Source organism: Balaenoptera borealis (assembly GCF_965194805.1).
Source record: "Balaenoptera borealis genome assembly, chromosome: 3".
Lineage (NCBI taxonomy): Eukaryota > Metazoa > Chordata > Mammalia > Artiodactyla > Balaenopteridae > Balaenoptera > Balaenoptera borealis.
Genome location: NC_138866.1, coordinates 88,170,978 through 88,243,066, shown reverse-complemented (window position 1 = coordinate 88,243,066; position 72,089 = coordinate 88,170,978).

Here is a 72,089-nt window from a genome sequence, read left to right as displayed (position 1 = left end):
GGGGTGGGATGGGGAGGGTGGGAGGGAGGGAGATGCGGGAGGGAGGAAATATGGGAACGTGTGTATATCTGTAGCTGATTCACTTTGTTATAAAGCAGAAACTAACATACCATTGTGAAGCAATTATACTTCAATAAAGATGTTTAAAAAAAAAATCTGAGGGTAGTTGGGCAACAGAGCCTTCCTGGAAATCGTTTTAGTAGGCTGTAAATTAGAGGGGAATGTGCCAAGGCAAACCCCCAACCGCTTATATCTCCTTACTTCTTGTTTGTGTTTTAAATTTTACGTTTATTTTTTATCCGAGCCAATTTGATAATAATGTTGTGTATGTTCTGGCTGTACAGAATCTGGTTCATTATGTCTATCGATCTATGTATTCATCTTTGGATCCTTTCCCATGGACGTTATTACAGAGTGTTGAGTGGACCTCTCCTGGTATTCCATAGGCCTTTGGTGATTATATGTTTCATATATATTAGTTTAGGTCTGTCACCCCCATACCCTAATGTATCCATTCCTCCCACCTTTCCATTTGGTTAAACATAATTTTGATTTCTTAATCCATGAGTGTCCTTTTCTTGGAAATAAGTTCATGGCTATCATTTTTTAGGTCACACCTGTAAGTGGTATCATAGGATAGCTTTCTTTCGGTTTCTTTCTTACTTCCAGTGGTGTGATTATATCTCGGTCCTACTATGGTGGTACAAACAGCACTGTTTCAGGCTTTTCCATGTCTACTATTCCATTGTGTACATGGAGCAGTACTTCTGGTGCGTTCATCTATTGATGGCTATTTTGGTTGCTTCCAAGTGTTGGCTGTGGTAAATATTACTGCAGTGTAGGATTGCCAGCCGGTGTCTTTTGGATTCTGGTCTTCTCAGGTGCTAGGCCCAGTAGTGGGCTTACCAGTTCATACGGTAGCTCAATTTTTACCTTGAAACTCACGTTCATTCTGTTCTAACTACTGGCTGTTACCAGTTTACATCCCACCAGCAGCTAGAGGGTCCACAGTCCTCCAAAACCCCTTCAGCATTTATTGTTTGTGGACTGTTTTGCTGATGATCATTCTGACTGTTGTGAGGTGAACGTTTTGATAGATTGGATTTGCATGTGTTTATTAATTTCTGATGTTCAGCATTTTTCCATGACCATTTTTGGTTAAAGGAAAAAAAAAGAAAAGAAAGAGAAGACAAAATGTGTGTAAAGTATGCCTCTTGAAATTCTCTTCTTGAAAGCTTGCCCTCTTTTGAATTTTTTGGTCGATTTTCGACCCCAGAATTTTTTTGAGGGCAGGTGTCATTTACAGGCCTGCAATGAAGGTGACTTTTAACTGACCATTAGCACTTGCTTTAAAACTGCTGTTGCAGGAAGGACAAAATGCTGCAGGATTTCTCCATTCTCAAATCAGGTTACTAGGTGAACAGAGCCTTCCTGGAAGCTGTGTTCCAAGGTTGTAAGTTAGAATGGAGTGAGCCAGGAAGAACCCCTATAACTGTATGCCTCATTACTTCTTGTTCGTTTTTTTTAAATTTAATTTTTATGTTTTGTCACAGCAAATTTGATTATAATGTTTTGTTTGTTCTAGGTGTGCAAGATGTGTTTGCTTTACACCTATACATATATGTATTCATCTTGGGATCCATTTGCCATGTAGGTTATGACACAGTGTTGCGTAGTCTTCTTTTGGAATTCCGTAGGTCTTTGGTGATTATATATTTCACGTGTGTTTGTATATCTCTGTTAATCCCGATATCCTAATGTATCCAATCTTCACAAATTTCCAATGGGTTAACCATAAGTTTGTTGAATAAATCTGTGATTGCCTTTCTCTGTGGAAATATCTTCATTGGTATCAATTTTGAGGTAACACCTATAATTGATATCCTAGGATATGTGTCTTTGGCTTTCTGACTTACTTCAAGTTGTGTGATGACCTCCAGAGTCATCTATGGTTCTGCAAAGTGCATTGTTTCATTTTTTTTTCCGTGGCTAATATTCCATCTGTACACGTACCGATTCTTCTTTGTTCATTCGTCTCTTGATGGACTTTTTGGATGTTTCCGTGCCTTGGCTATTGTACTACTGCTGCAGTGCAGTTTTGCCTGCCTGTGCCTTTCCATTTCTGTCTTCCTAGGTTATAGGCCAAGGAATGGGCCTGCAGGATCATATGGTATCTCAATGTTTACCTTTTAAAGGCAGCTCCCTTCTGTTTTCCTTCGTGGCACTTACCAGTTTACGAGCCACTTACAGTCGAGGGTATGCATTTCTTCACAACCTCTTCAGCATTTATTGTTTGTATTTTTTTGCTGATGGTCATTCTGACCGGTGTGAGCTGATACCTTTTTGTGGCTGGATTTGCATATGTCTTGTAATTCCTTATATGGAGCTTTTAGCCATGTACTTTTTTTTTTTGCTTTTTAAAGAGTGAGTACAGCTTACCTATTCAAATGGTTTCTTGAAGTATGTGCCATATTTTGAATTTTTTTGGCCATTACCTCCCTCAGCACATTTTGTTGGCAGGTGTCATTTATAGCCCTGCAGTCCTTGTGAATATGAAGTGTCCTTTAGCACAGGTTTTCAAACTGCTGTGGCGGCAAACGGCCACAGGGCCGCAGCATTTCTACATTCCCCACTCTGGTTACTAGGGAAACCGTACCTTCCTGGAAGTAGTGTTCCTTGGTTGTACATTCGAGTGGAATGTGCCCGGATAAACCCCCAAAGCTTATGTCTCCTTACTTATGTCTGTTTTTTGTATTTAGTTTATATTTTCTATCGGAGTAATATTCCATTGTGTACGTGGACCACTTCTTCTTTGTGCATTCATCCGTTGACGGACATTTTGCTTGTTCCAAGTCTTGGCTAGGGTACATAGTGCTGCAGTGTAGGATTGTCAGCCTGTGTCTTTTTGATTCTGGTCTTCTCGGGTGATAGGCCCAGTAGTGGGCCTACCAGATCATATGGTAGCCCAATTTTTACCTTTAAACGCACCTCCTTTCTGTTCTCATTACTGGCTGTTACCTTTTGACATCCCACTAGCAGCTAGAGGGTACACAGGTCTCTAAAACCCCTTGACCATTTATTGTTTAGAGATTTTTTGCTGATGATCATTCTGACTGTTGTCAGGTAAAAGTTTTTGTAGATTGCACTTGCATGTCTTTATTAATTCCTGATGTTGAGCTTTTTCCAGGGCCTTTTTGGTTAAACAAAAATAAAAAAGAAAGAAAAGACAAAATGTGAGTTAAATATGCCTCTTGAAATTGTCTTCTTGAAAGGTTGCCCTCTTTAGAATTTTTTCGTCGATATTCGAATCCAGGATATTTTTTTGAGGGCAGGTGTCATTTACTGAGCTGCAGTTCTTGTGAATATCAAGTGACCCTTAGCACGGTGTTTAAAGCTGCTTTTGCAGGAGACGGTCACAAGGCTGCGGCATTTCTCCATCCCCAGATCTGGTTAACTAGGGCCAAAGAGCCTTCCTGGGTGTAATGTTCCAACTTGTAAATTAGAATGGAATGTGCCAGGAAAAACCCCCAGAAGTTTATGTCTCATTCCTTCTTGTTGGTTTTCTTAATTTAATTTTTATTTGTTATCACAGCAAATTCGATTACAATGTTTTGCTTGTTCTAAGTGTGTAAGATGGGGTTCTTTTACACATATACATATATCTGTTCATCTTCGGATCCATTTCCCATGTGGGTTATGACACACTGTTGAGCCGTCTTCTCTTGGTATTCCGTAGGTCTTTGGTGCTTATATATTTCACATGTGTTGGTATACCCCTGTTTACCGCAGTATCCTAATTTATTCCATCCTCACACCTTTCCATTTGGTTAACCATACGTTTGTTGATCGAATCTTTGATTGCCTTTCTCTGTGAAAAATCTTCATTGGTATCCATTTTTAGGTAACCCCATTAAGTGATATCATAGGATATGTGTCCTTCGCTTTCTGACTTACTGCAAGTTGTGATTACCTCTAGACTCATCTATGGTGCTGCAAACGGCATTGTTTCATTTTTTTCCTTGGCTAATATTCCATCTGTACGTGTACCAGTTCTTCCTTTCCATTCATCTTTTGATGGACTTTTTGGTAGCTTCCATGTCTTGGCTATTGTAATACTGCTGCACTGCAGTTTTGCCTGCCTGTGTCTGTCTAATTTTGTCTTCTTAGGTCCTAGGCCCAGGAGTGTGCCTGCTGAATCCTATGGTACCTCAATGTGGATCTGTTAAAGGCACCTCCATTCCGTTTTCATTAGTGTCTCTTACCAGTTTAGTCTCACTTAGAGATGAGGGTACGCATTTCTCCACAGCCCCTTTAGCATTTACTGTTTGCAGAAGTTGGCTGATGGTCATTCTGACCGCTGTGAGCTGATACGTTTTGTAGGGTGGATTTGAATGTCTTTTACGATGAGCTAATGATGAGCATTTTTCCACGCCTTTTTGCTGTTGTTGTTGTTAAAAAGAAAAATAAAGTGCTTGTAAAATATACCTCTTGAAATTGTCTTCTGGAAACCTTGCCCTCTTTTGTATTTTTCGGTCGATTTTCGACCCCAGGATTTTTTTTTGAGGGCGTGTGTCACTTTCAGGCTTGCAAGTGTTGTTCATATTTAGTGACCATTAGCGCTGGGTTGAAAGCTGCTGTTGTGGGAATCGGCCATACGGCGGCAGCGTCTCTCCATTCCTAAATCTGGTCACTGGGGCAGCAGAGCTTTCCTGGAAGTCGTGTTCCTAGCTTGTCAATTAGAATGGAATGTGCCAGGGAAAAAACCCCCAAGTTTATGTCTCAGTACATCGTCTTCATTGTCATAATTTAATTTTTCTTAATCAGGTTAATGATTAGAATATTATTTGTTCTAGATGTACACAAACTGGTTCATTTGTACATCATCTATCTCTATTCATGTACAGATCGGCTTCCCATGTAAATTAATACACAGTGTTCAGTAGGCCTCCCTTGGTATATGGTCGGTCTTTTTGATATATGTATTTAATATGTATTGGTATACGTATGGCAACCCTAATCTTCATTTGTCCATTGCTCCCACCTTTCCTTTTAGATAACCATACTTGTCTTCTAAGTCTGTGAGTGTCTTTCTCTGTGGAAATAAGTTCATTTGTGTCAGTTGTTGGATAACACCTACAAATGATATCATAAGATATTTGTCTTTTGCGTTCCGACTGACCTCATGTTCCATGATTATCTCCAGGATCATCTATGGTGCTGCAAAGAGCAGTGTGTCATTGTTTTCCACGGCTAATATTCCACTGTGTACATGGACCACTTCTTCTTTGTCCGTTCCTCTGTTCATGGACATTTTGGTTGCTTCCACGTCTTGGCTTTTGTGAGTACTGCATCAGTGCACCTTTGCCAGCCTGTGTCTTCTCGACTCTGGTCTTTTCAGGTGAAAGGCCCAGCGGTGGGCCTTCTGGATTGAATGGTACCTCAGTCTTTACTTTGAAACGCAGTTCCTTTCTGTTGTCATTATTGGCTCTTACCATTTTACATCCCACCAGCAGCTAGAGGGTACACAGTTCTCTAAAACCTCTTCAGCATTTATTGTTTGTAGACATTTTGCTGATGGTCATTCGACTGGTGGGTGTCGAAACCTTTTCGTAGATTAGATTTGCATGAGTGTAATAATTCCTGATGTTGACCTTTTATTCATTTTCCTTTTTCAAAAAAAAAGAGAGTGTAAAACTTACCTCTCATACGATCTCCTTGAAAACTTTGCTCTCTTTTGAGTTTTTTTGGCCATTCCCTACCTCGGAACATTTTTTTGAGGGCAGGGATCCTTTACAGCCCTGAGTCCTTGTGAATATTAAGTGACCGTTAGCTGTGGTTTAAAGCCGCTCTTGTGGGAAAGGGCCACAAGGCGGCAAAATGTCTGCATGACAGGATGAGGGAGTGTCATGGACATATATACACTACCAAATGTAAAATAGATAGCTAGTGGGAAGCAGCCGCATAGCACAGGGAGATCAGCACGGTGCTTTGTGACCGCCTGGGGGGGTGGGATGGGGAGGGTGGGAGGGAGGGAGATGCGGGAGGGAGGAAATATGGGAACGTGTGTATATCTGTAGCTGATTCACTTTGTTATAAAGCAGAAACTAACATACCATTGTGAAGCAATTATACTTCAATAAAGATGTTTAAAAAAAAAATCTGAGGGTAGTTGGGCAACAGAGCCTTCCTGGAAATCGTTTTAGTAGGCTGTAAATTAGAGGGGAATGTGCCAAGGCAAACCCCCAACCGCTTATATCTCCTTACTTCTTGTTTGTGTTTTAAATTTTACGTTTATTTTTTATCCGAGCCAATTTGATAATAATGTTGTGTATGTTCTGGCTGTACAGAATCTGGTTCATTATGTCTATCGATCTATGTATTCATCTTTGGATCCTTTCCCATGGACGTTATTACAGAGTGTTGAGTGGACCTCTCCTGGTATTCCATAGGCCTTTGGTGATTATATGTTTCATATATATTAGTTTAGGTCTGTCACCCCCATACCCTAATGTATCCATTCCTCCCACCTTTCCATTTGGTTAAACATAATTTTGATTTCTTAATCCATGAGTGTCCTTTTCTTGGAAATAAGTTCATGGCTATCATTTTTTAGGTCACACCTGTAAGTGGTATCATAGGATAGCTTTCTTTCGGTTTCTTTCTTACTTCCAGTGGTGTGATTATATCTCGGTCCTACTATGGTGGTACAAACAGCACTGTTTCAGGCTTTTCCATGTCTACTATTCCATTGTGTACATGGAGCAGTACTTCTGGTGCGTTCATCTATTGATGGCTATTTTGGTTGCTTCCAAGTGTTGGCTGTGGTAAATATTACTGCAGTGTAGGATTGCCAGCCGGTGTCTTTTGGATTCTGGTCTTCTCAGGTGCTAGGCCCAGTAGTGGGCTTACCAGTTCATACGGTAGCTCAATTTTTACCTTGAAACTCACGTTCATTCTGTTCTAACTACTGGCTGTTACCAGTTTACATCCCACCAGCAGCTAGAGGGTCCACAGTCCTCCAAAACCCCTTCAGCATTTATTGTTTGTGGACTGTTTTGCTGATGATCATTCTGACTGTTGTGAGGTGAACGTTTTGATAGATTGGATTTGCATGTGTTTATTAATTTCTGATGTTCAGCATTTTTCCATGACCATTTTTGGTTAAAGGAAAAAAAAAGAAAAGAAAGAGAAGACAAAATGTGTGTAAAGTATGCCTCTTGAAATTCTCTTCTTGAAAGCTTGCCCTCTTTTGAATTTTTTGGTCGATTTTCGACCCCAGAATTTTTTTGAGGGCAGGTGTCATTTACAGGCCTGCAATGAAGGTGACTTTTAACTGACCATTAGCACTTGCTTTAAAACTGCTGTTGCAGGAAGGACAAAATGCTGCAGGATTTCTCCATTCTCAAATCAGGTTACTAGGTGAACAGAGCCTTCCTGGAAGCTGTGTTCCAAGGTTGTAAGTTAGAATGGAGTGAGCCAGGAAGAACCCCTATAACTGTATGCCTCATTACTTCTTGTTCGTTTTTTTTAAATTTAATTTTTATGTTTTGTCACAGCAAATTTGATTATAATGTTTTGTTTGTTCTAGGTGTGCAAGATGTGTTTGCTTTACACCTATACATATATGTATTCATCTTGGGATCCATTTGCCATGTAGGTTATGACACAGTGTTGCGTAGTCTTCTTTTGGAATTCCGTAGGTCTTTGGTGATTATATATTTCACGTGTGTTTGTATATCTCTGTTAATCCCGATATCCTAATGTATCCAATCTTCACAAATTTCCAATGGGTTAACCATAAGTTTGTTGAATAAATCTGTGATTGCCTTTCTCTGTGGAAATATCTTCATTGGTATCAATTTTGAGGTAACACCTATAATTGATATCCTAGGATATGTGTCTTTGGCTTTCTGACTTACTTCAAGTTGTGTGATGACCTCCAGAGTCATCTATGGTTCTGCAAAGTGCATTGTTTCATTTTTTTTTCCGTGGCTAATATTCCATCTGTACACGTACCGATTCTTCTTTGTTCATTCGTCTCTTGATGGACTTTTTGGATGTTTCCGTGCCTTGGCTATTGTACTACTGCTGCAGTGCAGTTTTGCCTGCCTGTGCCTTTCCATTTCTGTCTTCCTAGGTTATAGGCCAAGGAATGGGCCTGCAGGATCATATGGTATCTCAATGTTTACCTTTTAAAGGCAGCTCCCTTCTGTTTTCCTTCGTGGCACTTACCAGTTTACGAGCCACTTACAGTCGAGGGTATGCATTTCTTCACAACCTCTTCAGCATTTATTGTTTGTATTTTTTTGCTGATGGTCATTCTGACCGGTGTGAGCTGATACCTTTTTGTGGCTGGATTTGCATATGTCTTGTAATTCCTTATATGGAGCTTTTAGCCATGTACTTTTTTTTTTTGCTTTTTAAAGAGTGAGTACAGCTTACCTATTCAAATGGTTTCTTGAAGTATGTGCCATATTTTGAATTTTTTTGGCCATTACCTCCCTCAGCACATTTTGTTGGCAGGTGTCATTTATAGCCCTGCAGTCCTTGTGAATATGAAGTGTCCTTTAGCACAGGTTTTCAAACTGCTGTGGCGGCAAACGGCCACAGGGCCGCAGCATTTCTACATTCCCCACTCTGGTTACTAGGGAAACCGTACCTTCCTGGAAGTAGTGTTCCTTGGTTGTACATTCGAGTGGAATGTGCCCGGATAAACCCCCAAAGCTTATGTCTCCTTACTTATGTCTGTTTTTTGTATTTAGTTTATATTTTCTATCGGAGTAATATTCCATTGTGTACGTGGACCACTTCTTCTTTGTGCATTCATCCGTTGACGGACATTTTGCTTGTTCCAAGTCTTGGCTAGGGTACATAGTGCTGCAGTGTAGGATTGTCAGCCTGTGTCTTTTTGATTCTGGTCTTCTCGGGTGATAGGCCCAGTAGTGGGCCTACCAGATCATATGGTAGCCCAATTTTTACCTTTAAACGCACCTCCTTTCTGTTCTCATTACTGGCTGTTACCTTTTGACATCCCACTAGCAGCTAGAGGGTACACAGGTCTCTAAAACCCCTTGACCATTTATTGTTTAGAGATTTTTTGCTGATGATCATTCTGACTGTTGTCAGGTAAAAGTTTTTGTAGATTGCACTTGCATGTCTTTATTAATTCCTGATGTTGAGCTTTTTCCAGGGCCTTTTTGGTTAAACAAAAATAAAAAAGAAAGAAAAGACAAAATGTGAGTTAAATATGCCTCTTGAAATTGTCTTCTTGAAAGGTTGCCCTCTTTAGAATTTTTTCGTCGATATTCGAATCCAGGATATTTTTTTGAGGGCAGGTGTCATTTACTGAGCTGCAGTTCTTGTGAATATCAAGTGACCCTTAGCACGGTGTTTAAAGCTGCTTTTGCAGGAGACGGTCACAAGGCTGCGGCATTTCTCCATCCCCAGATCTGGTTAACTAGGGCCAAAGAGCCTTCCTGGGTGTAATGTTCCAACTTGTAAATTAGAATGGAATGTGCCAGGAAAAACCCCCAGAAGTTTATGTCTCATTCCTTCTTGTTGGTTTTCTTAATTTAATTTTTATTTGTTATCACAGCAAATTCGATTACAATGTTTTGCTTGTTCTAAGTGTGTAAGATGGGGTTCTTTTACACATATACATATATCTGTTCATCTTCGGATCCATTTCCCATGTGGGTTATGACACACTGTTGAGCCGTCTTCTCTTGGTATTCCGTAGGTCTTTGGTGCTTATATATTTCACATGTGTTGGTATACCCCTGTTTACCGCAGTATCCTAATTTATTCCATCCTCACACCTTTCCATTTGGTTAACCATACGTTTGTTGATCGAATCTTTGATTGCCTTTCTCTGTGAAAAATCTTCATTGGTATCCATTTTTAGGTAACCCCATTAAGTGATATCATAGGATATGTGTCCTTCGCTTTCTGACTTACTGCAAGTTGTGATTACCTCTAGACTCATCTATGGTGCTGCAAACGGCATTGTTTCATTTTTTTCCTTGGCTAATATTCCATCTGTACGTGTACCAGTTCTTCCTTTCCATTCATCTTTTGATGGACTTTTTGGTAGCTTCCATGTCTTGGCTATTGTAATACTGCTGCACTGCAGTTTTGCCTGCCTGTGTCTGTCTAATTTTGTCTTCTTAGGTCCTAGGCCCAGGAGTGTGCCTGCTGAATCCTATGGTACCTCAATGTGGATCTGTTAAAGGCACCTCCATTCCGTTTTCATTAGTGTCTCTTACCAGTTTAGTCTCACTTAGAGATGAGGGTACGCATTTCTCCACAGCCCCTTTAGCATTTACTGTTTGCAGAAGTTGGCTGATGGTCATTCTGACCGCTGTGAGCTGATACGTTTTGTAGGGTGGATTTGAATGTCTTTTACGATGAGCTAATGATGAGCATTTTTCCACGCCTTTTTGCTGTTGTTGTTGTTAAAAAGAAAAATAAAGTGCTTGTAAAATATACCTCTTGAAATTGTCTTCTGGAAACCTTGCCCTCTTTTGTATTTTTCGGTCGATTTTCGACCCCAGGATTTTTTTTTGAGGGCGTGTGTCACTTTCAGGCTTGCAAGTGTTGTTCATATTTAGTGACCATTAGCGCTGGGTTGAAAGCTGCTGTTGTGGGAATCGGCCATACGGCGGCAGCGTCTCTCCATTCCTAAATCTGGTCACTGGGGCAGCAGAGCTTTCCTGGAAGTCGTGTTCCTAGCTTGTCAATTAGAATGGAATGTGCCAGGGAAAAAACCCCCAAGTTTATGTCTCAGTACATCGTCTTCATTGTCATAATTTAATTTTTCTTAATCAGGTTAATGATTAGAATATTATTTGTTCTAGATGTACACAAACTGGTTCATTTGTACATCATCTATCTCTATTCATGTACAGATCGGCTTCCCATGTAAATTAATACACAGTGTTCAGTAGGCCTCCCTTGGTATATGGTCGGTCTTTTTGATATATGTATTTAATATGTATTGGTATACGTATGGCAACCCTAATCTTCATTTGTCCATTGCTCCCACCTTTCCTTTTAGATAACCATACTTGTCTTCTAAGTCTGTGAGTGTCTTTCTCTGTGGAAATAAGTTCATTTGTGTCAGTTGTTGGATAACACCTACAAATGATATCATAAGATATTTGTCTTTTGCGTTCCGACTGACCTCATGTTCCATGATTATCTCCAGGATCATCTATGGTGCTGCAAAGAGCAGTGTGTCATTGTTTTCCACGGCTAATATTCCACTGTGTACATGGACCACTTCTTCTTTGTCCGTTCCTCTGTTCATGGACATTTTGGTTGCTTCCACGTCTTGGCTTTTGTGAGTACTGCATCAGTGCACCTTTGCCAGCCTGTGTCTTCTCGACTCTGGTCTTTTCAGGTGAAAGGCCCAGCGGTGGGCCTTCTGGATTGAATGGTACCTCAGTCTTTACTTTGAAACGCAGTTCCTTTCTGTTGTCATTATTGGCTCTTACCATTTTACATCCCACCAGCAGCTAGAGGGTACACAGTTCTCTAAAACCTCTTCAGCATTTATTGTTTGTAGACATTTTGCTGATGGTCATTCGACTGGTGGGTGTCGAAACCTTTTCGTAGATTAGATTTGCATGAGTGTAATAATTCCTGATGTTGACCTTTTATTCATTTTCCTTTTTCAAAAAAAAAGAGAGTGTAAAACTTACCTCTCATACGATCTCCTTGAAAACTTTGCTCTCTTTTGAGTTTTTTTGGCCATTCCCTACCTCGGAACATTTTTTTGAGGGCAGGGATCCTTTACAGCCCTGAGTCCTTGTGAATATTAAGTGACCGTTAGCTGTGGTTTAAAGCCACTCTTGTGGGAAAGGGCCACAAGGCGGCAAAATGTCTGCATGACAGGATGAGGGAGTGTCATGGACATATATACACTACCAAATGTAAAATAGATAGCTAGTGGGAAGCAGCCGCATAGCACAGGGAGATCAGCACGGTGCTTTGTGACCGCCTGGGGGGGTGGGATGGGGAGGGTGGGAGGGAGGGAGATGCGGGAGGGAGGAAATATGGGAACGTGTATATATCTGTAGCTGATTCACTTTGTTATAAAGCAGAAACTAACATACCATTGTGAAGCAATTATACTTCAATAAAGATGTTTAAAAAAAAAATCTGAGGGTAGTTGGGCAACAGAGCCTTCCTGGAAATCGTTTTAGTAGGCTGTAAATTAGAGGGGAATGTGCCAAGGCAAACCCCCAACCGCTTATATCTCCTTACTTCTTGTTTGTGTTTTAAATTTTACGTTTATTTTTTATCCGAGCCAATTTGATAATAATGTTGTGTATGTTCTGGCTGTACAGAATCTGGTTCATTATGTCTATCGATCTATGTATTCATCTTTGGATCCTTTCCCATGGACGTTATTACAGAGTGTTGAGTGGACCTCTCCTGGTATTCCATAGGCCTTTGGTGATTATATGTTTCATATATATTAGTTTAGGTCTGTCACCCCCATACCCTAATGTATCCATTCCTCCCACCTTTCCATTTGGTTAAACATAATTTTGATTTCTTAATCCATGAGTGTCCTTTTCTTGGAAATAAGTTCATGGCTATCATTTTTTAGGTCACACCTGTAAGTGGTATCATAGGATAGCTTTCTTTCGGTTTCTTTCTTACTTCCAGTGGTGTGATTATATCTCGGTCCTACTATGGTGGTACAAACAGCACTGTTTCAGGCTTTTCCATGTCTACTATTCCATTGTGTACACGGAGCAGTACTTCTGGTGCGTTCATCTATTGATGGCTATTTTGGTTGCTTCCAAGTGTTGGCTGTGGTTAATATTACTGCAGTGTAGGATTGCCAGCCGGTGTCTTTTGGATTCTGGTCTTCTCCGGTGCTAGGCCCAGTAGTGGGCTTACCAGTTCATATGGTAGCTCAATTTTTACCTTGAAACGCACGTTCATTCTGTTCTAACTACTGGCTGTTACCAGTTTACATCCCACCAGCAGCTAGAGGGTCCACAGTCCTCCAAAACCCCTTCAGCATTTATTGTTTGTGGACTGTTTTGCTGATGATCATTCTGACTGTTGTGAGGTGAACGTTTTGATAGATTGGATTTGCATGTCTTTATTAATTTCTGATGTTCAGCATTTTTCCATGACCATTTTTGGTTAAAGGAAAAAAAAAGAAAAGAAAGAGAAGACAAAATGTGTGTAAAGTATGCCTCTTGAAATTCTCTTCTTGAAAGCTTGCCCTCTTTTGAATTTTTTGGTCGATTTTCGACCCCAGAATTTTTTTGAGGGCAGGTGTCATTTACAGGCCTGCAATGAAGGTGACTTTTAACTGACCATTAGCACTTGCTTTAAAACTGCTGTTGCAGGAAGGACAAAATGCTGCAGGATTTCTCCATTCTCAAATCAGGTTACTAGGTGAACAGAGCCTTCCTGGAAGCTGTGTTCCAAGGTTGTAAGTTAGAATGGAATGAGCCAGGAAGAACCCCTATAACTGTATGCCTCATTACTTCTTGTTCGTTTTTTTTTAATTTAATTTTTATGTTTTGTCACAGCAAATTTGATTATAATGTTTTGTTTGTTCTAGGTGTGCAAGATGTGTTTGCTTTACACCTATACATATATGTATTCATCTTGGGATCCATTTGCCATGTAGGTTATGACACAGTGTTGCGTAGTCTTCTTTTGGAATTCCGGAGGTCTTTGGTGATTATATATTTCACGTGTGTTTGTATATCTCTGTTAACCCCGATATCCTAATGTATCCAATCTTCACAAATTTCCAATGGGTTAACCATAAGTTTGTTGAATAAATCTGTGATTGCCTTTCTCTGTGGAAATATCTTCATTGGTATCAATTTTGAGGTAACACCTATAATTGATATCCTAGGATATGTGTCTTTGGCTTTCTGACTTACTTCAAGTTGTGTGATGACCTCCAGAGTCATCTATGGTTCTGCAAAGTGCATTGTTTCATTTTTTTTCCGTGGCTAATATTCCATCTGTACACGTACCGGTTCTTCTTTGTCCATTCGTCTCTTGATGGACTTTTTGGTTGTTTCCGTGCCTTGGCTATTGTACTACTGCTGCAGTGCAGTTTTGCCTGCCTGTGCCTTTCCATTTCTGTCTTCCTAGGTTATAGGCCAAGGAGTGGGCCTGCGGGATCATATGGTATCTCAATGTTTACCTTTTAAAGGCAGCTCCCTTCTGTTTTCCTTCGTGGCACTTACCAGTTTACGAGACACTTACAGTCGAGGGTATGCATTTCTTCACAACCTCTTCAGCATTTATTGTTTGTATTTTTTTGCTGATGGTCATTCTGACCGGTGTGAGCTGATACCTTTTTGTGGCTGGATTTGCATATGTCTTGTAAATCCTTATATGGAGCTTTTAGCCATGTACTTTTTTTTTTTTCTGCTTTTTAAAGAGTGAGTACAGCTTACCTATTCAAATGGTTTCTTGAAGTATGTGCCATATTTTGAATTTTTTTGGCCATTACCTCCCTCAGCACATTTTGTTGGCAGGTGTCATTTATAGCCCTGCAGTCCTTGTGAATATGAAGTGTCCTTTAGCACAGGTTTTCAAACTGCTATTGCGGCAAACGGCCACAGGGCCGCAGCATTTCTACATTCCCCACTCTGGTTACTAGGGAAACCGTACCTTCCTGGAAGTAGTGTTCCTTGGTTGTACATTCGAGTGGAATGTGCCCGGATAAACCCCCAAAGCTTATGTCTCCTTACTTATGTCTGTTTTTTGTATTTAGTTTATATTTTCTATCGGAGTAATATTCCATTGTGTACGTGGACCACTTCTTCTTTGTGCATTCATCCGTTGATGGACATTTTGCTTGTTCCAAGTCTTGGCTAGGGTACATAGTGCTGCAGTGGAGGATTGTCAGCCTGTGTCTTTTTGATTCTGGTCTTCTCGGGTGATAGGCCCAGTTGTGGGCCTACCAGATCATATGGTAGCCCAATTTTTACCTTTAAACGCACCTCCTTTCTGTTCTCATTACTGGCTGTTACCTTTTGACATCCCACTAGCAGCTAGAGGGTACACAGGTCTCTAAAACCCCTTGACCATTTATTGTTTAGAGATTTTTTGCTGATGATCATTCTGAATGTTGTCAGGTAAAAGTTTTTGTAGATTGCACTTGCATGTCTTTATTAATTCCTGATGTTGAGCTTTTTCCAGGGCCTTTTTGGTTAAACAAAAATAAAAAAGAAAGAAAAGACAAAATGTGAGTTAAATATGCCTCTTGAAATTGTCTTCTTGAAAGGTTGCCCTCTTTAGAATTTTTTCGTCGATATTCGAATCCAGGATATTTTTTTGAGGGCAGGTGTCATTTACTGAGCTGCAGTTCTTGTGAATATCAAGTGACCCTTAGCACGGTGTTTAAAGCTGCTTTTGCAGGAGACGGTCACAAGGCTGCGGCATTTCTCCATCCCCAGATCTGGTTAACTAGGGCCAAAGAGCCTTCCTGGGTGTAATGTTCCAACTTGTAAATTAGAATGGAATGTGCCAGGAAAAACCCCCAGAAGTTTATGTCTCATTCCTTCTTGTTGGTTTTCTTAATTTAATTTTTATTTGTTATCACAGCAAATTCGATTACAATGTTTTGCTTGTTCTAAGTGTGTAAGATGGGGTTCTTTTACACATATACATATATCTGTTCATCTTCGGATCCATTTCCCATGTGGGTTATGACACACTGTTGAGCCGTCTTCTCTTGGTATTCCGTAGGTCTTTGGTGCTTATATATTTCACATGTGTTGGTATACCCCTGTTTACCGCAGTATCCTAATTTATTCCATCCTCACACCTTTCCATTTGGTTAACCATACGTTTGTTGATCGAATCTTTGATTGCCTTTCTCTGTGAAAAATCTTCATTGGTATCCATTTTTAGGTAACCCCATTAAGTGATATCATAGGATATGTGTCCTTCGCTTTCTGACTTACTGCAAGTTGTGATTACCTCTAGACTCATCTATGGTGCTGCAAACGGCATTGTTTCATTTTTTTCCTTGGCTAATATTCCATCTGTACGTGTACCAGTTCTTCTTTTCCATTCATCTTTTGATGGACTTTTTGGTAGCTTCCATGTCTTGGCTATTGTAATACTGCTGCACTGCAGTTTTGCCTGCCTGTGTCTGTCTAATTTTGTCTTCTTAGGTCCTAGGCCCAGGAGTGTGCCTGCTGAATCCTATGGTACCTCAATGTGGATCTGTTAAAGGCACCTCCATTCCGTTTTCATTAGTGTCTCTTACCAGTTTAGTCTCACTTAGAGATGAGGGTACGCATTTCTCCACAGCCCCTTTAGCATTTACTGTTTGCAGAAGTTGGCTGATGGTCATTCTGACCGCTGTGAGCTGATACATTTTGTAGGGTGGATTTGAATGTCTTTTACGATGAGCTAATGATGAGCATTTTTCCACGCCTTTTTGCTGTTGTTGTTGTTAAAAAGAAAAATAAAGTGCTTGTAAAATATACCTCTTGAAATTGTCTTCTGGAAACCTTGCCCTCTTTTGTATTTTTCGGTCGATTTTCGACCCCAGGATTTTTTTTTGAGGGCGTGTGTCACTTTCAGGCTTGCAAGTGTTGTTCATATTTAGTGACCATTAGCGCTGGGTTGAAAGCTGCTGTTGTGGGAATCGGCCATACGGCGGCAGCGTCTCTCCATTCCTAAATCTGGTCACTGGGGCAGCAGAGCTTTCCTGGAAGTCGTGTTCCTAGCTTGTCAATTAGAATGGAATGTGCCAGGGAAAAAAACCCCAAGTTTATGTCTCAGTACATCGTCTTCATTGTCATAATTTAATTTTTCTTAATCAGGTTAATGATTAGAATATTATTTGTTCTAGATGTACACAAACTGGTTCATTTGTACATCATCTATCTCTATTCATGTACAGATCGGCTTCCCATGTAAATTAATACACAGTGTTCAGTAGGCCTCCCTTGGTATATGGTCGGTCTTTTTGATATATGTATTTAATATGTATTGGTATACGTATGGCAACCCTAATCTTCATTTGTCCATTGCTCCCACCTTTCCTTTTAGATAACCATACTTGTCTTCTAAGTCTGTGAGTGTCTTTCTCTGTGGAAATAAGTTCATTTGTGTCAGTTGTTGGATAACACCTACAAATGATATCATAAGATATTTGTCTTTTGCGTTCCGACTGACCTCACGTTCCATGATTATCTCCAGGATCATCTATGGTGCTGCAAAGAGCAGTGTGTCATTGTTTTCCACGGCTAATATTCCACTGTGTACATGGACCACTTCTTCTTTGTCCGTTCCTCTGTTCATGGACATTTTGGTTGCTTCCACGTCTTGGCTTTTGTGAGTACTGCATCAGTGCACCTTTGCCAGCCTGTGTCTTCTCGACTCTGGTCTTTTCAGGTGAAAGGCCCAGCGGTGGGCCTTCTGGATTGAATGGTACCTCAGTCTTTACTTTGAAACGCAGTTCCTTTCTGTTCTCATTATTGGCTCTTACCATTTTACATCCCACCAGCAGCTAGAGGGTACACAGTTCTCTAAAACCTCTTCAGCATTTATTGTTTGTAGACATTTTGCTGATGGTCATTCGACTGGTGGGTGTCGAAACCTTTTCGTAGATTAGATTTGCATGAGTGTAATAATTCCTGATGTTGACCTTTTATTCATTTTCCTTTTTCAAAAAAAAAGAGAGTGTAAAACTTACCTCTCATACGATCTCCTTGAAAACTTTGCTCTCTTTTGAGTTTTTTTGGCCATTCCCTACCTCGGAACATTTTTTTGAGGGCAGGGATCCTTTACAGCCCTGAGTCCTTGTGAATATTAAGTGACCGTTAGCTGTGGTTTAAAGCCGCTCTTGTGGGAAAGGGCCACAAGGCGGCAAAATGTCTGCATGACAGGATGAGGGAGTGTCATGGACATATATACACTACCAAATGTAAAATAGATAGCTAGTGGGAAGCAGCCGCATAGCACAGGGAGATCAGCACGGTGCTTTGTGACCGCCTGGGGGGGTGGGATGGGGAGGGTGGGAGGGAGGGAGATGCGGGAGGGAGGAAATATGGGAACGTGTGTATATCTGTAGCTGATTCACTTTGTTATAAAGCAGAAACTAACATACCATTGTGAAGCAATTATACTTCAATAAAGATGTTTAAAAAAAAAATCTGAGGGTAGTTGGGCAACAGAGCCTTCCTGGAAATCGTTTTAGTAGGCTGTAAATTAGAGGGGAATGTGCCAAGGCAAACCCCCAACCGCTTATATCTCCTTACTTCTTGTTTGTGTTTTAAATTTTACGTTTATTTTTTATCCGAGCCAATTTGATAATAATGTTGTGTATGTTCTGGCTGTACAGAATCTGGTTCATTATGTCTATCGATCTATGTATTCATCTTTGGATCCTTTCCCATGGACGTTATTACAGAGTGTTGAGTGGACCTCTCCTGGTATTCCATAGGCCTTTGGTGATTATATGTTTCATATATATTAGTTTAGGTCTGTCACCCCCATACCCTAATGTATCCATTCCTCCCACCTTTCCATTTGGTTAAACATAATTTTGATTTCTTAATCCATGAGTGTCCTTTTCTTGGAAATAAGTTCATGGCTATCATTTTTTAGGTCACACCTGTAAGTGGTATCATAGGATAGCTTTCTTTCGGTTTCTTTCTTACTTCCAGTGGTGTGATTATATCTCGGTCCTACTATGGTGGTACAAACAGCACTGTTTCAGGCTTTTCCATGTCTACTATTCCATTGTGTACATGGAGCAGTACTTCTGGTGCGTTCATCTATTGATGGCTATTTTGGTTGCTTCCAAGTGTTGGCTGTGGTTAATATCACTGCAGTGTAGGATTGCCAGCCGGTGTCTTTTGGATTCTGGTCTTCTCAGGTGCTAGGCCCAGTAGTGGGCTTACCAGTTCATATGGTAGCTCAATTTTTACCTTGAAACGCACGTTCATTCTGTTCTAACTACTGGCTGTTACCAGTTTACATCCCACCAGCAGCTAGAGGGTCCACAATCCTCCAAAACCCCTTCAGCATTTATTGTTTGTGGACTGTTTTGCTGATGATCATTCTGACTGTTGTGAGGTGAACGTTTTGATAGATTGGATTTGCATGTCTTTATTAATTTCTGATGTTCAGCATTTTTCCATGACCATTTTTGGTTAAAGGAAAAAAAAAGAAAAGAAAGAGAAGACAAAATGTGTGTAAAGTATGCCTCTTGAAATTCTCTTCTTGAAAGCTTGCCCTCTTTTGAATTTTTTGGTCGATTTTCGACCCCAGAATTTTTTTGAGGGCAGGTGTCATTTACAGGCCTGCAATGAAGGTGACTTTTAACTGACCATTAGCACTTGCTTTAAAACTGCTGTTGCAGGAAGGACAAAATGCTGCAGGATTTCTCCATTCTCAAATCAGGTTACTAGGTGAACAGAGCCTTCCTGGAAGCTGTGTTCCAAGGTTGTAAGTTAGAATGGAATGAGCCAGGAAGAACCCCTATAACTGTATGCCTCATTACTTCTTGTTCGTTTTTTTTTAATTTAATTTTTATGTTTTGTCACAGCAAATTTGATTATAATGTTTTGTTTGTTCTAGGTGTGCAAGATGTGTTTGCTTTACACCTATACATATATGTATTCATCTTGGGATCCATTTGCCATGTAGGTTATGACACAGTGTTGCGTAGTCTTCTTTTGGAATTCCGGAGGTCTTTGGTGATTATATATTTCACGTGTGTTTGTATATCTCTGTTAACCCCGATATCCTAATGTATCCAATCTTCACAAATTTCCAGTGGGTTAACCATAAGTTTGTTGAATAAATCTGTGATTACCTTCCTCTGTGGAAATATCTTCATTGGTATCAATTTTGAGGTAACACCTATAATTGATATCCTAGGATATGTGTCTTTGGCTTTCTGACTTACTTCAAGTTGTGTGATGACCTCCAGAGTCATCTATGGTTCTGCAAAGTGCATTGTTTCATTTTTTTTCCGTGGCTAATATTCCATCTGTACACGTACCGGTTCTTCTTTGTCCATTCGTCTCTTGATGGACTTTTTGGTTGTTTCCGTGCCTTGGCTATTGTACTACTGCTGCAGTGCAGTTTTGCCTGCCTGTGCCTTTCCATTTCTGTCTTCCTAGGTTATAGGCCAAGGAGTGGGCCTGCGGGATCATATGGTATCTCAATGTTTACCTTTGAAAGGCAGCTCCCTTCTGTTTTCCTTCGTGGCACTTACCAGTTTACGAGACACTTACAGTCGAGGGTATGCATTTCTTCACAACCTCTTCAGCATTTATTGTTTGTATTTTTTTGCTGATGGTCATTCTGACCGGTGTGAGCTGATACCTTTTTGTGGCTGGATTTGCATATGTCTTGTAATTCCTTACATGGGGCTTTTAGCCATGTACTTTTTTTTTTTTGCTTTTTAAAGAGTGAGTACAGCTTACCTATTCAAATGGTTTCTTGAAGTATGTGCCATATTTTGAATTTTTTTGGCCATTACCTCCCTCAGCACATTTTGTTGGCAGGTGTCATTTATAGCCCTGCAGTCCTTGTGAATATGAAGTGTCCTTTAGCACAGGTTTTCTAACTGCTGTTGCGGCAAACGGCCACAGGGCCGCAGCATTTCTACATTCCCCACTCTGGTTACTAGGGAAACCGTACCTTCCTGGAAGTAGTGTTCCTTGGTTGTACATTCGAGTGGAATGTGCCCGGATAAACCCCCAAAGCTTATGTCTCCTTACTTATGTCTGTTTTTTGTATTTAGTTTATATTTTCTATCGGAGTAATATTCCATTGTGTACGTGGACCACTTCTTCTTTGTGCATTCATCCGTTGATGGACATTTTGCTTGTTCCAAGTCTTGGCTAGGGTACATAGTGCTGCAGTGTAGGATTGTCAGCCTGTGTCTTTTTGATTCTGGTCTTCTCGGGTGATAGGCCCAGTAGTGGGCCTACCAGATCATATGGTAGCCCAATTTTTACCTTTAAACGCACCTCCTTTCTGTTCTCATTACTGGCTGTTACCTTTTGACATCCCACCAGCAGCTAGAGGGTACACAGGTCTCTAAAACCCCTTGACCATTTATTGTTTAGAGATTTTTTGCTGATGATCATTCTGACTGTTGTCAGGTAAAAGTTTTTGTAGATTGCACTTGCATGTCTTTATTAATTCCTGATGTTGAGCTTTTTCCAGGGCCTTTTTGGTTAAACAAAAATAAAAAAGAAAGAAAAGAAAAAATGTGAGTTAAATATGCCTCTTGAAATTGTCTTCTTGAAAGGTTGCCCTCTTTAGAATTTTTTCGTCGATATTCGAATCCAGGATATTTTTTTGAGGGCAGGTGTCATTTACTGAGCTGCAGTTCTTGTGAATATCAAGTGACCCTTAGCACGGTGTTTAAAGCTGCTTTTGCAGGAGACGGTCACAAGGCTGCGGCATTTCTCCATCCCCAGATCTGGTTAACTAGGGCCAAAGAGCCTTCCTGGGTGTAATGTTCCAACTTGTAAATTAGAATGGAATGTACCAGGGAAAACCCCCATAAGTTTATGTCTCATTCCTTCTTGTTGGTTTTCTTAATTTAATTTTTATTTGCTATCACAGCAAATTCGATTACAATGTTTTGCTTGTTCTAAGTGTGTAAGATGGGGTTCTTTTACACATATACATATATCTGTTCATCTTCGGATCCATTTCCCATGTGGGTTATGACACACTGTTGAGCCGTCTTCTCTTGGTATTCCGTAGGTCTTTGGTGCTTATATATTTCACATGTGTTGGTATATCCCTGTTTACCGCAGTATCCTAATTTATTCCATCCTCACACCTTTCCATTTGGCTAACCATACGTTTGTTGATCTAATCTTTGATTGCCTTTCTCTGTGAAAAATCTTCATTGGTATCAATTTTTAGGTAACACCTATAATTGATATCCTAGGATTTGTGTCTTTTGCTTTCTGACTTACTTCAAGTTGTGTGATGACCTCCAGAGTCATCTACGTTCTGCAAACTGTGTTTCTTTTTTTTTTCGTGGCTAATATTCCTTCTGTACACGTATCAGTTCTTCTTTTTCCATTCATCTTTTAATGGACTTTTTGGTTTTTTCCATGTCTTGGCTATTGTACTACTGCTGCAGTGCAGGTTTGCCTGCCTGTGCCTTTCCATTTCTGTCTTCCTAGGTTATAGGCCAAAGAGTGGGCCTGCGGGATCATATGGTATCTCAATGTTTACCTTTTAAAGGCAGCTCCCTTCTGTTTTCCTTCGTGGCACTTACCAGTTTACGAGCCACTTACGGTCGAGGGTATGCATTTCTTCACAACCCCTTCAGGATTTATTGTTTGTATTGTTTTCCTGATGGTCATTCTGACTGGTGTGAGCTGATACCTTTTTGTGGCTGGATTTGCATATTTCTTATAATTCCTTATATGGAGCTTATAGCCGTGTAGTTTTTTGTTGTTTTTTAAAGAGTGCTGGTCATTTCTCCATTTCCAGAAAGTTTTGATTGGAATTAGCTTATTTGACAAATGGTTCAGGCTCTGTAGTTGTGGCACACCAGCTTAGTTGCTCCACAGCACATGGGATCTTCCCGGACCAGGGCTTGAACCCGCTTACCCTGCAATGGCAGATGGATTCTCAACCACTGCACCACCAGGGAAGCCCTTGCCAAGTTCTTCTGCAGCCCAATTTCTCCAAATTTTAATAGAAGTTTGGTGGAGATGCAGCTGTCTCCACTTCATATTTCATTTCATGGATCCTCTCACCATTTGCTTTCATTCCACTTCCTACCCTTGCAGTACAAATCTTCTGCACACTCTTGGGGCATCTTGAAACTTCCATTTCAGACCCACTGATTATTTACAGACTAGGGTCATCTCCCCTCCTTACCAGAAATACACAAGTAGTGCTCTCTCTCGTGTTATTTTCCCAGGCCCTTTCTATAGGTTTAATAGTTGATATACACATTTACTGCTACTTCGAAGTCATCTCCTGACCAAACTTTCATGTCCTTGAAAATGGATTTTCACCTTCTTTTCCTTGGCTTCTATCTAATTTTCATCTTTGTGGGCTCAGTACATCCCATACATTGACTAGAGAATTATAATACAGTAGTTTTATCTTTGATGTACTGCTTTTGACTTTAATAGCTTTCTATTTCAAGCAAGAATTCACAACCCATGGTTCATGTTGAATGGAGTTTGATTGAACAACCCTAATGCACAATACTGCACAAATATTGATTACTGTATCTTCAAATGATAACGTATTCAAACAATGAGCACTTCTTGTGCAAATGACCTATCTTCAAAACTTCACCAACTTCTGCTTAAGAGAAAACTTCAAGGGACAAAGTAATTTCCAAGATACTGATCTTTAAGAAGAACTTCCTGTATCCTAATCAAAGCAAGTAAAGATATAGTCTAAAACATCAAAGATGCATATCCTTTGAATACCAGCGTGATTAAAGACTCATTCATTGTTACTGATTTCTGTACCTTGCTGTGACAGAAAGAGCCATAGAAGGGACATGTGGCAAGCAGTAAGGACACCCTGACAGTGTTACCATGGCAACCCAGGGACAAGATGGAAATGGAAGAGATTCAACACTGATAAGAGGTCAGCTATTACTCCTACAATTCCTGCTTGATCAGTAAACCAGTAACCTCACATCTTTACCAAATTTTCAGCTTACTGGCTAGTACGGGTGAATATTAGTTATGATCCTTCTAAGTAGCCTTCAACCAGCTAAGAGCAATACTACAACAGTTCAAAGTTAGATGTTTTTGAGAATGAAGGAATAAAATTTCAACGTGGTGTTATTTAGTTAGAACAGGTTAAGCTGCACAGATACTGTAGGTTCACTGAGAATTCACGTTTTTCTCTTACTGTAAAGAACTACCTGACAAGTTTTTAATGCCCTTTCCCCACCATTCAAAGCTGGAGCCTTATTATTGTATCTGTGTAAGTGGTTAATAGCAGAAAAAGAGAACTCATTTATTATATTCATAATGAGTTAATGAGTCAGAATCATTCTGAGCATCAGCAGATGCTCCTTCCTGAGCTGTAGGTATTTATCCAGTCAACATTCAAATGTTGTAAACTCTCAGTACCTATCACAATTCATCTCAAAACTTCCCAACCCACCATAGCCCCTGGGGACTCATGCCTCCCCTAAACTATCAGTTAAATTGCCAGGACAGAGTGGCTGCTACAGCTGAGGCTCCTTGTGAATCCTAGCATCTAGCCAACAAAAAGCATCAAATGTTTGAGCGAAATTTGGCACTTGATGATATCTTTCTACTCACAGAATCATGTAATGTTAAACTTCAGTGGACCTGAGTTCATCTAATCTACTTACCCTCTTTGCATAAAAGCTTATTTACACATAAAGTGAATGACTTCCCTTAGGTCAAAAGATCATTGCATTGCAAACATATACTAAAAACATAGACTCAGTCCTGATACAGGTGGCAAGTACTTTGTCATTTCTGAATCAGATCATCTGAACTCCTCCAAGAAGTAGTCCTCTGTATTACCTGATGATGATTTTTGTAATCCATGACTGTATCAACATGCTACAGACCTGCAAAACAAATTTGCTTTGACTCTATACACTATTTGTGGCACAAAAACTATTCACCTGCTTCTTCCAGCCCAGGCTGTAGTGCCAGATTTATGGCGCTTTTAGATTCTGCCTGCTCATCCCTTGCTAGTCTGCTTTTCCAAACCAAATTCAGTCAGACTTATCTATCTCTGTCTGAATGTGTCCCTTGATTGAGTGATGTTAGTTCAAGAAAAAACACTCAAATCAATTTAATGCAAATTCCCATTCACAGCCTGGTTGACCCATCAGGATACTGACAATAATAGATTGGAGTACTTAATTCCTAAGGCATGTGACTCATCGAAGGCTTAGTAATCAATTTCTATTGCAGCGACTGCATAATTCATCTTCAGCGCTGTTAAGCTCTGGAATACCAAGTGCTTGTTCATTTTTTTTAAGGCTTACACATTCTTTTCCAAAGAGCAAAGCCCTTTCCATGTCTCTGCAATCATTTCCTTATCTAAATTTCCATATGCTGCCCTGGCAAAGTGTCCCACCTATGAAGGCTTTAGATCAATAAAAAATAATTGGCATGTTTTGCTTTCAGTTGCAGATGCCTGGAATAGATTACATACTACTCTGGCAGACAATGGAAAGATGAAATGGAGGCTGGCCTCCATCCACATAGCCATTAACTGTATATAGGACAGCCAGTAAGGGTTCTTATAGCCTGAACCCCATTTCCCAAAGGTCCCCAATCTGTTTTGTACTCTAAACACTGAAGTAAAGGGAAGCACATACAAATAGGCAACTAGCAGATGTCCTTTCCATTTTAAGAAAAGCATGCTATGTTTCATCCAGACTGCACTTGTATCTGCATTTGTCACTTTTTGTGCCTCTATTTCTCTGACAAAAGCAATATGTTGAGAGCTGATTATGCCCTGAGAGTTCTCTCTGGCAACCAAGTAAGTTTTTGCCTCAATTCTTGAATCTACAAATAAGAAAATCCATAAGAAATTTGGTCAAATAAATCTGTAGAAGAGAAGGACTTTTTGTACTGACTTTTTTTCTATAGGAGCCAAGTTCTTACCCATAACTTTGTTCTTGCTGAAGTAGGAGAAAAAAGCAGGCATATTTCCTCTACGTCCTGGTGTTCTCCAAGTCCAGAAAACAATATGCACTGTCAAGTCATCCATGGGAGCTGCAATGGACATTGCACTCAGGATATTTCTGTCCTTTTTTAAATAACCAATGCAAATAACCTCTGAGAACATGTTTCTCTCATACCCTTGGCCCTATCCCTTCTGATATGAATCTGTATCCTCTCATTTTATCAATGAGGAAATTTTGCCTAGAAAAAGAATTAGAGTAAGACAAGGATGTTAGTGAATCTTTAAGGTTCTTCTCTACTCTGAGTCAGTAGGGAAAACATGAGAAGTTTGAAGAAAGTACTTGTGGAAATATAAGTAATAAACATGCTTCTCAAACTTCAGAGGACTCCATTAATGGGAAACATTCTTGTAGTCACCCAGAGTTAACTTAAATTTATGTTTTGAAATATGTACATATACACATTTTATATGCTAAATGTATGCATCATATATATAACGTCCTAAGAATTTATCTAAGAACAAATTCCTTCCTAATAAAACTTACTGTCTTAGTTCAGGCTGCTATAAGAGAACACCATAGACTGACCAGCTTACTTACTAACAAACAGTTATTTGTTTCTCACCGTTTTGGAGGCTGGAAAGTCCAAGATCAAGGAAGTGGCAGATTCAGTGTCTGGTAAGTACTCACGTCCTGGTATAAATGGCTGTCTTCTTGCTATGTCCTCACATGCAGAAGGAGTCAGACACTTCTGTGGGGTCTTTTTATTGGGGGCACTAATTCCATTTATGACCTAATCACCTCCCAAAGTCCCCACCTCCAAATGCTCTCTCATTTGGGGATTGGGCTTCAATATATGAATCTTGGGAGGACACATTCTGTCTATAGCACTTACAATATAGTGAATATATGCTTAAGGAGATTTCTGTGCTATATATTTGGTATTTAGTGGCACACAAAGCAGTGTCCTACACATTATAGAAATTTAGCAAATATTGGAATCAAGACTTCTTATGTAATTGTAAAACCAAAGCAGATTTACAAATTGATTTTAAAACCTACTAAATAATAACATGCTAATTAAGAATATTAATGTAATGTGATTTGGGCTTAAAAGTTGTTCTATCATTAACCACATTGAAGATTTTTCACTTGCCAAGTTGAATCTTTGGAATTTGAGCATAATGGACCATTATTTTTCATTGTTAGGGAAAATTAACTAATAATAAATTTACTTTAATTCTTAGGTATGGGGTACATTATAAACTCAATGCTTTTGAACCTCACAAGTTTGTACATGCTTGTTGAAATATGAGTGTGGTATTGACTGTATACACAGATTTATTCTTTAGTTTTTATACATCAAAATTGATATGCCATCCTTGAAGACGTTAGTTCTAATATCAGCAAGAGAATAAAATGAACATAGTCAGCTACCCTTTAAAATCACTTAAAAGCACACAAAATACAGAAGATCTACACAAAGTTACATCACTAAACACCACAGAGAGTAAGATCCTAAAATTTTCCAGAGGGGAGAATAAGTTACAAAACAGGAATGAGAATCATAGTGTCTTCAGAACTTTCAAGAGCAACACTAGATGCCTGAAGGCAATAGAACAATGCCCTTAAAATTCTGAGGAAAAAAAAACAATTATTGTTCTACCCTCACACTTGATGGGTGGTTTGTATAGGCAGAGAAATACAGGTTGAAAAAGACATTTTCAGGTCTAAAACTAAAATATACCTTTCCTGTACCTTTTCTCAGATGCTACTGGAGGATGGATTCCATCAATCAAGGTTATAATCAATGATGGCAACAACAACAAAAACAGTAAGATATATGATGTAGGAAATGGGAGCTCAAACACTGGAGAGCAGAAAAGGAAAGTCGCAGATGAGTCATAAGTCATGCTCAGAGAATAATCAATCCCAATTTGTGCCAGAGCACAGAGGCTGCAAGAGGAAGTTGTCTAGGAAATAAAGGGAACTGATGGATTTGTATTTTGGCATTTAAAAAACTCTGTTGGTATTTGACAGCCCACTTGAACTTTTTAAAAAACAGATACATAGAAAACTAAACATTTTATGGGAGGAGAGTATGGTACACTACCTGGCTCAGCAGAGAACAATATTTTTATAGTTATATTGTAAATGCTGTCTTGATCTGACTGCTAATTTTGTTGAGAAAATCATGGGAATGGGCAGACTAAGGCCAGGGGTAGGAGGTTGGACTAAATAACCAACATCCATAATAAGATACAGTATCCCAACTGATAAAGAAATAGAAGGAAATCATCAATGCATAGGTAAATTCCAGATAAAACAGCTAAGAGTTAACAGTGGTTCCCTCTAGAGAACACTAGTGGAATAGGAGGTATGGGGTAGAGCAAGGGATCATTGTTTTTAAGTCTTTTAGCACTATCTGACTTTTTTTAACTCCATAAATACATTACTTCAAATAATGCTTTATAAATTAATTTAAGACATTCTGATTGAAAGGATCCCCCACGTACTGAATAGGATGAACAAAATATGACTCATACCTAAACACACACTGAGAACTTCATCATCCTTGGAATTTCTAAATTATACCAGCTTTCAGAAAGAAATGCCTTTGTAAGTAACAGTTCTACAGATATTTTAGTGACAACAATGTATTGTTGTTTTGTTTTGTTGTTTTGCATCAAAGTTCTGAGTGAAAATTTTGGATTTACACCTTTACACATGAGTAATAGATTGACTGTGAATAGACTTAAAAGGATCCTAATAAGAACAAGCTGACCCACCCAGTCAGGTATTCTATTGATAGTCCCTCTATTAAGAGTTCCTCAGAGTATGGACAGGGTAGAGAGAGACCAAAGAGAAAAAAAAAGGATATGCAATATTTCCTGGGTCTAGCAACAGAAGGAGACATTCCAACACTAGGTCTGAGGGAGAGAATAGTTATAAGCACCCAGAAAAGTTAGATAAAAGGAAATTAATGGATCTATTAGACCTTAACACATGGAAACGTCTCCTAAAAACAGCAATGTTTCAATAATCTAGGACTGTCTACTTCAGAAAGAACCCATTCATAATAATTTGTTTTAAAAGAACATTTACATAATATGGTAAATGCCATTCATTATCTATGGGTGGAATCTATAAACCAGGGCATGGAAGACTTAATTATAGTTACATAAAAGATTGTAAATGTCAAAGCTTGATTTAAAAATAAATTATAACTAACAGATTTGGTAGAAGAGATAAGAGGTTGGGTAAATTTAGTAAGTTCTTCATCTTTCCCAGCAGAGACAATAAATCCTGTCTAAACAGGAAGGAACCCAGTGGACAATGTAGGAGGCCAGGAAGAAAAGATGGGTGACTGACCTTCATAGGGAAGCAACATAGTATGATGAGGCACTGAATGAGAACAAACCTGATAAACATGACCAGGTTCCCTCTTATCATATAAGCCCCAACAAGCCTGTGAAGCCAGCACAGGGAATAGCCTCACCATTTAAATGATGTATATATAAGTCTTCCCATATACCTCATGAATACAAGGTCCTTTGAGAGCTGAGTAGTAAAAATAGTGTAGATGCTTATTGCTGTGGATTGAAGTGTGCCCCCCTCCAAACACAGGTGTTGAAGCCCTAACCTCCAATGTGATGGTATTTGGAGATGAGACCTTTGGGAGATAATTATGTTTAGATGATGTCATAGCAGTGGGGTCCTCATGGAGGGATTAGTGCCCTTAAAAAAGAAAGGAAGTGGTACCAAAGCTCTCTCTGTGACATATGAGGAGCAAGAAGGTGGCCATCTGTAAGCCAGGAAGAGCACCCAACCACACTAACACACTGATCTCAGACTTCCAGCCTTCAGAAACGTGAGAAAATAAATCTCTGTTGTTTAAGTAACACAGTCTATGATAATTTACAACGGCAGCCTGAGCTGACTAATATGATGATTTAGACAAAGTTTGACTGCTGTCTAATGATACCCAGCCATGGTGGAAAACACTAGTTCTAAAAAATACTGTTCTGGCCACGGAGAATAAGATGTGGCCTGAGAATGCAAATGCCTATCAGCTACTGTACTACCTAGGAATGTTTCCTGCTACAAGAAAACCCAGCTTAGAGGTACTTTTAAAACGTAGGTTTATTTTTCTCACATAGTAAGAATTGTAAACTCAATATTGATGTCATGGGCCCAGACTCTTTATTCCTCCATCTTTAAAATGTTGGATTTTTGTCCACAAGCTTTTCAATGTGTGATAGCAAGATGACCTCCATGCATCTCATTTGACTTCTAGGCAGAAATGATGAGGAAGGAGCAAAAGCCTGTCCCTCCCAAGGCTTTGTTGAGCCTTTCTGAATAAAAATGAAAATGTTCCCCTACGGTTCATTTGCCAAAACTGAGTCATGTTCCCTGCCCTTCCTCATACTTATATCAATCTGAGAAAATAGATATCCATGAGTGGTTTAGACAAATCGTGATTTATCAGTGGGGATAAGAGCCTAACCTCCATGAGATCATAGATGGAACCCTAGCTGCTCCCTGAAAATTAGGAGTTCTTTAGGAGGCAAAAAGACATGGGTAGGAAAGCAATATATCTTGCAAACCCACCTTCTCTGCCTGATGTACTTGGAATAACTTGAGAGAGGAACAAATAGCTCATATATTATCAAAGTATTTAGCTTAAATTTCTATGTAGGATTTTCCCCCATTCAGTCGCCTTACAAGTAGGGCTCCCACGTCGATCTCTAGGTAACTTATATTAAGTTATCTATTAAAACAGAGTGACATTTGAGAAGGGCAGTAGTGTAGATGACAGCTCACTGTGGGTGCTGTAGGCTCCCAGGCTGAGCTGGGAGGGTTGTTAGTAGTACAGGAAGTAAGTAGAGTCAATATAGGTGAATGCTAGTGAAACTTCTTCACTTCATCCTGAAAAGGAGTAGGCGGCTATTAAACCCTATCAATATTGGCTTATAACCTCTACAGGAAGGAGGGGTAACAGTTACACCTACTGTGCAAAGTACTTGGAACTAATATTGCTTCAGCAAAGTTATACAAGATTTTTTAAAAAAAAAGCAAAATATGGCTATTGATATAACTGCCCAGTATATCAAGATCTAGACAAATAGCATTTGCTGACAGTGAATCTCTTTCAAACTCTAATAGCCACCTGCTGTAACTTTATATGTGAAGTCAATGAGCTTCAGGATTTGAATTGTGAGCTTTCAGAAACCCAATATGTAATATTTTCCATTAGATAGAGTTGCATGCAGAGAGATATAGAGATTTTTATAGTGCTGGGTAAGTTCAGTCTTGCTTTTTGATGGAGTTTCAACAACAGAACTAGTTTATTACACCCTCGAGCCACATCCCTATCTGATACAGTAATGAGATTTTTAATACTTATTAACCTCACGAATTTTGCAAACTGATAAAATTGAAAGAAGGAACATCTATTGCATCACTGAGACTTTATTCAATGACTCTGTGTCTAATATGTTAAGGATATTACCATTGCCTCCTTTCTAAAGCTTAAAGGATAATTTTGATATATTCCTCTTGATTTTTTTTTTAAACACAAATCCTTCTGACCATAAAGTATCATCCTTTGTATCCAACTTGGATACAAGTCTTAAAACAAAGCCTGATTTAAGTTCAAGCTAGAAATATCCCTCCCTTTTACCATTACTAATAAATACTTATCTTGTTTTGAACATCAAAATAATGTTTTTAAAAGTATTTTGTATAAAATATTAATTTGATCTCCTTCCCAATATCCCAATAACACCTTTTTTACAATTAAGGATGCAAAACTTAGATTAAATGATACCCAACACTACGTACTTATGTGCCAAGCACAGTGCTAAGTGATTTATTAAACCAATGCTCACAGCAACCCTAAGGACCCTAAGGCAGGTATTTTTAACTCCTAAGCCTCAGTTTCAGTATCTGTAAAATGGAAATATGTAATTTTGCCAATATCTATCACATCAGATAATAAGTGAAATAGCCAAGGATTTGTGCCTTATCTAAAGGTTCAGCTTTCCCAAACTCACACGACACTTTGCACTCATGCTATGGAGACAAGAGCCTTCACTCCATCTGCTTATTCCTGTAGATTTAGAAATGGACTCTGCTTCTTAGGTTTCAGATTTACAGACAGAAAACCAAAAAAAAAAAAACTGAACTGTATAAGCAACAGAAACAGACGTTGATTAACTTGTGCTGGGAGAACCAAGAAAAGATTCACAGAGTGTGCCATACAACAAGCCTTAAAAATGAATAAATGAGTAAAAGTTGGTGAAATATTGAAAAAGTCTCCACACTGTATGCTACTGTAAGCCTGGCTGTGAGAACTGTCTATAATTTTTGTTCTGGCAAGTCTGAATTATATAGATCAGTGCTATTCTATAGAATTTTCTAATAATGATGGATAATGGAAATCCTCTCTATCTGTGCTGTCAAATATGGGAGCCACTAGCCACAGGTGGATACTGAACACTGGAAATGTGGCTACTGTGACTGAGCCAGTTTTTACTTTATTTAATTTTAATTAATTTAAATGTAAATAGCCATTTTTGACTAGTGGATCCCATGTTGGGTGGCACATATCTAGAGACTTTTTAAATACAGCCTGTTTGCATGCCTTGGATCTTTAGATGAAAGTTGAAATAGATAGAGGAACAGCTGGGTGGAAAGTAAGGGGCTTGGAGGAAAAGGCCTAAACAAGAAGATTTTCTACCTTTGCTAACAAATCAGAATTTTTACCTTGAAGGCAGTAATAGATAATAAAGAGTATTTAACATTATTTCTTTTGACATTCTTTTAGAAATCTTCTAATATACATATGTGTGTGTGTGATATATATAGGTATATATACATATATTACACACACACACACACCACAGAGAGAGAATTTGGTTTAAGCAAGATGTGGAACAGATGTTTCATTTATTCAACTGCTTTTTATTAGAAAAGGGTACCTCTTTATTCCTGTCAAGCATTAAAGTCAAAAATTATTCTGATACTTAAGATGGTAAGGAAGACTTTATTCAGGACTCTTGCAACAGGTGTCAAGACTGTTGCCATGGGAGAGAGAGATGGGACACAATTCAGAATACTGTAAAGATAACTGGGGATTTATGGCCATGGGGGCTGGGGTGTAGGGTACAATGGATGGAAAATTACCAAGAGGAGAAAGCAAGGGTAGGGGATTCTTGCTAAACTGACTTAACAGGATTCTTGCTGAAGGCAGGACAGGTGATCAGATATCACCTGGGGGATGGTAGGGAATGAGGAATTTGATCAGGTATGAGGGTGACCAGATATCGAGGGTGACAGGATTCTCTCTAAACTGACTTAGTGGGATTCTTGCTACAATCAGGCTGGGAAGGCCAAGAGCTAATCAAAAAGATGGCTCAGAGGAACCTGACTTAAATTTTGATCAAGGGGAGAGTCTTTGTCATAAGAAACCACAAAAGAAGATTAATGCTAAGACCTTCACTGGAACAGTAGATGACAGGTGAATGAGTAGTTCTCAGAGACCCTTATTTTCCCTAAATAATGTGAATCGTGTTGTAATCTGAAATTCCTTTTCTCTAGTCACTCTTCTTAGCCCTCCCCAGAAGCAGCAGTAGGCTTAACATTTACTTAAGAAGCAACAGTCCTGAGAAAAGGGTAATCAAGAAAAACCTAAAAGGGTGGTATATACGTTCTGTTGTGAAGGGATGTCCATCATTATTTAATCCTGAGGACCAGAATTCCTGTCTGCTGCCAGGGTGCTTGCCCTCCCCACTACTTTCTTTACCACAATTCTTTGATTCTTTTCTGGTTACAATAGATTAGTTTGCCTCTGACTTGCAAATTTGGGGTATGACTTATTTTCAAAAGAAAGAAAAAGGAATTGAGGGTTCTCACAGTGAGCAGGAAAGGAGTTGACAAGACCATGATGAACCTGGCCCAGGAGTCAGGTGGAAAATGTACTTTCATGATTCCTCTCCAAGAACTCAACCAAATGAGCACTACAGCTCTTCTGGCTGCCTTGACATTCCAATCTCTTAGTCCTGCCGGTTTTCTTGGGGCCTTGTCTTCCTGAAGCATCCTACGTCTCCCTCAAGGACTTGTAGCATGCTCACTATGGTATCATTAGCGCAATTATCACATAGTGCTAACAAAAGCTATGAGTAGTGAAAAACTTATTTACATAAAAAGTTGAAAGAAAGGAGCCATGATTCTCCACTCCATGCAGCTTTGGTGTACCTGCCTTTTAGGGTTGCCTTGTGCATAAAAAGTGCTTAAGATGACTAACAGAGACCTGCCTTCTCTTTCCCTAGCCTCTGAGAAAACTTCTCATTCCCCGTGCCTCCCTCATCACTAGCTCAGCAGCTTTTAGCTGCAAAAGTGACTACTCTTCCCACCTGCTTTGCCACCTGTAATACTAAGCTCCTAAGAGCTTCCTGAGGACTAGTACTGGTTCATTTTAAAGAAGGAGACAGGCTACTTTTGTTTTACATTCCCTTGCAGAATGAGCCTGACTGCACAAGGTTAGAGATTAAGGGATCGTACATTCATTTCCTGTAGCAGATATTAGATATGCAATTTACACTGGAGCCAAGCTGGTGAAAATAAATATTTGAGGCTGCATTGAAACCTAAAATCTTTAGAGGGTGATACATAAACTTACAGTGGATAAAAAAAAAAAATGAGTTTAGTTTAATTGTTAATAATGACTTGGTAGCATTGTAATTTGGGATAAGGGTGAAAGAGGTCTTAGTTTAGAACCAGACCTCGAATGAAATATATTCATACGCTTGTTCTGTTCAAACATGAAAGCAGGCAGTCAGAAAAAAATGCAGAAGCCCTGAGCAGATAATGGGATTTCTCTTAATTTGATTTGTTGTGGAGAATGCTGGCCTATTTAATACATCCATGTGGAGTTGTTGTTTATATTTTGGTTCCTAATTAGCATAGTCATTCTGAAGCCTCTAGCTGACTTCCCCTTCCATATAAATCTGATTTGGCCTTGAGGAGGGTTATTAGAGCAGCACAAGGCACACAAATAAAGGGAAATGTCTGCCAAACAGCAGGCAGGCTCAATGCATCTGGGGCAGGCGTCGAGGCTGGCAACTGGGCTGGTGTGCGGGGCTGCAGGAGCAGGAGGGACAACAAATCAACCACCAGCCTCGCTCCAACCCTCTCCAGGCCCACCCCGCCCCGGCCTGAGTTGCCTGGCCAAGGCAATTTCATAAAAAAGAAAAAGAAAAAAAAAAGGATGATATTGAGGGGATGTGAAAGCTATAAAGAAAAGATTTCAAATTGATTTTGAAAGTTTCTCAACTAGGTCCTAGAATGGATGGTCTGTATTGAAGTAAATGCTTAGTCTCCCTCCTAAAACTCCTTGTAAAGAGTGACATTTCAATTTTCCCTGGCTTTGGGGAACTTGATTTTTTTTTTTTTTTTTTTTACACAGCTCTATACCTCAGTCTTTGAGGAGCACCTTCTAGTAGAGATAATAAAGTATACTGAGTGGGAATATGGACAACATTGATAAAGGAGCACTAATCCTTATTCTGTGTGAAAAATAGTCTGCAGGCAGATTCTATCCCAAAGGGGAAGAAAGAAGAATGCTAAACATGACTAGCAGTGACCTATTTTTCACCAAGTGATTGGAGCTCAAGTACATTTTGACTAAAATGTTTTTTGTGGGGAAGATCAAGGGACGTAAACTCTTTGTAAAGGGCACTGAAGTACTAACTTATAATTCTGTGGTAACTCTAAAGAAGAGCGATAACAAGGTTCTTTTGAGGAGATTTAGGGACTCTACTAACATTGATATGCTGGGTCCCTTATAGGATCTACATTCATGGTTAGCAGTTTGTCTTAACTAGTTCCTATGTCCCTTATAAAGTTGGTAGAAGCAGCTTTCAGTGGCTCAGCGAGCCTTATTCTTAAGGGTCTATGGGAGCTCTGATGAGCATAACTTATTGCAAAACTTTCTCCTATTGTGAGGAGAAGAATGTTAATGATCTGAATCTATTCTTTATCCAGAACAGTGAGAATTACAGGTCACCTTAGAACATACTGAAAAGTCTGTAGGACTAAACTTTTAAAAATGCACTTTTGGGCTTCCCTGGTGGCACAGTGGTTGAGAATCTGCCTGTCAATGCAGGGGACACGGGTTCGAGCCCTGGTCTGGGAAGATCCCACATGCCACGGAGCAACTGGGCCCGTGAGCCACAACTGCTGAGCCTGCGCGTCTGGAGCCTGTGCCCCGTAACGAGAGGCCGTGACTGTGAGAGGTCCGTGCACCGCGATGAAGAGTGGCCCCTGCTCGCCGCAACTAGAGAGAGCCCTCGCACAGAAACGAAGACCAAACACAGCCAAAAATAATAAATACTTTTAAAAAAAGAAAAAAAAATGCACTTTTGTCACATTCTGCATATTCTATTTAAATACATGTATATCAACAATTTATTGTATATTGACAGTGTTAAGAGTTGCAGACACACAAATATACATCCCTATCTAAGAAAAGGAGAAATCAGGGAGACAGAGACAGAGGGAGGGAGGGACGGAGGATGAATTTAAAAATTAAAAGAGCCTAATAACTCATAGTAATTTTTTAATGTCACAAGGATAGAGAGGGGAGGTTTCTGAAAAAGAGATAAATGGAAGTACCTTTTCTAGATACTTCTAAATGGGGGTGGACATAGATTTCACATGGAAGAAGCTAGGGACATATCCAAGACCCTTTGTCCAAGGAGATAGTGGTAATAAGATCTAAGCACTCTGCTAAAAGTTCAAAAACCTCTTATTTTGACTTATTTACTTTCTACCCTACCCCAATCCAGAAAGACTGCTTAATCTCACTGTCCAACTACCTATGAGATCAGGCAAGTTGCCTCTCTGCTCTTGGCATCTGTTTCTTCATCTGTCAAAACCTGACCAGAGTGAATCTCCAAGGAGAGAAGAGTCATCTTCTGGGGATTTTTCTTTTCCACCTGATTTCTGTTACAAGTTAGAATGTGTCAGGGGTCAGTCCCAGGCTCTCATGTGTTTACTTCTCACACTTCTCCTTAGAAGATCTTTTCCACAAGTTCAAACACCATGTCCAGGCTACATGCTAAGCTTTGAGCTGCCTATAAATATGTGAGTAGAAATGTTAATGAAGTGATTAGATAAATGGGTCTGGCTGTGAGAAGAGTTCTGGTATCAAGACAATGTATCTATCAATAAAATAGAATTCACGGTCTGCTCTTCCAGCCCCTAGTGTCAATGCCCATAAACCTACTCTGTCTCAAGATCCCAGGCTCAGCAAGAGCCAGCCTACCACCCTTGTTCCCTTAGAGGAAGTCTTGATAGTTTCCCCAAATGTCTCCTACCTTGTCCACCATCCCTCTGCCTCTACACCCCCATGCCCACATTATGGTCTAAGACACATCACCTTCCATCCAGGTCACTGTAATGGGCTGCTCCAAACTTGTCATTTCCCAAACACTCTCTACATACCATCAACAATGGTCTTTGTAGTATGTACATGTATCATCAGTCTCCTATTTAAAATTTTCAGTGGCTACCCGTTTCTCTTAGGCTTTGGGCCCTCATCCTAATCTGCCCTCTGTAGCCCACCTGATGTGGTCCTGCCTGCCCCCTCCTTTTCCTTTGCCATTTGCCCTTGGCTCAGTGCTCTCCCTTCACAGTGGCCTTTCAACTCCTTAAACAAGTGAAGTTCCTTTCCACATTGTACGACTGTCTGGACAGTTTCATCCCAGTCACCCCTATCCTACCACCCCCTTTCGTTATGCAACAAAGTGAAAGTTTATCAGATGGTGCTAAATTCTATAGAAGAAAATAAGACAAGGTAAGAGGGGAAGGGAATGACTGAGGGAAAGGAGGAAGTTGTCATTTTTTACTGAATGACCAGAGAAGACCTTCTAAAAAGGTCACAAATGACAGACACATGAAATGCATGAGTGAGCCAATCAGCTGTCTTGGTAAAAGCGTTCCAGGCAAAAAAAAAAAAAACAGCCCAACAAAATCAAACCTCTCAGTGGCTATTGAGCTACAGCAAGGAGACCAGTGTGGCTGAAGCAGAGTGGGGGGGGGGCAGAGGGCAGTAGGCGACAGGGTCAGAAAGGTGGCTTATCAACCATCAGCCACCATAAAGCGTTCTGGATTTTACTCCAGCTGGGAAATCATAGGAGTTGTTGGAGAGATGACTGACATGATCTGAATCATAGTTTTAAAGAATATTCTTACCACAACAAACAGCCAGAGTCAGAGTGTAAGAGGACGAGGATGGAAGCAAGAGACAGTTAGGAGCACATTAAAATAGTCCAGGTGCTGAGGTGGTGGTATTGGAACGGCCATCACAGTATTAGCAATACAGGCAATGAAATAACTGGATTAAAGCTATTGTTTGAAGGAGAGCTCGCAGGATTTACTGATGGATGGGATGAGGTCTGTGAGCCTCCTACTCATTCTTCAGAAACAGAGTTTGTGTCAGTTCCTCAGATGCCTTTCTGACTGTCTTTCTCCCCCAACCAACTCAGGTTATATGTAAACCCCACCCCAACTTGTGCTTATCCTCATAGCGTTCGTCACCACTGTAATTAAACAGAAATTATTCTAATGATGAACCTACTTCCCAGGTTAAGTCATATACTTACAGGGAAGGCAATGTCTGTGCTACTCCCCACTCTACTGTGAACACAGAAGCACGGGAGGCACTCATTAGATAAACTGGGTTAAACTGCAGTTGGCTTCACTACATTGGAGTCCACCTGGCCAATCATACAAAGGTACACCTTTTATAATCATATTGTTATATTGCTATTAAAATAGAAGTGGAGAGAGGAACCAAGATGGCAGAGTAGAAGGATGTGCTCTCACTCCCTCTTGCGAAAACACCAGAATCACAACTAGCTGCTGGACAATCATGGACAAGAAGACACTGGAACTCACCAAAAAACATACCCCACATCCAAAGACAAAGGAGAAGCCACAATGAGACGGTAGGAGGGGCGTGATCAGAGTAAAATCAAATCCCATAACTGCTGGGTGGGTGACTCACAGACTGGCGAACACTTATACCACAGAAGTCCACCCACTGGAGTGAAGGTTCTGAGCCCCATGTCAGGCTTCCCAACCTGGGGGTCCGGCAGCAAGAGGAGGAATTCATAGAGAATCAGACTCTGAAACCTAGTGGGAATTGATTGCAGGACTTCGACAGGACTAGGGGAAACAGAGACCCCACTCTTGGAGGGCACACACAAAATAGTGTGCACATTGGGACCCAGGGGAAGGAGCAGTGACCCCAGGGAAGACTGAACCAGACCTACCTGCTAGTGTTGGAAGGTCTCCTGCAGAGGCGGAGGGTGGCTCTGTTTCACCGTGGGGACAAGGACACTGGCAGCAGAGGTTCTGGGAAGTACCCCTTGGCATGAGCCCCCCCAGAGTCTGTCATTAGCTCCACCAAAGAGCCCAGGTAGGCTCCAGTGTTGGGTTACATCAGGGAAAACAACCAACAGGGAGGGAACCCAGGCCCACCAATCAACAGTCAAGTTTTACTGAGCTCTGACAACCACAGCAACAGTCAGCTCTACCCACCACCAGAGCCTCCCATCAAGCCTCTTAGATAGCCTCATCCACCAGAGGGCAGACAGCAGAAGCAAGAAAAAGTACAATCCTGCAGCCTGTGGAACAAAAACCACAGAGACCTATGGGACAACAGTAAACGCAACAACATTCGCATTATAGGGGTCCCAGAAGGAGAAGAGAGAGAGAAAGGACCCGAGAAAATATTTGAAGAGATTATAGTCAAAAACTTCCCTAATATGGGAAAGGAAATAGCCACCCAAGTCCAGGAAGCACAGAGAGTCCCATACAGGATAAACCCAAGGAGAAACACAACAAGACACATAGTAATCAAATTGGCAAAAATTAAAGACAAAGAAAAATTATTGAAAGCAGCAAGGGAAAAACCACAAATAACATACAAGGGAACTCCCATAAGGTTAACAGCTGATTTCTCAGCAGAAACTACACAAGCCAGAAGGGAGTGGCATGATATACTTAAAGTGATGAAAGGGAAGAACCTACAACCAAGATTACTCTACCCAGCAAGGATCTCATTTAGATTTGATGGAGAAATCAAAAGCTTTACAGACAAACAAAAGCTAAGAGAATTCAGCACCACCAAACCAACTCTACAACAAATGCTAAAGGAACTTCTCTAAATGGGAAACACAAGAGAAGAAAAGGACCTACAAAAACAAACCCAAAACAATTAAGAAAATGGTCATAGGAACATACATAACGATAATTACCTTAAACGTGAATGGTTTAAATGCTCCAACCAAAAGACACAGGCTTGCTGAATGGATACAAAAACAAGACCCATATATATGCTGTCTACAGGAGACCCAATTCAGACCTAGGGACACATAAAGACTGAAAGTGAGGGGATGGAAAAAGATATCCCATGCAAATGGAAATCAAAAGAAAGCTGGACTTGCAATACTCATATCAGATAAAATAGATTTTAAAATAAAGAACGTTACAAGAGACAAGGAAGGACACTACATAATGATCAAGGGATCAATCCAAGGAGAAGATATAACAGTTATAAATACATATGCACCCAACATAGGAGCACCTCAATACATCAGGCAACTGCTAACAGCTATAAAAGAGGAAATCGACAGTAACACAATAATAGTGGGGGACTTTAACACCTAACTTACACCAAAGGACAGATCATCGAAAATGAAAATAAATAAGGAAAGAGAAGCTTTAAATGACACAATAGACCAGATACATTTAATTGATATTTATAGGACATTCCATCCAAAAACATCAGATTACACTTTCTTCTCAAGTGCGCATGGAACATTCTCCAGGATAGATCACATCTTGGGTCACAAATCAAGCCTCAGTAAATTTAAGAAAATTGAAATCATATCAAGCATCTTTTCTGACCACAACGCTATGAGATTAGAAATGAAGTACAGGGAAAAAAACGTAAAAAACACAAACACATGGAGGCTAAACAATACATTACTAAATAACCAAAAGATCACTGAAGAAATCAAAGAGGAAATCAAAAAATACCTAGAGATAAATGACAAGGAAAACACGATGATCCAAAACCTATGGGATGAAGCAAAAGCAGTTCTAAGAGGGAAGTTTATAGCTATACAAGCCTACCTAAAGAAACAAGAAAAATCTCAAGTAAATAATCTAACCTTACACCTAAAGGAACTAGAGAAAGAAGAACAAACAAAACCCAAAGTTAGCAGAAGGAAAGATATCATAAAGATCAGAGTGGAAATAAATGAAATAGAAACAAAGAAAACAATAGCAAAGATCAATAAAACTAAAAGTTGGTTCTTTGAGAAGATAAACAAAATTGATAAGCCATTAGCCAGACTCATCAAGAAAAAGAGGGAGAGGACTCAAATCAATAAAATTAGAAATGAAAAAGGAGAAGTTACAACAGACACCGCAGAAATACAAAGCAGCCTAAGAGACTACTACAAGCAACTCTATGCCAATAAAATGGACAACCTGGAAGAAATGGACAAATTCTTAGAGAGGTATAACCTTCCAAGACTGAACCAGGAAGAAACAGAAAATATGAACAGACCAATCACAAGTAATGAAATTGAAACTGTGATTAAAAATCTTCCAACAAACAAAAGTCCAGGACCAGATGGCTTCACAGGTGAATTCTATCAAACATTTAGAGAAGAGCTAACACCCATCCTTCTCAAACTCTTCCAAAAAATTGCAGAGGAAGGAACACTCCCAAACTCATTCTATGAGGCCACCATCACCCTGATACCAAAACCAGACAAAGATACTACAAAAAAAGAAAATTACAGACCAATATCACTGATGAATGTGGATGCAAAAATCCTCAACAAAATACTAGCAAACAGAATCCAACAACACATTAAAAGGATCATACACCATGATCAAGTGGGATTTATCCCAGGGATGCAAGAATTCTTCAATATACGCAAATCAATCAATGTGATACACCATCTTAACAAATTGAAGAATAAAAACCATATGATCATCTCAATAGATGCAGAAAAAGCTTTTGACAAAATTCAACACCCATTTATGATAAAAACTCTCCAGAAAGTGGGCATAGAGGGAACCTACCTCAACATAATAAAGCCCATATACGACAAACCCACAACAAACAACATTCTCAATGGTGAAAAACTGAAAGCATTTCCTCTAAGATCAGGAACGAGACAAGGATGTCCACTCTTACCTCTATTATTCAAGATAGTTTTGGAAGTTCTAGCTGCAGCCATCAGAGAATAAAAAGAAATGAAAGGAATATAAATTGGAAAAGAAGAAGAAAAACTATCACTGTTTGCAGATGACATGATACTATACATAGAGAATCCTAAAGATGCCACCAGAAAACTACTAGAGCTAATCAATGAATTTGGTAAAGTTGCAGGATACAAAATCAATGCACAGAAATCTATTGCATTCCTATATACTAATGATGAAAAATCTGAAAGAGAAATTAAGGAAACACTCCCATTTACCACTGCAACAAAAAGAATAAAATACCTTGGAATAAACCTACCTAGGGAGACAAAAGACCTGTATGCAGAAAACTATAAGACACTGATGAAAGAAATTAAAAATGATACCAACAGGTGGAGAGATATAACATGTTCTTGGATTGGAAGAATAAATATTGTGAAAATGACTGTATTACCCAAACCAATCTACAGATTCAGTGTAGATTCCCTATCAAATTACCAATGGCATTTTTTACAGAACTAGAACAAAAAATCTTAAAATTTGTATGGAGACACAAAAGACCCCGAATAGCCAAAGCAGTCTTGAGGGAAAAAAGTGGAGCTGGAGGAATCAGACTCCCTGACTTCAGACTATACTACAAAGCTACAGTAATCAAGACAATATGGTACTGGCACAAAAACAGAAATATAGATCAATGGAACAAGATAGAAAGCCCAGAGATAAACCCACGCACCTATGGTCAACTAATCTATGACAAAGGAGGCAAAGATATACAATGGAGAAAAGACAGTCTCTTCAATAAGTGGTGCTGGGAAAACTGGACAGCTACATGTAAAAGAATGAAATTAGAACACTCCCTAACACCATACACAAAAATAAACTCAAAATGGATTCAAGACCTAAATGTAAGACCGGACACTATAAAACTCTTAGAGGAAAACATAGGAAGAACACTCTTTGACATAAATCACAGTAAGATCTTTTTTGATCCACCTCCTAGAGTAATGGAAATAAAAACAAAAATAAACAAATGGGACCTAATGAAACTTCAAAGCTTTTGCACAGCAAAGGAAACCATAAACAGGACGAAAAGACAACCCTCAGAATGGGAGAAAATATTTGCAAACGAATCAACGGACAAAGGATTAATCGCCAAAATATATAAACAGCATATTCAGCTCAATATTAAAGAAACAAACAACCCAATCCAAAAATGGGCAGAAGACCTAAATAGACATTTCTCCAAAGAAGACATACAGATGGCCAAGAAGCACATGAAAAGCTGCTCAACATCACTAATTATTAGAGAAATGCAAATCAAAACTACAATGAGGTATCACCTCACTCCTGTTAGAATGGGCATCATCAGAAAATCTACAAACAACAAATGCTGGAGAGGGTGTGGAGAAAAGGGAACCCTCTTGCACTGTTGGTGGGAATGTAAATTGATACAGCCACTATGGAGAACAATATGGAGGTTCCTTAAAAAACTAAAAATAGAATTACCATATGATCCAGCAATCCCACTACTGGGCATATACCCAGAGAAAACCGTAATTCAAAAAGACACATGCACCCGAATGTTCATTGCAGCACTATTTACAATAGCCAGGTCATGAAAGCAGCCTAAATGCCCATCGACAGACGAATGGATAAAGAAGATGTGGTACATATATACAATGGAATATTACTCAGTCATAAGAAGCAACAAAATTGAGTCATTTATTGAGACGTGGATGGATCTAGAGACTGTCATACATAGTGAAGTAAGTCAGAAAGAGAAAAACGAATATCGTATATTAACGCATGTATGTGGGACCTAGAACAATGGTACAGATGAACCGGTTTGCAGGGCAGAAGTTGAGACACAGATGTAGAGAACAAACGTATGGACACCAAGGGGGGAAAACCACAGTGGGGTAGGGATGGTGGTGTGCTGAATTGGGCGACTGGGATTGATATGTGTACACTGATGTGTATAAAATTGATGACTGTTTAAAAATAAATAAATAAATAAACAAACAAACAAACATATAAAAATAGAAGTGGAGACTTAACTCCGACAAGAGTCATGATAAGAGTACTTCCTCGTTGGCAGCTCTCAGAGTGTGAACAATTGTTAAATGCATGACTATTAGGCAATCTGGAGTCATCAGACCTTTTCAAACATTGAGCCAATATGTATATCCACCAAGCTGTGTCCACATTTTATTGTAATCCAATAGAATTCATTATATTAGCACTCAAAAGTATGTATTAATATTATTAAGAGGCTAAAAATTTCTAACATGAAGATTTCAGAGGCACAGTTTATTAAAGCACCAGACCTTCTGGTTCAACCAATTAAACCCAACACTAATTCCAAATTACCTGCTGTCTATAGTGCTGAAATCTGGCTACCAGGTCTGGCATAAACATGGCACATTCATACAAGGCCACAAAATTAATTTTTACATGTTGTATTAGTTTCCTAGGGCTGCTGTAACAAAGCGCCACACACTTAAAACAACAGAAATTAACTCTCTTGCCATTCTGGAGGCTAGAAATCTGGTATCAAGGTGTTGGCAGGGCCACGCTCCTTCTAAAACTTCCTTTCCTGGTCCAGCTACTGGGAGCCTCAGGTGTTACTTGGCTTGCAGCAGCATAACTCTAATCTCTGCCCCTGTCTTCATATGGCTATCTTCCCTCTATGTTTATGTCCAACTTTCCTTCTTCTTATAAGGATACCAGTCATATGGTTAAGGATCCACCCTATATTAGTATGATCTCATCTTAAGTAATTACATCTTCAATGACTCTATTCCCAAATAAGGTCACATTCATAGGTACAGGGAGTTAGGAATTCAAAATTTGAGGGGACACAATTCAACAAATAAGAGATGTGGTGAAAAGTGGAGCTGGGAGCAATTTTATCCAGTGTAGAGAAATGGGCTAGAAATCAGGAAACCTTGATCTAAGGTTCAGTTCATTAAAGGCAGAAATAGGTTACTTTAACAAGTTAACCTCATTTCTTCTTTCCCACTCTTTAAAATGAGGGTGTTAGAAGAGATGATCTCTGGTCGCTCAGGTAATTCAGATCAGATGAAGATGAAACTAAGTTAAGCACTGAGCCTGCTCAGATCATTTAGAATCAACCATATGGTGAACATTGCTGGTCCTTCCATTGTTTCCTTAAAGGTTTAACAAACAATTTTTATTCCTTAAATGCCACAGGAAGTGGTAAGACATTACATCTGACATCACTTCTAGTTGAGTCATATCAGTGTCATAGGCTCAGACTTGTAACTGGTTACTAGTTGTATCTCCTGTACTCAATAAATCCTGTAGCCATAGCACAGAGGGTATTTCAAAACACTTTTGCAGAATTGAAATCACAATCTAAGTACTTGATCCCCTCAGAAATTGCCTTTGTTGATAGACCCTTTACTGCACAAAACTTCAGTATTCTCTTGTGTGGATGGGTAGTTTATTCTTCCATTATGCTTTGTCAGACTGATGCTAGCTTAACTTGAGACTGTAAATATCGATGTCTTTCAGTTATCTCTGTATGTTCCACTAAGAAACAAATTAAATTGCTATATAACAGTTTAAAGAGGAGATGGTTTACCAGACCCCACGAAAAACATAATCAGACAAGAAGTAGCTTTAGAGAATGGTATTGGAGAATATCATTATTGATCTAGTCCAGACTTACATCCATTCTCTTCTGATAAGAAGAGCTAGGTGAAAGTTAAAAGCAAATAATTTAATGTGATGTCTCAAGGTGGTCTAAAAAGGTAGGGTGATGTAATGGCAAACACTTACAGTACTCCCTAATAAACAAGTCACTGTTCTATTTGGTATAACTGACATGGCCAATGGTCCTTTTACCTAGGTATTAATTGGATGCAAGGTAATCCTGGAAAATTTCCATCATTTAAAATCATTTTTACTATCTCTGAATATTCTGATCATTAACATCTTGAGGGTGTATTACAGTCTAAAAATACTTGAATATAAAACTCTCCAATGGAAGAATTAGAAAAAGAAGAAGAAAAACTAAAGTCAGCAGAAGGAAGGAAATAATAAAGATGAGAGAGGAAATAAATAAAATAGAGATTAAAAATAGAAAAAAATCAATAAAAACAAGAGTTGGTTCTTTGAAAGGGTAAACAAAATTGACAAACCTCTGGCCAGGCTCACCAAGAAGAAAAGAAAGAGAACCCAAATAAACAAAATAAGAAATGAGAGAGGAAAATAACAAGAGATACCACAGAAATACAAAAAACTATAAGAGTACTATGAACAATTAGATGCCAACAAATTGGACAACCTAGAAGAAATGGGCAACTTTCTAGAAACATATAGCCCACCAAAACTCAATCAAGAAGAAATAGACAATTTGAACGACTGATAACTAGAATCTGTAATAAAAATTTCTGTAATAAAAAAACTGTAACAAATCTGTAATTTTTAAAAAAACAATTCCGTGTCAACAAAAGTCCAGGACCAGATGGCTTCACTGGGGAATTTCACCTAACATGCAAAGAAGAACTTGTACTGATCCTTCTCAAACTCTTACAAAAGATTGAAGAGGAGGGAACACTCCCAAAGTCATTCTATGAAGCCACCATCACCCTGATACCAACACCAGACAAAGAGACCACCAAAAAAGAAAATTAGAGGCCAAAATCTTTGATGAATATAGATGCAAATTTTCTCAACAAAATATTAGCAAACCAAATCCAACAACACATAAAAAAGATCAAACACCACGACCAAGCTGGTTTCATCCCAGGGTCACAAGGATGGTTTAACATACACAAATCAATCAATGTGATACATCACATCAACAAAAGAAAAGACAAAAACCACATGATCATCTCAATAGATGCAGAAAAAGCATTGACAAAATTCAACATCCATTCATGATAAAATCTCTTACCAAAGTGGGTATAGAGAGAATATATCTCAACATAATAAAAGCTATTTATGACAAACCCACAGTCAACATAATACTCAATGGTGAAAAGCTGAAAGCCTTCTCACTAAAATCTGGAACAAGACAAGGATGCCCACTCTCACCACTTCTATTCAGTATAGAACTGGAAGTCCTAGCCATAGCAATCAGACAATAAAAAGAAATAAAAGGTATCAAAATTGGAAGGGAAGAGAAAAAATTGTCAATATATGCAGATGACATGATAATATATATAGAAGACCCTAAAGACTACACACAAAAACTACTAGAAGTGATAAATGAATTCAGCAAGGTAAATAGCAGGATACAAGTTTAACATACAGAAATCAGTTGCATTTCTTTACACTAACAGTGAAATATCAGAAAGGGAAAGTAGAAAAATAATCCCTTTAAAATCTCATTAAAAAAAAAAAGTACTTAGGAATAAACCTGACCAAGGATGTGAAAGACTTATATGCTGAGAGCTATAAAACATTAATAAAGGAAACTAAAGATGATTCAAAGAAATGGAAAGACATCCCATGCTCTTGGATTGGAAGAATTAATATTGTTTAAGTGGCCATACTACCCAAACAATCTACAGATTTAATGTGATCCCTATCAAATAACCCATGACATTTTTCACAAAACTAGAACAAATAATCCTAAAATTTATATGGAACAATAAAAACCCAAGAATTGCCAAATCAATCCTGATGTAAAAGAACAAAGCAGGACGCATAACACTCTCAGACTTTGTAATACTATAAAGCTACAGTAATCAAGACAGTGAGGTATTGGCACAAAAACAGACATATGAATCAATGGAACAGAATAGAGAGCCCAGAAATAAACCCATACACCTATGGTCAATTAATCTTCAACAATGGAGGCAAGAATATACAATGCAGAAAAGATAGTGTCTTCAGCAAGTGGTATTGGGAAAGTTGGACAGCTTCATGTCAATCAATGAATGTAGAATATACCCTCACACTATACACAAAAATAAACTCAAAGTGGATTAAAGACTTAAATATAAGGCATTTCACCATAAAACTCCCAGAAGAGAACCTACGCAAAGCATTCTCTGACATAAATCATGCCAATGTTTTCTTAGGTCAGTCTGCCAAGGCAGTAGAAATATAATAAAAAAAAATGGGACCTGATCAGACTTAAAAACTTTTGCACAGCCAAGGAAACCATAAACAAAAAGACAACCTACAGAATGGGAGAAAATATTTGAAAATGATGCAACCAACAAGGGGCAATATCCAAAATGTACAAACTGCTCATACAACTCAATAACAAAAAACCAAACAACCCAATCAAAAAGTGGGCAGAAGTCCTAATAGGCATTTCTCCAAAGAAGACATACAGATGGCCAACAGGCATGTGAAAAATTGCTCAGCATCGCTAATTATTAGAGAAATGCAAATCAAAACTACAATGAGGTATAACCTCACACTGGTCAGAATGGCCAACATCAAAAAGTCTACAAATAAAAAATGCTGGAGAAGAGAGAGGAGAAGATGGCAGAAGAGTAAGACGCAGAGATCACCTTCCTCCCCACAGATACATCAGAAATACATCTAGGAAAAGGGAACCAAGATGGTGGAGTAGAAGGACGTGCTCTCACTCCCTCTTGCGAAAGCACCAGAATCACAACTGGCTCCTGGACAATCATTGACAGGAAGACCCTGAACTTCACCAAGGAGGATACCCCACGTCCAAGGACAGAGGAGAAGCCACAGTGAGACAGTAGGAGGGGCGCAATCAGAGTAAAATCAAATCCCATAACTGCTGGGTGGGTGACTCACAGACTGGCGAACACTTATACCACAGAAGTCCACCCACTGGAGTGAAGGTTCTGAGCCCCACGTCAGGCTTCCCAACCTGGGGGTCCGGCAACGGGAGGAGGAATTCCTAGAGAATCAGACTTTGAAGCCTAGTGGGAATTGATTGCAGGACTTTGACAGGACTGGGGGAAACAGAGACCCCACTCTTGGAGGGCACACACAAAGTAATGTGTGCATCGGGACCCAGGGGAAGGAGCAGTGACCCTGGGGGAGACTGAACCAGACCTACCTGCTGGTGTTGGGGGGTCTCCTGCAGAGGCGAGTGGTGGCTCTGTTTCACCGTGGGGATAAGGACACTGGCAGCAGAGGTTCTGGGAAGTTCTCCTTGGCGTGAGCCCTCCCAGAGTCTGCCATTAACCCCACCAAAGAGCACGGGTAGGCTCCAATGTTGGGTTGCCTCAGGCAAAACAACCAACAGGGAGGGAACCCAGCCCCACCCATCAACAGTCAAGTGGATTAAGGTTTTACTGAGCTCTGACGCCACAGCAACAGGGAGGGAACCCAGCCCCACCCATCAACAGTCAAGTGGATTAAGGTTTTACTGAGCTCTGACCGCCACAGCAACAGTCAGCTCTACCCACCACCAGAGCCTCCCATCAAGCCTCTTAGATAGCCACAACCACCAGAGGGCAGACAGCAGAAGCAAGAAAAACTACAATCCTGCAGCCTGTGGACCAAAAACCACAGTTACAGAAAGATAGAAAAGATGAAAAGGCAGAGGGCTATGTACCAGATGAAGGAACAAGATAAAACCCCAGAAAAACAACTATATGAAGTGGAGATAGGCAACCTTCCAGAAAAATAATTCAGAATAATGATAGTGAAGATGATCCAGGACCTCGGAATAAGAATGGAGGCAAAGATTGAGAAGATGCAAGAAATGATTAACAAAGACCTAGAAGAATTAAAGAACAAACAAACAGAGATGAACAATACAATAACTGAAATGAAAACTACACTAGAAGGAATCAATAGCAGAATAACTGAGGCAGAAGAATGGATAAGTGACCTGGAAGACAGAATGGTGGAATTCACTGCTGCGGAACAGACTAAAGAAAAAAGAATGAAAAGAAATGAAGACAGCCTAAGAGACCGCTGGGACAACATTAAACACAACAACATTCGCATTATAGGGGTCCCAGAAGGAGAAGAGAGAGAGAAAGGACCCGAGAAAATATTTGAAGAGATTATAGTCGAAAACTTCCCTAACATGGGAAAGGAAATAGCCACCCAAGTCCAGGAAGCGCAGAGAGTCCCATACAGGATAAACCCAAGGAGAAACACGCCGAGACACATAGTAATCAAAGTGGCAAAAATTAAAGACAAAGAAAAATTATTGAAAGCAGCAAGGGAAAAACCACAAATAACATACAAGGGAACTCCCATAAGGTTAACAGCTGATTTCTCAGCAGAAACTCTGCAAGCCAGAAGGGAGTGGCATGATATACTTAAAGTGATGAAAGGGAAGAACCTACAACCAAGATTACTCTACCCGGCAAGGATCTCATTTAGATTTGATGGAGAAATCAAAAGCTTTACAGACAAGCAAAAGCTAAGAGAATTCAGCACCACCAAACCAGCTCTACAACAAATGCTAAAGGAACTTCTCTAAGTGGGAAACACAAGAGAAGAAAAGGACCTACAAAAACAAACCCAAAACAATTAAGAAAATGGTCATAGGAACATACATATCGATAATTACCTTAAACGTGAATGGATTAAATGCCCCAACCAAAATACATAGACTGGCTGAATGGATACAAAAACAAGACCCATATATATGCTGTCTACAAGAGACCCACTTTAGACCTAGGGACACATACAGACTGAAAGTGAGGGGATGGAAAAAGATATTCCATGCAAATGGAAATCAAAAGAAAGCTGGAGTAGCTATACTCATATCAGATAAAATAGACTTTAAAATAAAGAATGTTACAAGAGACAAGGAAGGACACTACATAATGATCCAGGGGTCAATCCAAGAAGAAGATATAACAATTATAAATATATATGCACCCAACATAGGAGCACCTCAATACATAAGGAAACTGCTAACAGCCATAAAAGAGGAAATCAACAGTAACACAATAATAGTGGGGGACTTTAACACCTCACTTACACCAATGGACAGATCATCCAAAATGAAAATAAATAAGGAAACACAAGCTTTAAATGACACAATAGACCAGATAGATTTAATTGATATATATAGGTCATTCCATCCAAAAACAGCAGATTACACGTTCTTCTCAAGTGCGCACGGAACATTCTCCAGGATAGATCACATCTTGGGTCACAAATCAAGCCTCAGTAAATTTAAGAAAATTGAAATCATATCAAGCATCTTTTCTGACCACAACGCTATGAGATTAGAAATGAATTACAGGGAAAAAGACAAACACATGGAGGCTAAACAATACGTTACTAAATAACCAAGAGATCACTGAAGAAATCAAAGAGGAAATCAAAAAATACCTAGAGACAAATGACAATGAAAACACGACAACCCAAAACCTATGGGATGCAGCAAAAGCGGTTCTAAGAGGGAAGTTTATAGCTATACAAGCCTACCTAAAGAAACAAGAAAAATCTCAAGTAAACAATCTAACCTTACACCTAAAGAAACTAGAGAAAGAAGAACAAACAAAACCGAAAGTTAGCAGAAGGAAAGAAATCATAAAGATCAGAGCAGAAATAAATGAAATAGAAACAAAGAAAACAATAGCAAAGATCAATAAAACTAAAAGTTGGTTCTTTGAGAAGATAAACAAAATTGATAAGCCATTAGCCAGATTCATCAAGAAAAAGAGGGAGAGGACTCAAATCAATAAAATCAGAAATGAAAAAGGAGAAGTTACAACAGACACCGCAGAAATACAAAGCAGCCTAAGAGACTACTACAAGCAACTTTATGCCAATAAAATGGACAACCTGGAAGAAATGGACAAATTCTTAGAGAGGTATAACCTTCCAAGACTGAACCAGGAAGAAACAGAAAATATGAACAGACCAATCACAAGTAATGAAATTGAAACTGTGATTAAAAATCTTCCAACAAACAAAAGTCCAGGACCAGATGGCTTCACAGGTGAATTCTATCAAACATTTAGAGAAGAGCTAACACCCATCCTTCTCAAACTCTTCCAAAAAATTGCAGAGGAAGGAACACTCCCAAACTCATTCTATGAGGCCACCATCACCCTGATACCAAAACCAGACAAAGACACTACAAAAAAAGAAAATTACAGACCAATATCACTGATGAATATAGATGCAAAAATCCTCAACAAAATACTAGCAAACAGAATCCAACAACACATTAAAAGGATCATACACCACGATCAAGTGGGATTTATCCCAGGGATGCAAGGATTCTTCAATATACGGAAACCAATCGATGTGATACACCATCTTAACAAATTGAAGAATAAAAACCATATGATCATCTCAATAGATGCAGAAAAAGCTTTTGACAAAATTCAACACCCATTCATGATAAAAACTCTCCAGAAAGTGGGCATAGAGGGAACCTACCTCAACATAATAAAGGCCGTATATGACAAACCCACAGCAAACATCATTCTCAATGGTGAAAAACTGAAAGCATTTCCTCTAAGATCAGGAACGAGCGAGGATGTCCACTCTCACCACTATTATTCAACATAGTTCTGGAAATCCTAGCCACCCTCTTACACTGTTGGTGAGAATGTAAATTGGTACAACCACTACGGAGAACAGTATGGAGGTTCCTTAAAAACCTAAAAATAAAGCTACCATGTGATCCTGTTATCCCACTCCTTGGCATATATCTGGAGAAAAACATGGTCCGAAAGGCTACAGGTACCCCAGTGTTCATTGCAGCACTGTTTACAATAGCCAAGACACAGAAGCAATTTAAGTGTCCATCAACAGAGGAATGGATAAAGAAGATGTGGTACATGTATACAATGAAATATTACTCAGCCATTAAACAGAATGAAATAATGCCATTTGCAGTAACATGGATGGACCTAGTGATTGTCATACTGAGTGAAGTAAGACAAAGAGGAATATCATATGATATCACTTATATGTAGAATCTAAAAAGAAATGATACAAATGAACTTATTTACAAAACACAAACATTCTCACAGACTTAGAGAATGAACTTATGCTTACCAGGGGGGAACTGTAGGGGAAGGGATAGTTAGGGAGTTTGGGATTGACAGGTACACACTGCTATATGTAAAATGGATAACCAACAAGGACCTACTGTATAGCACAGGGAACTCTGCTCAATGTTATGTAGCAACCTAAACGGGAAAAGATACATGTATATGAATAACTGAATCACTTTGCTGTACACCTGAGACTGTGACAACATTGTAAATCAACAATACATCAATATAAAATAAAAAGTTAAAAAAATAAAAATAAAAATATTCTCCTATAAAAAAAAGGTTTACATGGCAATTTAACTTACATACAGTGAACATGATAATAAAAAAGAACAAAGTCAGAGGACTAATATTACCCAACTTCAATGGGTACTGTACTATGAATGGAAGGATAGACAAAAAAACCAATAAAACATAATAGAGGTCCTAGAAATAGACCTATACAAATATAGTAAACTAATCTTTGACAAAGAAGCAAAGGCAATCCAAAGGAGAAAGGAGCACTGGAACAACTGGACATCCACATGCAAAACAATTGAATCTAGACACGGACCTTACACATTTGACAAATATTAACTCAATATGGATGGTAGATCTAAATATAAAACAAAACTATAGAGCTTCTGGAAGATAAATTAAGGGAAAATCTAGGGGTCCTTCAGTTTGGCAATGAGTTTTGAGATACACTACCAGAAGCACAATCCATGAAAGAAAAGTTTTTAAGTTGGACATCATTAAAATTAACAACTTTTGCTCTGTGTAAGACATCATTAATAAAATGAGAAGACAAGCCACAGACTGGGAGAAAATGCTTGCAAAACACTTATCTGATAAAGGAGTTGAATCCAATATATATGAAGAACTCTTTAAATTCCACAATAAGAAAAACAACCCAGTTAAGAAGTAGGTAAAAGAATTTAACAAACACCTCACCAAAGAAGATGTACGGATAGCAAACAAGCATATGGAAAAATGCTCAACGTTATATGTAATTAGGGAATTGTGAATTAAAATAACACTGAGATACCACTACATACCTATCAGAATGGCTAAAATCCAAAACACCAACACCACCAAATGCTGGTAAGGATATGGAGCAACAAGAACTCTCATTCATTGCCAGGGGGAGTGCAAATTGGTCCAGCCACTTTGGAAAACAGTTTGGCAGTTTCTTACAATGCTAAGCATAGTCACACATTCCAGCAATCTTGCTTCTAGGTACTTATCCAAAGAAACTGAAAACTTTGTCCACACAAAAACCTGCACATGGATGTTTATAGCAACTTTATTCATAAGTACCAAAACTTGGAAGCAACCAAGATGTCCTTCAATAGGTCAATGAATAAACAAACTGGGGCCCATCCATGCAATGGAATATTATTAAATGATAGAAAGAAATGAACCTTTCAAGCCATGAAAAGATAGCAGTATGCATTTAAGGTTCCTCTAAGTGAAAGAAGTCAGTTTGAAAAAGCTATGCATTAAATGATTCCAACTATATGACATTCTGGAAAAGGCAAAACTATAGAGATAGTATTTAAAAAGACAGTGGCTGCCAAGGAAGGTTAAGGGAAAGAGGACGAAGGTTAAGGGAGGAGGAATTTTAATGAACTGAAATTATTTTTTATGTTATTGTAATGGTGGATATATGACATTATGCATTTGGCAAAACTCATAGAACTGTACACTACAAAGGATGACACCTAGTGTAAACTATGGACTTTAGTTAATAATGATATATCAATATTGATTCATCAATTGTAAAACATGTACCACACCAATGCAAGATGTTAGCTGTGCAGGAAACTGTGGGTGGACAAAGGGGAAATGTACAGAACTTTTTGTAATTGCTGTTCAATCTTTCTATAAACCTAAAACTGCTCTAAATAAAGTCTATTAATTTTAAAAATGTTAAACATGAAGGTGCAATAAATACATTTCCAAATAAACAAAGAGTAAGAATTTGTTGCCAACACACTCTGTCTTATAAGAAATCCAAGAGAAAGTCTTTCATTTTGAAAGAAAATAGCATCAAACAGAAATTCAAATCCACACAAAGAAATAAGGAGCAGAAGAAGAGGTTTATGCATAGGTACATATACAGACTGTATAAATCTTTCTCTTCCCTTCTTTCAATTTATTTAAAATACATAAGATTATAAGAAAATAATTATAAAACTGTATTGTTTATAAACTTCTACAGTGCTATATGTCAATTTTATCTTAACAGAACTGTAAGGAAAAAAAGTCAGTGTATTTCCTCTGTACCAGCAATGAGTAATCAGAATTGAAAATGTTTTCTGACTAATGAATGTTTTAATTAAAATATCGTTGACACACAATATTATGTTAGTTTCAGATGTTCAGAACTGAAATTTTTTAAAATACTGTTTACAATAGCACCCAAAAAATGGAATAATTAATTGTAAATCTAGCAAAGTATGTACAAATCTATGTCCAGGAAACTGAGATATCGTGGAAAGAAATCAAATAAAATCTAAATAAATGGAGAGAGATTCTTAAAAATAGTAAACCATATTGAACTTATAACATAGACAGTTGCCATATATATGACAATAATAGCAAAAAGGAATAAAACTAAAGTTTCTATATTTAGTCAGAATTTAATATGAATGTGAATAAAAATATAATATTCCAAAACATAAGGGCATGAGCTAAAGCAGTGCTTAGAGGGGAAATTTATGCTACAAACATCTATATTACCAAAAAGAAAAAGATGTCAAATCAATAGCCCAACTTTCTACACTAAGGCTCTGGAAAAAGAGCAAACTAAATGTATATCAAACAGCAGGAAGAAAAAAAAAAAAGATTACAGAGGTAATTATTGAAATAGAGAATAGGAAAAAAACAGATAAAAATCAGAAAGACCAAAAGTTAGTTCTTTGAAAAGAGCAATAAATTGACAATATTTTGCTAGACTTACCAAGAGAAAAAAGAAAAAAGACTCAAATCAATAAAATCATGAGTGAAAAGGGGAGATGACTATAAAAGTTACTGAAATAGGAAGAATTATAGGGGAATAGTATGGACAACTCTATGCCAACAAATTACTTAAGGAAATTGTCTATTTCATCTAAAAGAATCAGGCTATCAAAACTGACTTGAGAAGAAATAGAAAATCTGAATAGATCTGTAACAGGCAAAGAAAGGAACTTTCTCAGCCTGACAAAAAGAATGTTAGTTTCCTAAGTCTGCTGTAACAAAATACCACATACTGGGTGTGTCTTAAAACAAAAATTTACTCTCTCACAGTTAATGAGACTAGAAGTCTGAAACTAAGGTGCTCCAGGAGCCATGCTCCCTCTGAAGCCTCTAGAGGAGTTTTCCTTGTCTCTTCCAGCTTCTTGTATTGATAGTTCCAGGCATTCCTTTGCTTTTGGCAACATAGCTCCAACCTCTACCTCTGTCATACATGACCATCTTCCCTGTGTGTGAGTATGTCTCTGTCTCTTTTTTTGCCTTATAAGAACACAGTCATATTGGATTATGTCCCACCCTAATTACCTTATCTTAACTTGATTACATCTGCAAGACTATTTTAAAATGAGGTCCACATTCACAATTACCAGAGGCTAGGACTTCAACATATCTTTTTGGAAGACAATTCAATCCATGACAAAAGACATCTCTTGATATTTTTTAAAAACGCAGCTAACATCATACTTAGTAATGAAAGAGTGAATGCTTACCCCCTAAGATCTACAAGATAAGGAAATCTTCTCTGGCCACTTTTATTCAGATTTGCACTGGAGGTTCTAGCCAGGGTGATAAGAAAAGGAAAAAATACTAAAGTAAAAGACACTCAGATTTAAAAGGAAGAAGTTAACTATCTATATTTGCTGATGACATGATTGTGTATCTTAAGAAACCTTAGGAATCCACCAAAGCACTATTACGATGAATAAACAAGTTCAGAAAGTTTGTAGGATACAAAGTCAAAGTAAAATATCAATTGTATTTCTATACACTAGCATTGAATAATCTAAAAATGAAATTAAGAAATCAATTCCATTTACCAGAACATCAAAAAGAATAAATTATCTAGAAAAAAAATAACAAAACAGTGCAATACTTACACACTGAAAACTATAAAACTTCACTGAAAGAAATTTAAAATATAAGTATTTAGAAAGACACTCATGTTCATTGATTGGAAGGCTTAATATTGTTGAGATAGGGAATACTGCTAAGTCAGCCATCAGATTGAACACATTCTTCATCAAAATTATAGCTGCCTTTTAAAAAATAAAAAAAAAACAGAAATTCACAGGCTCATCCTGAAATTCATATGCAAATATATGGAACATAAAATATCTAAGAAAATCATGAAAAAGAAGGACAAAGTTGGAGGACTCATGTGTCCCAATTTTAAAAACATACTACAAAACTATAGTAATCAAGACAGTGTGGTACTGGCATAAGGTTAGACATTTAGAAACATGGAACTGAACTGAGAGAACAGAATTAAATCCTTATATTTATAGTCAAATGATTTTCTACAAGGGTTCTAAGACAATTTGATGGGGAAAGTATAGTCTTCTCAACAAGTGATACCGAGACCACAAGAAGCCGCATGGTTCTTGGACACGTTCCTTACACCATACACAAATGTAAGTCAAAATGGATCACAGATCTAAATATAAGAGCTAAAGCTATAAACATAAGAATAAATCTCAGTGACCTTGGATTAGACAATCGTCTCTTAGATATAACACCAAAAGAACAACCAACAAATGAAAAGAAAAAATGCACTTCACCAAAATTAAAAAATATTATGCTTCAAAAGACACCATTAAGAAAGTGAAAAAGAGCATCATGGCAGCATAAGACATTCCTGCTTTTTGTTCCTTTTTCAACAAAGCATTAGACATCCATTCAGAGACAAAAGTGCCTTTGTGGGAGCTATGGGGGCCTAGCACCATACACCAAGGGATCTGGGAGGAGTCTTGTCCATGTGTAAATCTGGTAATAGCCAGACAGACCTTAGTATGGACTGTGGAAACAGCAGAGCAGAAAACCTTCCCCAACCACTCTCATCAGTCAGGAAAAAAAACTGGAGATAGCTGTCCTGGACAGATAGCACAGAAGAGAGAGAAACTGTAGAAGTCCAGCCTCCCCAAGGAGAGATTCCAGTATACCACTGGGGAAAAAAATTGGACATAGCACAAAAACAAAGAAGAAAGAAGAACCAGAACAACTACCACCACCATTCACCCCAACAAGGCAACACTGCATGGGGCTGGACTACCAGGCAGCAGCAAACTCTGCTTCAGGGGAAATAGAGAGTGATGAGTGAGTACCCAGCCACACCACTGTCTAGGATGCTGCTGGAGAAACCTGTTTCTCTCTAGCTGTGCCCAGAGTACTGTAGCAGCAGGTCCATGACTGGGAGGAGGTAGGAGATCAGGAAAAAGGTACATAAGAATATCAAAGGGAATTTTAGGAACATGATTCCTGTCGACTGAGCTCAGCAGAAAGTCCACTCATTTGGGGTGGGGGGAAGATAACTTACAAAGAAACCCCCATTAGACTATCATTGGATTTCTCAGCAAAAACCCTACAGTCCAGGACAGAATGAAATGACAGTATTGAAAGAAAAGATTGCCAGCCCAAGAGTACTCTATCCACAGCAAATTTCTCCTTCTAATATGAAGGAGAAATAAAGACTTTCCTAGGGAGAAAAAAAAAAAAAAGCTAAGAGAGTTCATCACCATTAGGCCACCCCTGCAAGAAATTCTGAAAGGAGTTCTTCAAGCTAAAATGAAAAGACACTATCAGGAACATGAAAACATACAAAAATATACAACACATTGGTAAATGTATGTACACAGACAGATTAGAAAACTAATTCTGTAATCAGATGATGTACTCACCACTTCACTATAGTATAAAGGTCAAAGGAAAAGAGTATTAAAATAATTACAGCTACTATAATTTGTTAATGAATATACAATAAAAAGAGGCAAACAATGACATCAAAAATATAAAAGGGGAGAGAAGAAGAGTGAAGCTTTTGTATGCAAGTGAAGTTAAGTTGCTATCAGCTTAAAATGGACTGTTTTATGTATGAGATATCTTATGTAAGCCTCCTGGTAATTCCAAAGCAAAAACCTAGAATAAATATACCAAAGATAAAGAAAGGAGAAAGAGAACATACCACCATGGGGGGAAAAAAATCAAATTTGCAAATGTAGGCAGAAAGAAGGGGGGAAAATGGAATTAGAACACAATAGAAGACAATTTAAAAGGTGACATTAGTAAGTAGATACATATCAATAATAAATCTAGGGACTTCCCTGGTGGTCCAATGGTTAAGACTCCATGCTCCCAACACAGGGGGCAGCGGTTCGATCTCTGGTCAGGGAACTAGGATCCCACATGCCACATGGTGTGGCCATAAATAAATAAATAAATGTGCAAATGAATTAAATTTCACTAATCAAAAGACAGAGTAGCTGTATAGAAAAACAAGAACTAACTATATGCTAGACTTCTACAGTTTCTCTCTCTTCTGTGCTATCTGTCCAGGACAGCTATCTCCAGTTTTTTTCCTGACTGATAAGAGGCGTTGGGGAAGGTTTTCTGCTCTGCTGGTTTCACAGTCCATACTAAGGTCTGTCTGGCTATTACCAGATATACACATGGACTCACTTCAGCTTTAAGGATATGCACAAAGTGAAGGGATGAAAAAAGATATTCCCCGTAAGAGGAAATAAAAAGAAAGTGGTTGTGGCTATACTTACAGACCTTCTATTAACAGACAAAATAGACCTTAAGTCAAAAATGGAAGCAATACACAAAGAAGGTCAATATATAATGATTAAGTGATCAATTCAACAGAAGATATAACATCATAAATATATACATACACAACATTGGAGCACCTAAATATATTAAGCAAAAACTAATAGATCTGAAGGGAAAACAGACAACAATATAGTATGAGACTTCAATAGCCCCATTATCAACAATGGATAGTTCAACAAGATAGACAGAAAAATCAATGAGGAAATGTTGGTCTTGAATCACACATTAGTCCAAATGGACCTAAAAGACATTTATAGAACATTCCATCCAACGGAAGGACAATACGTATTCTTCTCAAGTGCACACAGCATTCTCCAGGACAGCCCATATGATGGGACATAAAACATACATTGTAAGATTTGAACCTTCTTAAATTTGCTAAGTATTCTTTTCAAATAGAAGAGTATGAAACTAGAAATCAACAACAATAGGAAAGGAGGAAAATCTACAAATATACAGAAACTAGACAACATACTCTGAACAACCAATGGTTCAAAGAAAATATCAAAAGGAAAATCAAAAAATCTCTCAAAACAAATGAAAACAGGAAAAAAATACCAAAACCTATAGATGCTGCAAAATAATTCTGAGAGGAAAGTTATAGTGATAAATGTATATATTAAGACAATAGATCAACAACAACCAAACTTTACTCTTCAATAAACTAGAAAAAGAAGCTAAGCCCAAAGCTAGCAGAAGGAAGGAAATAACAAAGATCAGAGCAGAAATAAATATAGACCAGAAAAAAATGAGGAAAAAAAATCAAAACTAAGAGCTGGGTTTTTTTTTTTTTTTAAGTTATCAAAATTAACAAACCTATAGCTAGGGCCAGCTAAGAAGAAAAAAAAAAAAAGAGAAGACTCAAATAAATATCAGAAATTAAAGAGGGACGTTACAATTGATATTAAGAAATACAAAGGATAGTAAGAGACTACTGTGAACAATTATATCCAACAAATTGAATAAACTAGGAGAAATAGACACATTCCCCAGAAACATACAACCTACCAAGACTTATTCAGAGAAAAATAGAAAGTCTGAATAATGAGTAAGGAGACTGAATCAGAAATCAAAGACCTTTAATAAAGAAAACCCCAGGACTAGACGGCTTCACTGGTGAATACTACCAAACATTTAAAGAAGAATTAACACCATTCCTTGTCAAGTTCTTCCAAAAAGTTGAAGAGGGAACACTTCCAGAGTCATTTTACAAGGCCAACATTACCCTGATACCAAAAGCCAGACCAGGGCACTACAGAAAAGGAAACTATAGACCAATGTTTGTAATGAATACAGATGTAAAAATTCTCAACAAAATATTAGCAAACAGAATTCAACAGCACATTAAAAGGATTATACATGATTAAATGAGATTTATCTGAGATGCAAAGATGGTTCAGCATATGCAAATTAATGTGTTATACACCACATTAATAGAATAAAATATAAAACTCATATATGTGAAAAAAAATTTGACAAAATTTGAAATATTTTTTTCATGATAAAAATCCTCAACAGACTGGGTATAGAAGAAACATATTTCAACATAAAAGGCCATATATGACAAAACCACAGCTAACATATAGTTGACCATGAAAAGTTAAAAGTTTTTCCTCTTAGATCAGGAACAGGACAAGGATGACCACTCACACCACTCCTGTTCAAAATAGTACTAGAAGTTCTAGCTAGAACAATTGGGCAAGGAAAAGAAAAGCAATTAAAATCATAAAGGAAGAAATCAAATTGCCATTATTTGTGGATGATATGATCTTATATATAGAAAACCATAAAGACTGTTGCACAAATCAACAAATTCAGTATAGCTGCAGAGTATCAACATATAGACATCAGTTGCATTTCTATACACTAAGAACAAAACATCTGAAAGAGAAGTAAAGTATCCCATTCACAATAGCATCAAAAAACAACGCTTAGGAATAAGTTTAACCAAGGAAGTGAAAGATCAGTACAATGAAAACTACAAGACTTTGATGAAAGAAACTGAAGACAAGACAAACAAATGGAAGGGTAGCCTGTGTTCATGGATCAGAAGAATATTGTTAAAATGTCCATCCTACCTAAAGCTGTCTACTGATTTAAGGCAATCCCTATCAAAATCCCAATGGCTTTTTTACACAGACATAGAAAACACAATCCTAAAATCTTCATGGCACTACCAGAAACCTTGAATATCCAAAGCAATCATAAGGAAGAACAGAACTGGAGGCATCACATTCCTGAATTCTAACTATACTATGAAGTTATAGTAATTAAAACAGTGTGGTACTGGCATAAAAAGAGACACATAGACAAATGGAAGAGAATAGAGAGCCCAGAAATAAACCCGTGTATTTATGGGCAACAAATATTTGACAAGGGAGCCAAGAACAATAAATTGGGAAAGAATAGACTCTGCAACAAATGGTGTTGGTAAAACTCAACAACCACATGCAGAAGAATGAAATTAGACCACTATTATACACCACTCACAAAATTTAACTCAAAGTAGATCAAAGACTTAAACCTAAGACCTGATATCACAAAACTTTTTGAAGGAAACATAGGAGAAAAGCTCCTGACATCAGTCTTGGCAATTATTTTTTAGACATGACACCAAAAGTATAAGCAGCAAAATCAACAAGCAGGACTACAAACTAAAAAGAAACAATAAAAATGAAAAGGCAACCTGTGGAATGGGAGAAAATATTATTAAACCATATACTCAACAGGGGGTTAATATCCAAAATATGTAAATAAGTCACAAGTCATACAAGTCGATAACAAACTATTTGATTTTTTAAAATGTGCAGAGGAACTAAATAGACATTTTCCCAAAGAAGACATACAGATGGTCAACAAACACATGAAAAGATGCTCAACATCAATAAACATCAGGGAAATGCAAATCAAAACTACCATGATGTATTATCTCACACCCGTAAGAATGGCTATCATCAAGAAGACAAGAGATAGGTGTTGGTGAGGATATGGGGAAAAGGGAACACTTCTACACTGTTGATGGGAATGCAAATTTGTTCAGCAACTATGGAAAACAGTATGAAGGTTTCTCACAGAATTAAAAATACAACTACCATATGACCCAGAAATTCTACTTTTAGGTATATATCCAAAGGGAATGAAAACAGAATATTGAAGAGATAAATGCACTCCAATATTTTGCAGCATTATTCACAATAGCCAAGATATGGAAATAATCTAAGTGTCCATCCATAGATGAATGAAGAAGATGAGGTATATATACATACAATGTAATATTATTTAGCCATAAGAAAGAAAGATATCTTGCCATTTGTGACAACATGGTTGGACCTTGAGAGCATTATGCTAAGTGAGATAAGTCAAAGACAGACAGATACTATATGATACCATATTTTGGAATCTAAAAAACTCAAACTCATAAAAAGCAGGGAGCAGAATGGTGGTTACCAGGGCTAAGGAATGGGGAAATTGGGGAAATGTTGTTTAAGAGTACAAACTTGCAACCAGTAGATAAATAAGTCCTGGACATCTAAGATGCAGCCTAGTCATTATAGACAACAATACTGTATTATAAACTTCAAAGTTGCTAGGAGGCTAGATCTTAACTGTTCCCACCACAAAAAATAAATATTAATTATGTGGCATGATAGAGGTGTTAGCTAATGCTACGGTGGTAATGATGCTGCAATATATACATGTATCAAATCAACATGTTGTACATCTTAAACTTATATAATGTTACATGTCAATTACATCTCAATAAAAATAAATTTTAAAAAAGGAAAGTGAGGAGAAATTATTTGCAAATGAATTGACTGACAAGGGATTAATCTCCAAAATATGCAAACAGCTCATGCAGCTCAATATCAAAACAACAAACTACCCAATTAAAAAATGGGTGGAAGATCTAAACAGACATTTCTCTGAAGAAGACATACAGATGGCCAAAAAGTACATGAAAAGGTGCTCAACATCACTAATTATTAGAGAAATACAAATAAAAACTACAATTCACATGAGTCAGAATTGCCATTATCAAAAAAATCTACAAACAATAAATGCTGGAGAGGGTGTGGAGAAAAGGAAACCCTCCTACACTATTGGTGGGAACATAAATTGGTAGAGCCAATATGGAGAACAGTACGGAGGTTCCTTAAAAAACTAAAAATAGAACTACTATATGTTCCAGCAATCCCACTCCTGGGCATAGATCCAGAGAAAACCATAATTCGAAAAGATACATGCACCCCAATGTTTATTGCAGCACTATTTACAATAACCAGGACATGAAACAACCTAAATGCCCATTGACAGAGGAATGGATAAAGAAGATGTGGTACATATACACAATGGAATATTACTCGGCCATTAAAAAGAACAAAATAATGCCATTTGCAGCAATATGGATGGGCACAGAGATTGTCATACTCAGTGAAGTCAGACAGAGAAAGATAAATATCATATGATATTGCTTATATGTGGAATCTAAAAAATGGTACAAATGAACTTATTTATAAAACAGAAATAGAGTCAAAGATGTGAAAAACAAACTTATGGTTACCGGGGGGAAAGTGGGGAGAGGGATAAATTGGGAGATTGGGGTTGACATATACACAATACTATATATTAAATAGACAACTAATAAGGACCTACTGTATAGCACAGCAAACTCTACTCAATACTCTGTAATGACCTGTATAGGAAAGAATCTAAAAAAGAATGGAGATATATATATGTATAACTGATTCACTTTGCTTTATAGCAGAAACTAACATTGTAAATCAACTATACTCCAAAAAAAGTAAAAAATAAAAATTAAAAAGGAAAATGAAAAAATAACTCATAGAATGGAAGTATTTGCAAACAAATCTGATAAGACTTATATGCAGCATATATAAAGAAGACTTGTAACAATAATAAAATGACCAATACTTCAATTTTAAAATGGGCAAGGGATGTGAATAACATTTCTCTAAAGTATATATACAAATGGTCAGTAACACATGAAAACCTTTAATATCATTAGTCATTAGGACAATGCAAATCAAAACCACAATGAGATACCACTTCATACATAATAGGATGGCTACAATCAAAAAGATAGATAATAGCAAGTATGTGAAGAAATTATAGCACTCGCACATTGCTGGTAGCTAATGTAAAATGATGCAATCACTTTGGAAAACATTTTGGCAGTTCCTTAAAATGTTTAGCATAGAGTTACCATATGACCCAGCTATTTCACTCCTAGGTATATAGCCAAAAGAAATGAAAACATATGTCTACACAAAAACTTGTACATAGGGACTTCCCTGGTAGCACAGTGGCTAAGACTCCACGTTCCCAATGCAGGGGGCCCGGGTTTGATCCCTGGTCAGGGAACTAGATCCCACATGCATGCCACAACTAAGAGTTCACATGCCACAAATAAGGAGCCCACCTGCCACAACTAAGGAGCCCGCCTGCCACAATGAAGGAGCCGGTGCAACCAAATAAATAAATAAATATTTTTTAAAAAACATTAAGCACTTTTCATCAAAGACATCTTGAAGAAAGTGAACAAACTCAAACTAGTAACATGTATAACTAATAAAGAACTCATATTTAGAAAAAAAATACTTGTACATAAATGTTCATAGCAGCATTATTCATAATACCCAAAATGTGAAAACCCAAATGCCCATCAATGGGTGAATAGATAAATAAAACATACTATATCCATATAATGGAATTCTAAGCAATAAAAAGGAATAAAATACTGATACATGTTACAATATTGATGAACCTTGAAAACATTATGCTAAGTGAAAGATGGCATTCACAGAGGATCACATATTTTATGATTCCATTTCTATGACATATCCAGAATAGGCAAATCTATACAGACAGAAAGTAGATTAGGGTTGTCTTGAGGTAGGAGGGGGGTAGGGTAGAAAGGAATGGGGAGTGACTGCTTGTGTGTATAGGATTTCCTTTTAGGGGATAAACATGTTCTAAAATTGATTGTAGTGATGGTTGCAAAACTGTGTATATTTTTTTAATTAAGTTGTACACTTTAAGTTGGTGAATTGCATGACATGAATTATATCTTCATAAAACAATTTTAAAAAATAACTTGTTAGAAAGAAGGAGCCAGGGGACTTCCCTGGCAGTCCAGTGTTTAAGACTTCGCCTTCCAATGCAGGTGATGTGGGTTTGATCCCTGGTGGGGGAGCTAAGATCCCACATGCCTGGTGGCCAAAAAACCAAAACACAAAACAGAAGCAATATTGTAACAAATTCAATAAAGACTTCTAAAAAAAGAGAAAAAAGGTCTTCCCTGGTGGCGCAGTGGTTGAGAGTCTGCCTGCCAATGCAGGGGACGTGGGTTTGAGCCCTGGTCTGGGAGGATCCCACATGCCGCGGAGCAACCAGGCCCGTGAGCCACAATTACTGAGCCTGCGCGTCTGGAGCCTGTGCTCTGCAACAAGAGAGACCGCGATAATGAGAGGCCCGCGCACCGTGATGAAGAGTGGCCCCCACTTGCTGCAACTAGAGAAAGCCCTCGCACAGAAGCGAAGACCCAACACAGAGAGAAAGAAAGAAAAGAAGAAAGAAAAGGAAGAAAAGGAAGAAAAGAAAGAAAAGGAAGAAAATGAAGAAAAGAAAGAAAAGAAAGAAAAGGAAGGAAGGAAGGAAGGAAGAAAAAGAAAGAAAGGAAAGAAAAGAAAGAGAGAAAGAAAGAGAGAAAGAAAGAAAGAGAGAAAGAAAGAAAGAGAGAAAGAAAGAAAGAGAAAGAAAGAAAGAGAAAGAAAGAGAGAAAGAAAGAGAGAAAGAAAGAGAGAAAGAGAGAGAGAAAGAGAGAGAGAAAGAGAGAAAGAAAGAGAGAAAGAAAGAAAAGAAAGAAAGAAAGAAAGAAAGAAAGAAAGAAAGAAAGAAAGAAAGAAAGAAAAGAAAGAAAGAAAGAAAAGAAAGAAAGAAAGAAAGAAAGAAAGAAAGAAAGAAAGAAAAAGAAAGAAAGAAAGAAAGAAAGGAGCCAAAATGCTGAAGTTTTAGGTTTGGTTCTCCCAAAAGCAGGTCATAAAAGAAGCATTTGAGTACAACTACTTTATTTAGAAGGTGATTCCAAGAAGTAGCACTAGGAGAATAGGGAAGTAGGAAAGAAAATAGAAGGAAGCCTAATATGGGGTACAATAATGAACAGCTTACCACTGATAGCCACTGGGGTTCCATCCCACTGGGCACCTCTGAGAGGCTGTGTGAGAACCTTGTATAGTTTTCTACTGCTGTGTAACAAATTACTGCAAAGATAGCAGCTTAAGACAACATACATTTATCATCTCACAGTTTCCATGGGTCCTAAGTCTGGGCACAGCTTACCTGGATTTTCTATTCAGGGTTTCATAAAACTTCAAACAAGACGTCAGCCAGGCTGCATTTCTTTCTGGCGCTTAGTGTCTTCTCCAGCTTCACATAATTGATGGTAGAATTCAGCTCCATGTGGCTGTAGGACTGGGCCCTCAGCTCCTGCAGAGGGCCTGCAGCTCCTTGCCATGCAGGCCTCTCTAGGCCCACTCACAACATGACGGCTGACTTCTCCAGGCCAGCAGGAGAATCTCTCACTCCAGTCTGCTAAGATGGTGTCTTACATAATATCATCACAGGAGTGACAAGCCCATCACATTTGCCATATTTATTGAGTAGAAGCAAGTCTCAGGTTCTGCCTACAGCAAAGTGAAGGATATTATCCAAGGTCATGATTCATTGTGGGTTCCCTTAGAGGTAAAAACATAACCGAGTTGTCCCACTTGCAGATCAGAAATATGGGGAGATTTATCTACCAATCCCCAGCTGTCATTACTCCCTATCATTTCTTGCCTACTCCACATTGGACAAACAAATGTGCTCCTGCATCCAGAGGAAGGCCTACAGCAGTGAGGCTCAGCTGCTTGCGTAAGAAGCCTTCAGCATGTTTGAGAATTGCAAGGGCCAAGAGGAAGCCGGCTAAGCACTAGAGCACCCGCAATACCTCAATAAATTTAAAATAAAGGGGAAGGAGGAACAACAAATTATATTTTAAACACCTATTTTTTAAATTATTACTTATGATATGCTTAAAATATTAGATACAAATGAAAAAGGCTAAGGCTGTAGAACGTGGAGATAGTACTTGTAAAAAAAATGTATGAAATACATTACATAATGTTAATTAGGGTATTTATAATACTTCAAGTTTTAAGTTTTTTTTTTAATCAAAGAAAGTCATCATGAAAATACTAATAAGAAAACTTTAAAACATAGTCTTTGGCACAAGCCATCTCTCAGAGGTGCTGAACAAAAGTCATGGTAAAAATGCCACAGGGTATCATAGGAGAAAAAGCAAGGGCTGTTGAAAGCTTCAGACTTCCCTGGCCCTTGAAGGAAGGAATGGAGGTTCAATTCTGTATCCACCACCTCTCAGGCTGTCCCATTGTACAGGGCACCCTGTTGCTCCTTGGTGTTCTTGTTTCACCTGGATTAGCATATGGGTATCCACAGGAGAATAATGAACACTAGCCCATGCCCTTTGGAGTTGAATCCTCCCACAGTCATACCCTCCCTGAGATTACCGTTTACAGAAGCACTTATGGCCAAGGCTGTGGCTATTATCACATCCTCACTGCCCTCTTCCTGCTGTGCATTACCTGGATCTAGCAGTGCATGTGATGGATAAAGATGTGTAAGTTTATGTCGTGGCTCTCTCAATTATAAACTGTGTGATCTTAAGCAAGTCCCTTACCGGCTTTGACAAATAGTTTTTTAACTGGAAATAAAGATATTGAACCAGATAACCTCTTAGTTCTCTTCTAAGTCTAAATGCTCTGAGCTCTGGGACAGTATTTGTCAAGTCTCTCTAGAACAGCACTGCCCGACAGAAATTTCTCTGATGATGGAAATGTTCTGTAGCTGTGCTATGCAATGTGGTAACCACTAGCCACTCACGGCTATAGAGCAGTTAGAATGGGGTAGTGTAGTAGAGGAACTAAATTTTTTACTTTAATTTAAATTTATCAAAAAATAGCCACATGTGGCTAGTGGCTACTGCACTGGACAGCACAGCTCTAGAGACAAGCATGGGTAGAGAATAATTATTTCCTTACTAAAGTGTAATCAAGCAGTTACTCCATTTTGTTATCCAGAGTTATTACAAGGATTAAATAAGAATAAATGTAGAGTACTTCAAACGTTACATAGTCCATAGTAAACACAAAATAAATGTTAGCTTTTCTATTAACACTCTTATTTTATGTAGCTGATTTTTGTTAAATTTTAATTAGTAACCAGCTTTTTGTAGTTTGGTAAGATAAACAATAGATTTATGAAACTAAGCAATTATCTCCTTTGGTTCAATATTTATGTAAATGGGAAAAGGAAAAATGCAGCTTGGGAGTGTGGTAGAAGAGGTTAACCGACTCTGGGAATTTAATATATATGGCAGCATAATCCCAAAAATCAGACTTGAGTTCTCTCCCCTTTTACAGAATAGTTTTTTTTTTTAGTTTCAGCTCCATTTCCTCTGAGCCCTTAAAGGGTCTCAACCTCCCTTTCTGTGGCTCAGTAGTTTAACAACCACTGAAAATAGCTCATTTTACCTCTTGTTAGGTGCCCTTCTGAGCAAGATAAGATGGCTAATTACATATGCCATTAACCGAATGCAATTCCAACTAATTGACAAAAAGTATTATACAGCAGCAATTTTTGAAGAACAAAGTTGTATGAAATACAAGGTTGTAAGTCAGAAGTTTGTCTCCAGGAACAAAAAATTCTAAGAATTCACAGCAAGACAGTAAATGTTAAGATCTGTGCCTTTCATGTGGTGTCCCATAACTATGGCAGTTTCATCTTTTAACCAAAATTCACTGAATGTGGGGTACGTATGAGCTCTGCTAGGCACCATGAAGGAAACAAATGTGTCCAAGATATAGTCCCTGACCCTCAGGAAGCTTGCATCGTCCCTTCTACTTATAGTGCTCCAGTGACCCTCCTTTGCCCCTGCGATAATATCTGTAGTGTATAGTTCATCATGCTCTCCTACTAGCCGCAACTTTCCTACTCAGCCTGATCTCTCCAGCTCTCTCCCCTATGTCCTGTGCCTCAGCCTCACAAGAGTACAACTGTCTCCTCACCAGTGCATCCCTGCAGCACAAGCAAGAAACCCTCCCCCCAGCTGTCCAATATCCATGACCCTCCAGCCTCATTTTCCCTAAAACATACACATTCATTCGCCTCTCATTTTTAAACTCTAGCATGATTTCCTCTGTGAGAACTGCCTTAAAGCCTCTCTTTTCTTTCTGCTCACATTACAGCTTGAGCATAACAATATGACTGTGATGGAGATATTGTTTTGTGAATCCCTCTCTCCTGAATCATAAGTTCCTTGAAGATAATGACCAAGTCTTCTCATTTATGTAACTCTACATCCTAGACATAGGTTTTCAAAGTTTACTGAATAAGGTAAAAACGAGATGTTTAAAATATGCATTTAACTAGATTGCAGTGCAAAACAGCACGGGATGCATTCAGATTTTCAAGTAAAATGCCACGGCAAATTTGATGGGGGATCTCTCAGGAAAATTTTATCATTTTTAGTTAAGGTGACAACTGGACCAGTCCCTGAAGGTAGAAGTGAGAAGGAAATGATAGCAGATGTGGCAGACAGGATCTAAAGGTTAACCACTATGACCAATATTTATTTATTCATCCATGACCATCTAGTTGCTGAGTGCTTTGAGAAATCCAGAGAAGATAATGCATGATTCCTATCCTCAGGGATTTTAGGATTTAACAGTAGATACGAGTATTGTATATTCTTCACTGAGTGATCCACCAGAGCTAGGGGTAGGGGAAAGTGGTTAACAGTCTTAATCAAGCAGACATTGTCAAGACACTGGGTTGTTTGTGGGTTTTTGTTTTTGAACCAGAGTGATATAAAAGGTGTATACAAATCCATCCAGGAGTCATTGAGGGAAGAATACCAAATTGCAGGTAATTCTATCCAACCTATGGATACAGAAGCTTCCTTATTTTCTCTCTTATCTTACACATGCAGAGTTGCCTCTCTACTTCTGGATTTAGATGAAGTACCATAATGCAGGACATGGATCTGACTCCCTGAAGAGCTATTGATGGGCTAGTGATACAGGAGATTTAGCTCCCCTTGAGGACCAACAGGAAACAGAAGACAGGAGAAAGGAGACAGATAAAAGACCTCTCCTTTCTCTCCCCTGTGAACTTTTGAGGTGTGGCTCTTTCCTGGTGAAGCCCTGTGTGGTGAGTGAATACAACCGCTGAGGTGTGTGCTATGTCTTCAATAGCTTATTGTGTAGCCACAGGGTAACACTTGAATTGCTTCATACCGTTCTTCGACTCTCTTCCCCTCTTCCCTCACACTCACTGCACTGGGCTTGTACCTCTTAAAGTTGTAGCACCCTAATCCTTAACTTAGGCTCTGATTTCTAGAGGCCCCAGACTAAGACATTATCCTATTATTTGTTTCTCAAGCATAGTAATTTTTTAATATTTACTGATTCAGTAAGAACTTTATTTTAGAAATAGAATATAATCCAAGCCAGTTTTAATTTATGAGTTTACCTGAACTATATCATGAGCCCTGGAGCGAGGATCATTTCTAAAAAAAATAGCTGATAGCAAATACTTAAACAATTCTTACTATGTACAGTATTCTAAGCACAATTACATAGATAAATAAATTTATATAAAAAATATGTTAATTTATTTTTGGCTGCGTTGGGTCTTTGTTGCTACACGTGGGCCCTCTCTAGTTGCGGTGAGTGGGGGCTACTCCTTGTTGCGGTGCACGGGCTTCTCATTTCAGTGGCTTCTCTTGTTGCAGAGCATGGGCTCTAGGTGCACAGGCTTCTGTAGTTGTGGCATATGGGCTCAGTAGTTGTGGTTCATGAGGTCTAGAGCACAGGCTCAGTAGTTGTGGTGCATGGCCTTAGTTGCTCTGCGGCATGTGGGATCTTCCTGGACCAGGGCTCGAACCCATGTCCCCTTATTGGCAGGCAGATTTTTAACCACTGCACCACCAGGGAAGCCCTAGATTAACATTTTTAATACAACAATCCATGAGGTAGTATGGTCATTCTCCTTTTGCCGACTGAACACACATGACAAGTGTTATTTCAGCTCATTGTATAGAGGTGGCTAATAGCACGTAATATCATACTGCTTCGTGTCTTCATGTCATTTGCTCTTTTCTTCCTCAGCCTTAACTCCCTAGTCTTGGACCTCCAGTATAAGCACCTTGCCTTACTCTGCTTTCCAGATGACCAAGGAAGACATACACTGAACTCAAGACTCCATTATTAAAACTGTGCAGTGAT